The sequence below is a fragment of the Alligator mississippiensis genome, chromosome 8, assembly GCF_030867095.1.
Source record: "Alligator mississippiensis isolate rAllMis1 chromosome 8, rAllMis1, whole genome shotgun sequence".
Lineage (NCBI taxonomy): Eukaryota > Metazoa > Chordata > Crocodylia > Alligatoridae > Alligator > Alligator mississippiensis.
The window spans coordinates 69554644-69626732 of record NC_081831.1 but is presented as its reverse complement, the minus strand read 5'-3'; the positions used below and the strand labels follow the sequence as shown (position 1 = coordinate 69626732).

General features: G+C 42.7%; 1 long non-coding RNA gene across 1 annotated transcript; it reads right to left on the bottom strand.

The window, feature by feature from the left end:
• Positions 1-18398: 18398 nt before the first annotated feature.
• LOC132252230 (uncharacterized) lies at positions 18399-70716 on the bottom strand. The gene is made up of 4 exons (XR_009464128.1): positions 70446-70716; positions 48590-48686; positions 18833-18903; positions 18399-18571 (listed from the first exon to the last, which is right to left on the bottom strand). It is a non-coding gene; the product is annotated as an uncharacterized LOC132252230 (long non-coding RNA).
• Positions 70717-72089: the final 1373 nt, after the last annotated feature.

Sequence of the window (72089 nt, the reverse complement as noted above, 5' to 3'; positions counted from 1 at the left end):
GACCTAGACTTTCCACTCCATGACGGAAAAAAAAATTGTCATTTAAATATCTTTCAGATCTCTAAAATTTGGAATTATGGGGAGCAATTAAACAGAATTCTAAAACTTTTAGCATTGGCCAGTTACCTGGTCCCTACAGATCATTTGTCTTCCACTAAATCATCCTTTTCTTACAGAAAATTATTCCAGAAGAATTGCTTGACCAATAAGGCCACATCTACATAAGCAGGAGTGTGTGTTTGCAGCAGCACAAATTTGTGCTACTACCTTGTGCCTCCGTGCATGCCCGTGTCCATTCACTTAGCAGCAATACACATTATCTCTGCTCCATGTGCTGCAAGGGCGGCGGGGCTGTCTGGGTTATAGGGTGTTTCAACGTGGGGCTAGCCAGCAGACAGCCCCTGTGCTGAGGCATCCTGTGCCCCAGCCAGCTGGGGAGCATCACGTGGACTCAAGGGAGCAGGCAGCCTTAGGCTTCCCCATCTCTGTGCACTGTGGAGCCCCATGCTGAGACACCCTGCACCCCAGCCAGCCGTTCCTCAGCTGGCTGGCGTACAGTGTGCCCTGAGATGGGGGAGCAGCCAGCCCAGGCTGCCAGCCCCCACATCCCAAGGCATGCTGAACCCCAGCTCTGGGAAATTTTGTTAGCAAATTTTGCCTCGGTGCTGCAAATTAGCAGCACCACGTATGGTTTAGCGTGTAACACGTGGGATTTGTAGAACCACAAACCACACATGCCTGCACATCTGGATCCAGCCTAACATGGAAAATAGTTTGTTTTTTTAATTGCATCCTGATACTAATATAAGGAAGATTAATTCTATATTGTATTCTAAAAGCCAAGAGCAAACAAATGCAAGTAATCAAGGGCTTTTTCTAGGGGATTTCCTGCTCTACATTATGCACTTCATAATTCTAATATTTTTACTTTCAAATAGTGGTGGATGCTTTAAGACAAACACCCCTATTTTTAATTTGGAATAGGCTTCCTTGAACATGCGTGGCAAAGCAGTTAATCATAATTATGCTTGAAATTAGGCAATGCTAAATTAGACAGGGAGCATGACATGCCAGTACTTGAAATAAATTGTCACATCGTGTCAGACCACTCTGATCTTGACACTGCTTCAGCCAGCTTGTACCACCAGAAAACCTTCATTACAATCCCTTAGCCTGCCAGGTACAGAGTGCTGTACACTCCCACTCAAATCTGTGAGAGTTGAGGATACTCGCAGTGTCTCTAAGGAGCTGCTTAATGCCTTCATACAAGTATGGCTAAATTCATTCGCTTCTAGTACTGAGGGATGATAGTCTAAAGTGCAATGGAAAAAAAAGAGCCTTATCGATGAGTTGTGGTTGTGGAGATGGTACTAACATTCTGAAAATGAGCCACACACTATACCCCTGAGGACAAGAGAGGAGGTAAGAGCAGGGAACATAAAAATAATTTTGAACATTAATTTTTAATATTTTTCTCTTTTTTTCTCCCCTTTGCCCTACTCTCATTCTAAAACAGCTGGGACAAAAGTGACTTTCATTGTTCTTTCGGGAGACAGTGTTTTGTTATATTAGATCTGTTCTTTAAACCCATGAACCCTGGAAGCTGCAGAAGCAGATAAATCTCTTTGTCAGGAAGACATACTCAGGGTTCCAGGGACAAAACTGATCTTTGCCTCATGGGTTAATGACATTAATAATTGCTATTTTGATAAGCCTAAATGTAAGGAGCCTGTTCAAACAAAAGAGAGTCAACCCTTCAAAAATGACTATCCATGATAAATTTTCACAAGCAATGAAAACTGTCACTCTGCCAGCTTGATAAATTGTAGCCCCAACTGGCAGAGCCATTTGCCTTGCAGTAAGCACAAAATGACAGATCTTTGCTGAATACAAACTATATGCTTGCACCTTTCACAGCTGGTTTAGCTTGTAAATGCAGCAAAAAAGAGGGACTTTAATAAAAACTGAAGGTTATGCACAAAAAATGGTTTCACAACTAACTGCTTTTCTCAGTTTAAAGACATTGCTTTCTTATTAGAAAGCAGTCTTGAAAGAATGCCTTAGGCTGTCTATGGGATTGTGTCTAAAAAGGTGTTCAGAGCTACAGCACAAGAGTTTTTTCACTTTAAAAGATAATAAAATAAAATTATCTGACTGTGGAACTATAGTCATGGGGGAGGATGAACAGTAATTTCTGAGAGTCTCTTTTGCATGTAGAACCAGATGCTCGCACAGTCTTCATGTGTCAAAACGATGTGTCCATGTGATGAATTGCAGTCATGTGATAAATAAATGTATCACATACCTTTGATCACATTGTGTACCTTCTGATCTCTCTCTCTGAGGATTTATTCTAATGTTCCAAATCCTTGAGCAGCTTCAACGTTCTTCATCAGAAAAGAAATTTGACTTGTCAGAAATGTGTAAACCTCTTCTATTCTGTCCCAAAAGGAAAAAAAAAAAAAAATCACACTTGCCTGAAACCAATGTTGCCCATAGTTCTGGACATATGAACATGACCAATTTAACGTCTGATTTCTCATGGTCTGAAAGTACTACAAACTGAAGATTAATCTTTTGGAAAGACAATCACATCTTCCCAGTAAAAGCAACAGCTCACATTTAGTTTTTGAAAGGATGGCGATAATACATCTTAATGTCTTCAGATGCAAATAATCCATTTTAGGTCATTTTAGAAGTCTAGAGGTCTAGCACAGTGACTAGAACCTCATTTACATTATACAGACCACCTGAATTCTGGAATTTCCTAATTTGTAACAGCTTGAATTTTCAACTTTAACATGTTCTTTGAATGTGGTTTCCACCAATAATTTCATAGATTTTTAAAAAGGCCAACAGAAACTACAGTTATGCCAACACAACAATACATCATGCTGACATTCACATCGATCATCAGTACAGGTGGAATTATGCAGATCACACAGACCTCTGCCACTTGAGCTCCTGGAGCAACTGATAGAAATAGTAAGTTGTTATCCTCATTGTCCACAAATACCACAGGGTGTATTTCTGAGTTTCACAGGAAAGGAATGACTTGACTCGTGAGTCTTGTACTCCATTCCTGGCTCTAAAGGGAAATGACCTTTAGGAGGCACAATCTCTTTTGCCTATTCTGCTAAAGTTTGCCTTCTTCCTACCCCAAGTCTGCCAAACTGGCACCACATTTCTGCCTTACTAGCAAATTGCCTGTCAAAAACAATATGGGGGGGGGGAAGGGTGGGCGGGCACAGAACATTGGCACCCACCACCCCACACTGCTGCCACCTGCCGGGGCGGAAGCCTGCCCCACTGTCACTCACTGCTAGCACCCCGTGCCACCTCCAGGACCAGAGGAAACAGGCGGGATGGAGTGGGACAGTGGAGCACTGCCATGAAGCCAGGGCAGCAGCGCTGGCCTCACGCCCCTGCTCTGTCCCCTCCATCCCCGCCATCATGGTGGCGCTCCAATGTTCCACTCCATCCCTGCCATTCCCTCCACCAGCAACCCGCACTGCCACCGCCTCCAAGGAGCAGAGCCAGGGGGCAGGGGCAGCAAGGCCAGCAGCAGGGCACTCTGTGCGAGCACTGTGATTGGTTGTTTCAGTAAGCATTGTGAATGGCTGCCAAAAGAACCAATCAATGTGCTCCAAGAGCATTACAGACAGACAAAGATCTTTATATGTAATGTAATGTAATTCTCCTCACCGAGGCACTCTTCAGGCTTTACCAAGATAATCTCAGTCCCCTTACCATGAAGTCCCACTCCATCCCTCCCTGTCCCCAACTCCTAGTTTTTTTTGTCCAGGAAGCCTCAGACACATTCTCCAGTTTCTCATATAACCTCAGTATCCCCTTTCTCTCCCACTGGCTCTTGGATTCCCCCCTCCAGTTTCTTTCCAGTCCCAATCTTCTGTTTCTAACTGGCCAAGCCCCATCTCTCTGTAGCTCCCAGTACCAGTTTCCCAACCTAACTGCTCAACCCAACACTTACTCCCATCTCCCCCTTTACCAGACACCTATTCCAGTCTCCCCTCACCCTGACTCTTTGTTGCAGAGCCCACTGCACTTTCCAAATTCAGTTGCTCTTAGAAGGAACCTGGGCTCAGCCTCGAAGGTCCTGAGAGCACAGAAAAGACAAGCTCTCTGCTCTCATTCCAGTGCCCAGGCTGACCTGCAGTAGATGTGCAGCTATAAATGCAGCGAAAGTCCTGCCTGGTGCAGATGGAATCATCATAGAATTTAACTATTAAGCACTGGCAAGTATTTACTTGCAATTAGAAAATACAATTTCTCAGTGTTGTGCTACCAGTTCAAATTGGAGCAGATTTTCACAGGTATGGCAATTGTCCGCCTCTGATAAAAAGGACACTCTTTATCACATTATGAGCCTTTCATCTGAAGCACGGGAAGAATATAGTTTTGCAAAGACAAGGAAGGTTGCTGTAACTTTACAACATGAAAAACAAAAGTGTTTTTCTTTAGCCTCATTCTTGGACACAGCTAAACTATTTGACACACAATTTAAAAAAAAAATTAAAAAGTCTGAGGTGCACACAGCATGGAAAAATTGAGACCAATTGGTTTGAACTTGTCAAAGAATGGCAACTAAAAGCAGAACCTTGTAATGGAAAATGGCAGGTAACCCTAATAATAGACAGTACTACCAGCTATAATCATATTGCAAGAGATGGATATTGACACAGCAATACTTTGCATTCACATAGCACTGTGTGACAATAGTACCTTGCTGACCTTAGTCATTTCTTGCCACATCCTGTACAAGTATCATATTCCTTTTCTTACAGATGAGGAATGGCAGGGAAGTTAAAGGACTTGTCTAAGGCAGTAGAAGCATGTGTCAGATCCAGGAATAGAACCACTGAGCCTCTCAAACCTTTGATCAAACTGCTAACTGACACCTCCCTATTTCTATATAACACAGATTACATGCCAACACACGCAGGCACGCACACATACGCACACACGAACAGAGTACAAAGGGAAAGGACAACACAAAAGAGTGAAAGATAAAAGTAATACCAGAAGGAAAGGGGTGGGGAAGAGAGAGGGAGTGGAATCAATTACAGCCTCGGTGACCCAAGATTTCCTGGTAGCATTCACAACTCTTTTAAAGATTTCTGCCTTGCAAATATATGGACTTCACCTAAAGAGAGAGAAAAAGTAGTTTTGAAGAATATAAATAGACATATTGATCACTCAAGCACCACTTTAGCCTTTGATAATATTTCAAAAAGTGGAAGAATGGCATTCTACAGTCTCTAGGTTTGTACAAATGCTGGTATGAAACCACCTGGCATGGGAGGACTGAGCACAAGATTTGAGTGGGATCAACTATATTTATGCTACAGACCTATTTGTGCAGCATGCTTATGTTACCATACGATAAATAGCCCAAGAGACTCTTGTTTCATAGGTAACACCAAAAGCAATATCTGTAAGACTACAGATCTACATAGCATTAACTTCTTGTCCCAGAGCTTCCTTTCTACAATAAATTAATGATGCTAATGATTTAACCACTGGATTGCTATTATTATTCCACTCAGACAGCCAAATGAATATTTTGGTAACATCTGTTGCTGCCTGCAGCAAAATCCAAGGCAAGAGATGCCACTTTAATTGCCACATTTTGGGACTGTGCCCTGAAAAGCATAGAAAGATTTAACGTCAAGTTGGATGTTACTGCAAGCTTCCGTTTAACTGAATATGAATTATAGCAAGAAACTTCTTTCCCAGTATTGCACAATACTGAAATCCCACCAGTGGAGGACTGCAGTGTAAACACCTAGACAGGTAAACAAAACTGCATTTAGCAATAGTCTCAGTGCAGGGCTGTATACAGTTCTCACTGGTTCATAGAGAGAGAGCCATTTCTTTAGTTTCATGAAAATTCCCATGATTGCCCACATCATGCTTTTTCACTTATTGTAGACAAGAGTGCATCCTGGATTGGAGAGAGTTGAGCACATGTGTATGTGCCATGGATGCAGGCTTTCATCAGGGCAAGCTTTGTCACAGCGCAATGACCTTGAATCAAATTGAAAATCAATGGATTGTATGCTGTATTGCTACCTATGGACCTATTATTACTTTTTAAATTGCAAGAATATTCTCTTCCTCTAATTTATTTATGCAAACAGTCTGTAAATCCAAAATCAAGGTGGTTTGATGAGACAGTCTCCAAGATTCAGAAATAATGCTTGAAGATTCATAAGTTAACCAGTATTCCAGTTAAAAAGTTCAGACACAATCCAACATGCCCAAGGGAACACAATCTAAGGGAAATACTGTAGTTCATGGGGACAATAATAATTACTACCGTGGAGAACATACAAGGATGCATGAGTTTAATCCACTTGCACTGAAGATCAATTAAAGATTAGCTAAGAAATGAAGAATCGTGAGGAAAAAAGCGCTGCCTGAAAAAGAATGCAGGTTTTTAAAAAATTACACTGAACATTCAGGCAGAGAGAATAAGATAAAAGAGCAAAGGTGACATTGTGGTTGGTAGACAAAGTGAGAGACAGGCGTACCTGTATGAATGGACATTAGAAGTACAATTGGAAGAAAAAAGTATTTACAGTAGGATACATTCTAAAAAAAGCACACAACAACAGAACATTAATAATAGCTTGACTTGGGATCTCAAAAATGTAGACAGAATTGTCGTAGCTGTCCAAAGTGACATCTAAAAAGGTTATAATGCATTTGATAACCAAGACCTGATGTAGCATACATCACCTTCTCTGCATCTGTTCCAGTTCAAACTGGAACAGATGTAAAGAAGGGCTACTAGGATGATCAAGGGAGTCTTATTGATGAATTGTTTCTTATGAGGAGACACAAGGGACTTAGCTTGTTTAGCCTAGTAAAAGCAGAGGGGATACGTCTGCTCTCTATAAATTCATTTGGAAAAGGAGAAGTGAACATCAGGACAAGAAAAGAACTATTTTAGTTAATGTGCTCTGCCATAAGAACACATGGGCAACAACTGAGTATGGATGAAGTTACATAGTAAATTAGAATAATGTTTCAGACTATCAGAGCAATGGTTTCTGGAACCACTTCCCAACAGGAATCAAAAGAGAAGCAAGAGGAATCCAAACTATTTTTGAGATGGACCTCATTGAGCAATGGAAAACATTGTATGATTTGGTAGCCTACAATAGCATGTGACAGGATTTGGCAACCCTGGAGATGCTTTCCAGCCATACACTGTCAATTCTACTAGTAAAGCTGCGGTGGGGGAAAAAAGAATAAACAGTAGGGAGAGGGACACAGTGGACGTGTTTATGCATTAAGCAAATGAACTAACAATCACAAATGAGACCATATCCAATATATTGATCTTTTGAGAGGAATCACCTTAGGCCTTGATGCTGTCCGTGTACCATGGGTATACGCTGAGGCAGAACTAGTTTCTTTCTGATCTTATAAAATGGATAACTCTCTTTCTAGCCTTGGTGCAACGGGAGGTTTCACTCTGACTCAGCCTCTAGGTCCTGATATCTGGTCTCTAATCTTCCCACTGGGACTCAGCATTATTAAAGGTAGAGAAAGAGAATGCAACTCTTTCTTTTACATAACTGCAGAAGTAACCAGGAGCGATGGGTGATCACCAGCTAGAGGCAAGTGGTCCTTCTGGTCCTGATTTAAAAGAGAAGTTGAGATCAAGGCAGGTTCTGTCTTGGCAATATCAACCAATACTTCATGGTTCAGTAAAAATCACAATATTGCAAAATGTTTTTTATTTTGACCGACTGACTGATTAAGATAGCCAAAAGACACGCTACAAACTCCCTTGTGTCCCAGTACTTCAAAAGGCAGTGTGGTGTCATAGGTAGCAGAGGGTAATTGGGAGAACATCTGTATGGGTTTAACATAACAAAGTGGTTAGCTGGTTCCCTCAAAAACCACTGACAGGCACCCTGCCAATAAATTACTTTTGAAATCCACTAGTAGCACAAGTCTTCCAGTAATCCTAAGTGGAACAGAAAGACTATGAAGACTATAATGAAGATCACATTTTCCAGTCATGTGCTAATGAAGTAGCCTGCATAAAATATGCAAGTACTTCACTGTAGGGGACTGATCTAGGCTATATTGTTACATTTATCAAAAAGACTCTTTTACTTCTCACATTACCAGGGCTTGTATCCTACTTGTTTATACTTGACCCTACAAATCACCTTTTTTTTAAATTACAGCTTCTGTGTGAGAAATGGAGCTTTGAAATGAAACTACATGTCCACACTGTGCTTGTTTACCGTACCTTAAATTATTTTTGTTGGAGGCTGTAGTAATTTTATTTCTGTGGTCCTGAAATTTTGTATCCTCTCTCACTTCTTAAAACTTTTTCACTCTTAAGATCCCATAGCAATGTCTGATATGCTCCTAGAGGGTCTTCTATTAATCAGTTTCCAAGACATTTTGTACTTAGATTATAGGATGGTAATCAGATGTATCAGCAACAAGGACAGGGTCATATTTTACAAAGCCAGAAGAGAGCACAGGGATCAGTGGTGACAGGTAGGAGTGCACGGGGGTGCCCGTGCAGCCCTTGAGAGTGCTGATGCATGCCCTTACTGGCCAAGCTTGCCACTTAAGCAATGGGTGGGAGCACCGGTTCCCCCCCTGCAAATGCCTGCTGGGGGTGGGATCAGCTGCTGAGGCCCCTCACCCCGGCCAGCAAGATTGGCAGCGGGGGGATCCCCCAGTCGCTAACTGGTCACCCCCGACTAAGATGACCATGATGGGGATCATTCAGTCTGACTTCTGTATTTTATAAAACATACCATGTGGTTTCCCTAAATTAATTCCCATTGGAATGAGAGCATCTCTCTTAGAAAAACAGTCCAACTCAAGTTAAAAATGCCCAGTGACAGAAAGAATCAATTTTAACTCCTTATAAATGTGTTCCAGTGGTTAAAAGCATGCCCCTAATTTCTGGTCCAAATGAGTATTTGTATAACTTTCTCTGCTAGCCTGAGGAGCAATATCCAGCTTCTGCCCCCAGAGAGATATAGGCAGGTTCACCCTTCAGTTAGCCAAATAGGCTGAGTTCCTTTAAGAATTTGTTCCAAAAATTTAAATTACTCTTATGATTCTTTCTCCAAGCCCTTATGTAGTTTTTCAACATCCTTCTCTTGTCTCCCACCAAAATAATTCCCTTGCACTCAGGCACATCAGAGATCAACAGTTAGGCAGGTTTAGTATGACCCTGTTCTGCTCTGTCATGGGACAGCCTGAGAATGGCACAGGAAGATTCCCAGGTCCACTCTATGTCCAACTGTCTACTTTGCCCAGTTGCCACTCTCTGGTGCACCTGAACAGGAGCAAGCAGGATAAGGTGGATACGGGGTGATAGATACAGTGTGGAGACAGAAGCCATGCAGACATGGCCTAGTAGCATGCTGTAGTGTACCAAATTGAACAACTTACAGAAGCCTAAACAAACTGCAGCTGCACTACCGGTGCTATTAATATCATCCACCTTTAATTATTTGTGTCTTGACCCAGTGGTTCCATGATTTTGTCTAAGATCAATGCAAGTCGGAAAGGCATGTACTTATAAGCATCAACCCTTTTACCTTTTTAATATTGGTACAACATAACATTTCTTCTAGTCCTCTGGAACTTCCCTACTGTTCCAAAAACTTTGGGAATCTACATTAACATTCAGAGAGCTTCTTGGCTTTACAAATTCTCAGATGTAACTCAGCTGTACCCACTGATTTTAAAAGTTTAGCTGCTGTTTAAAAGCCTCCTCACAGTCTACACTGCAGTGTAAATACTTGACAAGGTAAATTAGACTACCCTGAGCTCTGTGGTGCCATGGCTAGATTGCTACTACTGCTCATCACAGACAATGTAAAACTAGTTTGCGTAACTGCACACAACACTGTGCTGCATTATGGATTTTTTTTCCAGAGCTCTGTGCCAGGATAAATCACTGTCATTTGAATTTGTACATCTGCCTTGGCTTTGTCTATTTTGCAAAATCTTTGTATGGAAAAGTGAAGAAATGGACAAGACATTCAAAGAGTTCTTCAGTAAGAGACAATCTTTTGTAGTTAAGAAGAGTGGGTGTTTATCAGTCATTTGGATAAGCCTTGCAGGAACTGAAAACTGTAATAGTTAAGAAGCCAGTATTCAACCTACTTATAAAGAGTATAAGAAAATGATTTGAAATAAAAAGAACTGTCCAAAATGTTTCTCCTTCTTTTGCCATGTACTTACTAGTGAGAATTGCTGTTATCTTGTACAGCTAACAGTGAAAGAATCACAAAAATAATATGTTGTTGCAAATAATGTTCTCTTGTTAACCACAATAGGTCAGTGCAAATCAGGATATGTGATTTACAAATCATAGCCAAAGATGAGAATTTAAAAAACTGTCCAGATCTCAAAGAAGGTTGAGAAAAATGGCACACTATGACAATAGCTTTCTGTCAATTGACACTCTCACTTGCACTGTAACTAATGATGACTTGCACTGTACCATAACGACTTTCTCAGCTTGGAAACTGTCAAAGAAATTAGCTGTTATTCTATAACCCAAACATTAGCCTTCAATGGCAAAAACAACTAATCCAAGGACAAAATTCAGAGACCTTCTAGATCACTAGATCATCCTGATTAACAGGATGAAAATAATATATTTTTTCTAATACTATTGCACTGTTCTAAAGAAGGCCTTGGCACATAATATATTAAAAAACTGTGATAAAAGCACTTAGCTAACCTATTTAGTTTTTAAACCATACATCATTAGACAGATAGCAAAAACAAGTCCATATTCAGTCTTTACAGATATTTCAGACAACAGAAATGGGGTTCCAGTCTGTCTGGTGGGCAGAAATAGCTTCTGAACTCTGTATTTTTCATTCCTTCACAACAAATTTGAAACTCATCTTACAAGAACAGTTTTATATTTGTTGAACTCTCAAAAAGTCATTTTCAATTATTTTAGGAATGTTGAAAAGTGTTAGCGGTCTTTTTTTTTGTGCAAAGGTTTCACTTTTCATTAGTAGGAACAACTTCATGTGAAAGAATGTGTTAATCCCACACTAGTCATTAACTGAATAATTTGTCATATTAAATTAATGAAACTAAGGTTAGAAAGACTTTCTAAATAAAAGGCAGAATCAAGGCAAGACCTTAGCTTCACCTGTCAAAGTGGATAATATGGATTTAGCAACATTAATGGTAGAGAACCAAAACTTGAAACACTTTGCTGCAAATATGGGGTACCTATAAATGTGACAGAGCTCAGCTCCTAACATGCTAATTAGCACATGGCAGAGCAGACTCTATTAATTGGGTCTGCTGTGAGTCTGCTCACAGCATCTTCAGCAACCTCTGCATCACATGTATTCAGCATCCCAATGTTTCAAAATGGTGGTGAGGGAACTTTAACTAAACATTGAATGAGCTTTATTTAAAGTTTGAAGGGTGGGATGCTTCAAAATTTGAATAAAGGGTGGGGTGCTGAATACACATGATGCTACAAGCGCTTTCATTAAAGTGGCTCTCAGAACCTCTCTAATTAAAGTGCCTCCCCCCAACCCTGGACCACAAGTCAACCTAACTTATATTACTTACATCTTAGGCTTCTGTAAACTCTCTTAAAGTGTATCTTTAATGTAAATTGTGAAATTAATTCACAGGTAGATGTTAAAAGAGTTTGAGTAATTTGATGAGAACTTGTTAATACACAACACTGTTATTTAATTGGATCCAACCATGACCAGTCACCTACGGAGCAGCAAGTCTAAGAGGAGGCTCATATTTTGCCTTCTAGAATTATATATGAAGTCTTGCATGAAGAGCCTTCCCATCCTACAGACAAACAATATTCCCAGTTGTCTGGTTTCTGTTTATCAGTTTGAGATCATGTTGCCAGATATCTTGTGTTAGTGATTACAATTGTTCTTGTAAATTTCTTCTGGGACTAGCACTTCAGTGAATACAGTCTATTGGTTTGAGAGGCTTCTTTCTTGCTGTGATTAAATGAAAAGCAGGAAGTCACTCCCGGCAGGTAGACCTGGAATTCAGTAGCCTTTCAAGCATGACAAATACTGCTAGTGGGATTTCTATAGAAGAAAATCTTTGTGAATTCTCCCAAAGAGGGAGAAATGCATAATATATTCACACACAGAGAAAAAGAGATGGGGAAGGGGGTGCAACTTATACCTTTCCTTCATAAAAAATAGGACATACCTTTTCAATTAAATGTACACTTTACAGCATTCTAGAGTAGGAAAATTTAATCAGCGATACTTTACAGCGACAAAATTGCAACTTTCAGATTCCCATAGCATGTACTCATTCTTTGGCTTAAATCTTGGATTGCCACTGCAGCTATGACACATCAAATTAAAAGGCTGGGGAAACTCAATAGAAGGCTTCCCATACTGATTGTTAGGAAAAAAGGAAATTTAGGAGTGAAACCGAAAGTAATGTAGATTATGCATCATTAATAGGATGAGGAAATTTAGACTCATGTTACTCATGTGCAAATAGACATACACCTTATTATGTATTAAACCCTCCTTTTTCTCCATCACAAAAGTTATAGAATCATAAGAAATTAGGGTTGGAAGAGACCTCAGGAGGTCATCTAGTCCAACCCCCTTCTCTCAACAAGACCAGCCCCAACTAGATCATCCCAGCCAAAACCAGTCTAGCCAGGTTTTGAAAACCTCCAAAGATGGAGCTTCCACCACCACTCCAGGTAACCTATTCCAGTGTTTTACTACCCTCCTAGTGAGAAAATTCTTCTTAATATCTAACCTAAACTTCCCTTGTTGCAAGACAGTTGCTCCTTGTTCTATCATCTGCCACCACTGAGATTAGTCTAGCTCCATCCTCTTTTGAACGCCCCCTTCAGGTAATTGAAAACTGCTATTAAGTCCCCTCTCAGTCTCCTCTTCTTGGTGTCCTAAATGAAGCCCAGTTCCCTCAGCCTTTCTTCATAAGTCATGCCCCCCAGCCCCTTCACCATTTTGGTTGCCCTCTGCTGGACTCTCTCCAATTTGTCCACATCCTTTCTGTAGTAGGGGGTCCAAAACTGAATGTAGTACTCCACATGTGGCCTCACCAGTGCTGAATAGAGGGGAATACTCACTTCCCTTGAACTGCTGGCAACACTCCTACCAATGCAGCCCAGTATGCCATTAGCATTCTTGGCAACAAGGCCACACCAATGGCTCATATTCAACTTATTCTCCACTGTAATGCCCAGGGCCTTTTCTGCAGAGCTGCTGCCCAGGCAGTCAGTTCCCAGCCTGTACTTGTACATGGGATTTTTCCGTCCTAAGAGCAGAACTTTCCACTTGTCCTTGTTGAGCCTCATGAGATTCCTTTTGGTCCAATCCTTCAATCTGTTTAGGTCACTCTGAATCCTAGCCCTACCCTCCAACGTATCAACTACACCCCTAGCTTGGTGTCCTCTGCATACTCTATGCCATCTTCCAGGTCGTTGATGAAGACATTGAACAGAACCAGCCCCAGGACTGACCCCTGAGGCACTCCACTTGATACTGGCTGCCAACTAGACATCAAGCCATTGATTACTACTCTATGAGTTGCTCTACCTCTATGAGCCTCATGCTCCACTTTACAATCTATTAATTCAGCCCATACTTCCTTAGCTTGCCTGCGAGAATGCTGTGGGAGACCATAACAAAAGCCTTGCTAAAATGAAGGTAAACCACATCCACTGGTCTCCCCCCATCCACAGAGCCAGTCATCTAATCATAGAAGGTAATCAGGTTGCGCAGGCATGGCTTGCCCTGGTGAATCCATGATGACTGTTCCTAATCACCTTCTCTTCCAAATGTTTGGAAATGGATTCCTTGAGGATCTGCTCCATGATTTTTCCAGGTACTGAGGTGAGGCTGACTGGTCTGTACTTCCCTGGATCCTCCTTTTTCCCTTTCTTAAATATGAGCACTATGTTTGCCCTTTTCCAATCAACTGGGACCTGTTCTGATCACCATGGCTTTTCAAAGATGATGGCCAGTGGTTCTGCAATCTCATCAGCCAACTCCCTCAGCACCCTTGGTTGCATCCCATCCAGCCCCATGGACTTGTATATATCCAGCTTTTCTAAATAGTCCCTAACCCATTTTTTCACTACTGTAGGCTGCTCACCTCCTCCCCAAACTGCGATGCCCAGTGCAGTAGCCTGAAGACTGAAGTGAAAATGGTATCAAGTACTTCAGCATTTTTTGCATCCTTTGCCACAAGGTTGCCTCCCCCATTCAGTAAGGGACCCACACTTTCCCTGATCCTCCTCTTGCTACTGACATACTTATAGAAACCCTTCTTGTTACCCTTCACATCCCTTGCTAGTTGCAACTGCAACTGCACTTTGGCCTTCCTGACTTCATCCCTGCATGACCAAGCAATGCCTTTATACTCCTCCCTAGTTGCTTGTCCAAGTTTCCATCTCTTATAAGCTTCCTTTTTGGGATTTAGTTTACTGATGAATTTCCTGCTAAGCCAAGCTGGTCTTCTGCCATACTTGCTAGACTTCCTGCACATTGGGATAGTTTGTTCCTGCATTTTCAGTAAGGCTTCTTTAAAGTACAGCCAGCTCTCCTGGATTCCTCTTCCTCTGACTGGCTTCCCAGGGGATCCTGCCCATGAGTTTCCCGAGTGAGTCTAAGTCTGCTTTTCTGAAGTCCATTGTCCATACTCTGCTGCTCTCAATCCTTCCTTTCCTCACAATCCTGAACTCATTCATTTCGTGGTCACTGCTGCACAAGTGGCCATCCAGTATTACATTCCACACCAATTCTTCCCTGTTTGTGACCAGCACAGTGCTGAGTGAAGAATAACATGGCTCTTAATTGGCTGCTCCAGCACTTGCACCAGGAAGTTGTCCCCAGCCCTCTCCAAAAATTTCATGATGCAGAGCCTTACAGAGAAGGCAACTTTTCTAGATCCATCTTGAACCTGGAACATTAGACATAGGAATTCACCCCACTCTGTATGTTATTGAACAGGAATAACTCAGATTACACTGTTCTCATTTAACACCACGGCTCTGCCACAGTATTTCTCTCTTCCTTCTTTAGAAATCCTGACAGAGATCATCATATTTAAAAATAAATTTAAAAGTTCACTCTTTATAATAATATTGCACATCCCACTGTGGGTTACGCATCATGGCTCCAACAGCCAATATGCAAGGCATTTTACCACAAAAACATTCTGGATTTCCAGCAGGCTCGCTTTTGGAAGGGGGGCTTAATGTTATGGTCTCCAGGGGAGACAAGTGATTGTCTACAGACTTTTTGGATATGATTTTGTGATTTTTGGCAATGATGCTCACGCACGGTGTAGTGGCTTATCGACATAATATGATATTGTACTCATCCAGAGGAGAGAATGAAAAGACTATTTTATTTGAAAGATTGGTTCTGTCTCTCACACCTAATGCACAATAAATCAGTATGTGTTGACAGAAAGTCTAAAAGCCAGTGAAAATAAACATGACATTAAAAAGCCACAAAACTTCAGAAAAAAAAACTCAGTGATAATGGAAAGGTCACTATTTGGAAAGGTTACAGAACAGTAGCTCAGAAGCAGCTAAGCAGCTGCCTGAGCTCTAGACCACAATACTAATCTGTGACAGTGTGTAGCCTGGTCTTCAGAGGAACAAACTGAATGCGCTCCCAGCAAGCAGCAAACAGCCTACCGAGTTACCCAGGACCCAAGAATTCATAGTAGCAACATTTATTTCCCCATTCATTTTTAATCTGCTCCATCCTGCTTCCTGCAGTTGGGCTTATATTTGTTTATTTGTAAAGAAACGAGATACTGCAGAAGCCATGTCCAGCAAGAATGGCTAAGGAGAGTTGTGTTTAAAAACACAATCCATCTGCAATAGTCAAGGATGCCTCGTCTGGTTACCAACATCTCCCGCTAAGCTTCAGTTTCAAGAGGATGATCTGGTTTTACAAAAAGCACATGTTTGAACTATGGAGTCTTGTTAAAAGGACTTCCCAAATTACCTATTCAAAGGCACTCCATTCACAATTTGTTTCCAAAAATAATTTGTGGGCACTTCACTTTGTGCACAGTGATAGGAGTCTAAATGAATCCCCTACTATGGACATTCAGCTCAGTTGTGCTGATGGCCTGTTCCCCTGTGCAAGCAGGTTTTAAGAGTTAAGAGCCTCCTACTACTACAGTAAATACTATTCACTTAATTAGAAAGTGTGTTAAGCATGTGTGTGTTTGCGTTTGTGTGCTCATCCTTTCCACTGAACTTCTGGGCCACTTATAGTTACATCTTCTGGGGGCCATACATAGCTTAAATTAGTCTTTCATCTCAAAGCAAGTTATTAAAAACAAAATAAAATAAGCAGTTATTGGGGGAAGTCTGCCACACACAACACAGTCTCTGCCCTTTAGATGGCATGGTCTAAAGACAAATTTGGGTTTAACTAAAACCAAAAGACCAGGTGTTATCATCACAGCCAGAATGTTTCATAAACAGATGAATCTCAGAGAAAGATTAGACACAGCCCCCCACATAGAGATAAAGAGGGGGTTATGAAAGAAAGGACCAGCCTAAGTTCAGGTGAAAATAAATGAAGGTGAAAATAAATGAAGCAGTTAAAATCCAGGCAAAGCAGAAGAAGGTTATATGGGTGAAAATATAAAAGAGCAAAATGGTAAAGAAACAGGAAGAGAAAAAACAGGATCCAGTGTCCTGTTAAAGTACTGTTACATGTGGAGGAGACCTGGATCCTGATCACTGATCCACAGACTGCCTTGTATTTTACATGAAGCAGTCACTGGATAAAATTCAGTCCTTGAGACAGGAACCAGCACCCAGCTGTGTAAAGGAATCAGTAGCCCCTCTAAGAATCACAACCCTCAGAACTGAGGCACCTAAATCCTTCTCAGTCCCACTTCATGAGCTTAGGTGCCAGGGTGGATCTAACCTTTTGTCACTGCTGCATGGATGGTATTACAAACATATATGGTGGTTGAAGCTGTCCTAGAAATCATGGACTCTGATTTGTCACAACTTTGACATAGTGGGAGTTTAGGGGATGAGATTGAGTAAATGGAGGAGTTTTGAAGATTCCTCAAGTTAAAACAGAGTCTATATGAGAAGGTTAAAAGGATTTCCAGTGATTAAGGCTAGTGGCTTGTCAGATGGCTATATGATGCACGAGCTGTTGGTTTATGGCAGGAACCAGGATACTGGTTTTAAATAACTTTCAATTGCAAATGATAATTGGTTTTTACTTCACCCTTTAAATGAAACAATGCACACTCCTGACACTTTTCACTGTAACTCATTTTACCTTCTACTACCAGACTTTACTTGTATAATTTACCTGGCTAAGTCATTAACCTTAAATATAAGAGAAACCAAGGTATCTCCTCAAAGTCACATTTGTCCCAATGAAAGCAAGGGGCTTGCATAAAAATAGAATGATTTCTCTCTTCTCTACTTTTCCTGTTTGTTCATTCATACCTGTCGGCTCTCACGAGAATAGCATGTCATATGGCTCATTCAACAGTCACTGCCAATATCATTCCATGCATCAGCAGAGAAAGAAAGCTACATGAAAAGGTGGTTGTCACACATCATTTCCACAACATGCTCAGCTTCAAAATGAAATAGAGGCAAATGACAAGTATTTGGGGACGTTTCCAAGGAAAAAATGTCACCCTGTCTTTTAAAACTATCGCACTTTGGGACTCTGTCCTTGTTCTTTTGAAAAGAAGGCTGAAGCAGGAAGAAGAGAAGACAAACTAAGGAAAGTTTTTGAATGAGGATTGGAAATGTAAATAATCCTTTAGTTAGATGATTGCCATGGTCTTTAAGAGAAATCCGGGGGCCTGGAACGTACTGGTCGGCAGAACGGGACCTCCCATTTCAGGAACACGAAACAGAGGAGTTCTACTTGAACTCTAGGCCTGTGCGAAGCAGCTAGTATTCGCTTCAGATTTGGCTGATATGGGGGACAGTCATTCGATTCAGTGATTCGAATCACTGTCCCAAATTGATTCGGCCAAATCTGATTCAGAGATTCGGCGACTGCTGAATCTCTGAATCAGCCAGGCCCATCCCCTGCCCGCTCTCCCAGCCCGGCAATGACTGTCCCGCCCACCTCAGCTCCCGGCACTTGTTAAAAAATAAGTCCCAAAGTGGGTGCTGCTGAGCGGGTGGGGGTGGCGATCCCTGCTGCCCTCCACTGCCCCGCACTGCATGGGGGACTCTGCATGAGCCCCCTGACTCCCCCAACCCAGCCCCCACCATGGCTGCCCTGCCCACCGCGGCTCCAGCCCTTTAAGAAAAAAAAAAAAAAAAAACACCAAAAGAACCCCAGACTCACCATTTCTGCTGGCAGAGGGGCGATCCCAACTGCCCCCACTGTCCCATGCTGTGCGGGGGGCTCTGCACAAGCCCCTCAAAGCCCTGAGCCCGCTGCAGGTGCCGTGAGTCCTGGAGCTTTTCTCCATTTGTTTTTCTTAAAGGGCTGGAGATGGCCCGGGCAGAGCACCTGGGGGGAAACTGGGGGGGGGGTGAGGGAAGAGTTGGGGGGCTCTGCACGAGGCCCCCATGCACCATGGGGCAGTGGGGATTGCCCCCCCCCACCTGGAAGCATCCAATGAGCACTGGGGCTTTTTAAAAAAATGCTGGGAGCTGTGGTGGGTGGGGCATCCGTGTGGGGGCTGAGGGAGCAGGCGGGGTTGCGGGGATTGGGGGAGCAGGCAGGGGATGGTGGCTGGCAGGGGTCCCCCCATGGTCCCTTCCCCTGCCCCTAGTACTTACCAGCTCAGAGTCAGCTGCAGCTCCCTGCTACAGCCACCGAGGACTGCCCGAATCATCAAAGCTCTCCGAATCTTTGGAAAAGATTGAATCAATTCAGACCTTTTAACTGGTCCCCTGACTCAATTCAGATTCCGAGATTCAGCCACCGAATCAGGCCAAATCTCCTCCGAATCGATTCACCACCTGAGGCTTTGCACAGCCCTACTGAACTTTAAGATGAATTATTTAATTTTTTAATTATATTTCTAGAGATCATACTTCTAGTTTATTTATAAATATGTTACCTGCATGCATCTTACTCAGATTTTAATGTCTATTAAGAAAGAAAATACTCATAATTTAGGGGGCCCTGAACTTGGGGGCATGATATAACTGTACCCTCATGGCCTGCCTCTCATAAGCCCTGATGATTGCAAAGCTTACCACAGCTGAACCTACGGTGAAAGTATTTAAAGTGGGTAGCTCTCCAGGCTGGTGGAATTTTGGTGGGATTTATCCTTCCTCTTTTCTGCCACTGGATTTTGCAAAGTTCATGTAGTTCTGTCAAAGTGTTTTTATTTTCTAAACAACTGCCTCAAGACTTTTCTAGAAAAGGTGAATAGATAATTGGATGCCAACACTCACAAGGAATCCTGCAGTAATAATGCCACACTACATAATGTTCCATGGAGGGAGAAAAATGTAAGAAAGAAACCTACTTTTTGTTTCCATTATTATGGCAACCCATTATAAGAGTGAGACAACAGTATTGTAAAATGTATTCTAACCTCAAAGCTTTGAAAGCCCTGTGCAAAAGGTATACTGGCAACAACTTGCCCACAAACCTCTGGCCTACTGCTGGCTTTTACATGCACAACAGGTGTAACATGCTGCCTGGTGCCCTCTTTGTGACCATGTTTGAAAAGGAACAAACAATGACCCTTTGTTTTGTACTTTGCTTATTTATTTATACTGCATCTGCTGCATCTATCCCACAAACCTCCAGGCATCGTTACAATTCTAAATACCACAATTAATGCCAAAAAAAAGATTGGATCCCTAAAATTGGCAACAAACAGAAAACCTCAGATTAATTACTACCAACAGCCACTGAAAAACAAAGACACACAAAAACCCAACACTCCCACCTGGGGAATCTAGAAAGAAAGTGCTCGCCATGTATACACTCAATCTGCAAAGACCACACTAGAGGCAAACAGGCTTGGTACCTTAGATTTCTATGGCCAAGAAGCAAATACTATGATGGCTAGGGAAAACTGGAGAAGCAATAGGCAATGGTTATCATGAAAAATAAAGTCATGTGGATAGTTAATTGTTATACGTTATTTGGAAATATATTTTTTGGTATCAATAAAATTCCCTACAATTCATTTTAATGTCTTTTCAAGGGTATCCCCTTACCTCCAGCTAGCCAATAAATTTCCCTCCCTCTATGCTCCCCATTGCCATGACACACACAATTTTCATTCCATACTACAATGAAAAGCATGTCATGCTGTGGCCATTTCACAACCCTTATGATCACATGCTACCATGGGTCTCCTGCCCTTGCCTAGGAGTCTGCAATTCAGGTCCCCATGTTCAGCTGGTGTCTGAAAATCACGAGGTAACCTCCTGCCTTCTGTTGCCCTTTAAATTCTAACCTGAATTTCACCATCATCTCAGCTAGATCTCTAGTCTACAGATTTTCTCTTCCACAAGTTTTATTAGCAGCTCTTCATGCATAAATAGCTTCTAGTTGCCACTGCAAGTGCCTCAATAGTCTTTTTTCCTAGGCTCTACCTTTAAATAGAAAAGGTATAACCCCCCCATCTCTCCCCATCCTTCTCCCCCATCTACAGATTCCCATATAAACTCCTTTGTTTTCTCCCCTTCATTTGCTGACCTTTCTGATCACTGGCTACTTGGCTTTTAAACCTTTGGCCTAGTGTCAGACTTCGTGTAGGCTCAAAAGTTAATCATCCATCAACAGCAATCCAAGTCAAAGTCTCCCTTGGCCCTCATTTGCAATATCTATCTCGCTCATAAGACAGCTTGCAGAGACTGCTACCTGCACATCGTAAACAAACCACAGACCCTGTAGACTGCAAACTATGACCAAACCACCACAACAGAGAAACAAAGAATAACTTACTGACAGACCAAAACTATGCTGGCCCATCTACTGCATGTGACCAAGAGGCTGAAAACAAAATAGTATCAAGTAAAATTTCAGATGAAACTAACTAAAACAGAGCAGGCTGAAAGGTCATTCAACACTCCACGTTCCTTTTAGATATGCTTTGGATCCGAACAAGAATTCAACAACTGCCTATCATCTTGAAATAATGATTGCCCTCTCCACATCTCCTCAAAATAGCATTTCCAGCTACATGCAAAACAGCATCACTTCATGTTACACAGCTTGACAAATAATGTCTGACATTTATCCTCCTCCTATCAGCCCTACCTTCAGACGGGGCCCAGTCAGAAAATCCCATTTCTTTTCCAAGCTATCTTGCCACACCTAACTCGAAGTTCTGTCCATGCCCTTCCTGTGAAAAGGAAGTGGAGACTCCCTTCTTCATCTTCCTGGACTGCTCTCGGCTGTAAGCATTTTGCTGCCTTCAGCACCCTCTTTGTTGCACTGGACTTGGAAGTCTCAGAGAATGAGTACCCCTCAATCCCACCTGAGCAACCAAGGGGAGCATGATCTACCTGGCCAATTTCCTGCTGAACCAGGCCAAGATGGCAACTCAGAGGCCACAGAAACCAGCATGCAGAGGCCAGCTCTGATGATGCCCTCCGACTCTTTCTTGGTTCAGGCATGCATCACATTTGATTTGGGAGCAACAAATGTGGACCAGTTTGTGTTATGCTGGACTACTGAGGAGGCTCTCTGCAAGGTGAAAGATGGTGGGGCATGGAGGACGGGGCTTCAATCTCTGGTGACATCATGTTTTTTGTCACTGAGAAGTGATTCATGCTTGGCCCTTGGGAAGGCCACACACCTTTGCACTTTCACCACCTGTTTTTAGTATTTGTATAATAACGTTTTGAAAAAGTGAATAAATCAATAAAAGTGTCTTACACTCACAGGCACACTCTGCTCATGCTCTGTAACATAGTCTATCCCTCTCTGTCAGCTGCCAGTTATATCTTTAGACACTGGACACATTCTTTTATTCTAAGCTTTATTTTCCTGAGAAGAAAGGGTAAAGAGAAGAGTTAGGGTGTAGCAGAATCCTTGCTTGTTTTTACTTCCCTTAGTTTCAGTGCTGTGGCTCTTGTATTCTCCTAGTATATACTTCTGTTTATGCCATCTAAGTGCAAAGACATCTGGAAATGGATAAGCAGTGGCTCAGAAAGCAAAATGTGCACGCTGCTTGATATGATCAGGGAGCTGTGGCCTGTTGGGGGACCAGCTACAAGTCCATGGTTCTGTCCCTTAACTCTCCCTTTCTCCACACATGCACTCACTCTATTAAAATTATTTAATCTATTTCTATTTTGGGACTGGCACTTCACATTGGCACTTCATGTTGTGCTTCAGGCTAATAAAGGTTTAGATGCGCACACAGATTCTAAGTATATGCACAAGGAATATCTAAGCTAGCGGGGAGTGTCCCTTGAAGAATCAGCAAGGTGCATGTGAAATATCTGCTCTGGAATTATATGAGCACAGCTGCTTGGTTAAAGATAATCCCTGCTAAGACCAGACTCTTCAGTTTGGTAGAGATCAACAGACAAAAAAAGGCAGGCTGTGGAGGATACAGCTGGATGACTTAACTGGATGGTGAGGCAGGAATATGATGTGCTGATGCACAAGACAGCACAGTGGAAAGAGCAACTATGCCCCTCTGGTCAAAAGACTGGGACAGAAATAGAAACAAATCCTGGGATTGGATCTTAGCTATCTTAGTTGCCTCCACATGAGATTTAAGAGCTAACTTGTTCTCCAGCAAGGGTTATGCGCTCATGGAGATAGAGGCTGTCATGGAGACTCTGTGGGGTCACTACTTTGCCTACCAGTCTCCACTGGCCGGCCAGCTTCTACTGCAGTCAGGACACCTGAGACGTGAGCTGTGCCAGTTATAAAGCTGGTGGCCCCAAAACTAAGGTGTGGACTCTAGGAAGACAACAGCATCTTTCACATTCCTGGTTTCTTCCTTAGCAAGCACGTACTCATAGCAAGACCACAGTCAAGCCCCTAAGGATCAAGAACTGCTGAAGACATTTGTGAAGGATTGTTCAGATAGCTAGTTCAGTAAAACCTAAAATACATATTAATCAAACAAGGAAGAGAAAATAAGGAAAAGCACGTATAAGAAAGAAAGCTCAATATCTAGATGCCATAACTGCTGCAAAGGGCTCAACAAGCTGTTTTACTATACAAAGTACTTATTAGATCCCAGTGAAAAATCAAGTTAAATGTTTAGTGCTTCCTAAGGTAAATTATGCCCAACCACAGTACCATATTCTTATATACAATGCTCCATCAAATAATATATGTTCCTCATAGGTGGAAAGTGGTATGTAGAATTTTTTTCCCCCAAAGTCATGGTTGACTGAGAGACAGAATGAGTCCTCCTAGGAACATAGAGCATCCAAGAAGCATAGCCCTAGGAAGATCCTGGTCCCATCTGCCACATCCAAACCATCTCCTTGGATGTCACACTTCCTAGGCACTCCATGTTTCCAGAAGGACTTTCTCTGTCACTCAAGGGTAGGCCCCAGACCTTTGCAAAGGCAGTGGCAAGACTATTAATCCTTTATGGTAAGTAGTTCTTCATACAAAAGTACCTGCAAATGAAACAGGTGCCACATGACAAATCGCATCAAGAGACTACCAGCAGCTCATGAGCTACACCGCTGAGTCAATAGCTACAGGTGCATTCTGTATGTGAGAAAATACAGTGATTTTCACATGCTCTTTGACCAGTCATGTCTATAAACAATTTCAAAACTAAAAACAAATTTTTGCATTCCCTCACATCCTTCAGAAGCAAAAAAGACTTGGAAGCAGGCCACCTTCGTTTCCGCAGCAAAATGGACTCACTACAGCTGTATGTTTCATTTATTATTTATTTGTTTGTTTATATCTTTGTGATTCATCTGAAGCTTTTAGATTCTAGCTGTGCATTTCCATGGCTTCAAACAACACATTTTGGTGGCAGTCCAGAAAATGCCTATGGCCAGTTTTTTTTTCCCCAAGGGCCATTAGATTCTTGTGAAACAGGGCTCAGAAGAAAGAATGGGGGTAAAGAAACAAATGTAGATCTACCTTTGAGATGTCCCAGAATGGCTCCCTCCAAGAAACAAAGCTGTAAAGAATTGAATTCTGATGTTTGTAACTGGAGAGACTTTTTAACAGCTATTTCTCTCTGGACACGCTGCCTGAGGAGGCAGTCATTGCTGATGCTATAAAATGAGTCAGGCAGCCATGTGGGGGATAGGGGGAAAAAAAAGTGTGTCATGTTCTGGCAGACACGGCAAAGATTCCTATTTACTGAATTTTTAATTGTCATTGGACTTAGATGTAAAATGGATGGGAATAAGGCAAAACATTTGCACTCAATGACTCGAGGCAAATTTATGGATTTGTTTTTCATGGTGCAGTTTACTCAGACAACTGCTAACATGATCACATACACGGTTATCCGTATACACTTTTAAGCTGTTTGTTCTGCCTCCTTTTGCCTTCTGGTCATCTGAGGTCATTGCCAAGAGATGTTACCATGTTTTTTACATTATTCTCCCTTTTATTAAATATGGACACAAGGAAGTTCTGTCTTTCTTCATAGTAACTGGAAGATAGAGTATTAAAAACCCCCACATACCTTACATAAGTGATGTCTATAAAAAGAAAATGTAAAAGAAGAAGAAGAAATAGGTTGCATTTATAACAAATGCAGAAATACAACTCTGTCTTTATTGCTAGCAAGAAATCATCTTTACTATAAATGATTTAAAAAAAGATGTGTGCGCAAAGTAAGTTTAAAAGGTTTTTTCCCATCTCACTCTTGTTCATGCATCATATTCCTTTCTTGATTAGTGCTGAAGGCAGAGAGGCCAGGATTGGAATACTCTAATGATAAGGTTTCCACAGAACCTAATACTATAATGGGGTAAATTATTCTGATTCTACAATTCACTAGATAATCTCATCTTTCTTGAATTATTTGTTTGAGGCTGGTATTTTACTGTATTGGCATGAATAGAAGCACAAATTGTTAAGCCTGCAGGGGAAGCCTTTGTGGAGGCATTAAACAGTTCCTGCCTATTTCCTTAGCACCCTCCCCCCACACACTTTTATTTTTAAACCACTGGAGGACTCAGTTCAGTCTTCATTTAAGCCTCACATATGCCCCAGGAACCATAACTTTAGGGAAATTCTCTTCTGAAAATAAGCTAGGTACTTTGGCTCTCCCAGTGATAAAATAAGTCCATATACCACCCATGAAAATTAAGAATCAAACTGTGAAAATTATAGATGGTATGAGAGTTCATGGCATAAATCAACAGGTTTTACTGTATATGGGCACCATGAGAGAGTAGATTTCTCATTTTTCAGGATATAAGGTAGTGTGGATAAAAATGTAAAGTTTGCAGCAAGATCAGGTAAACTTTTGATCGAGGTTCAAGCAGAGTATGAATAACTTCCACAAGTAAGACAATGATTATCTTCTCACAGTATTTTTCATCTGCAGAAACAAGAGCTATTTAGATTCATACAAGAATGACTACTTTTCTATATTTCCTCCCTATGCGCGCAGCCCAAACAGACTCGTGGACAGGGGAAACATCTAAATGAAACATCTGATGCCTGCAATTCAACCAATTTCATGCTCAAGCTCCAAATGAAAAAAACACGGTAAATATGTACAATAAAATATGGGTACAATACTGACCCAGGCAGCTACATTTTTGATAGCTAGTATAAGGTGGTCAGAAATCTGCAAAAATAAACAGCATGCACCCTTATTTTATCAAGTTTAGACAAGATTACTCTTGAAGGCATCTAGGGTTATTTCCAAGTCAATGAGTCTATGATCAAGTGACACCTTTGTAAAGACTGGCCTCAATTCAGAACTCAGTATTAGTTAATATAAAACTCTAATAACAAGGAAATCTTTTAAGCGAGACAAATCCTATATCTCTAGAGCAGTGGCTCCACCTTTTCCTGGTCAATGAGCCACAGCACTGAACAAGTAACATGATTTAAATGGAGGAGGCATTCTTACTGAATGGGGGAAGCAATCTAGTGACAGACGATATGGAAGACTGAAGTACTCATTGCCTTTTTTATCTCAGTCTTCACAGGCAAGGTCAGCTCCCCAGACTACTGCACCTGGCAGCACAGTTTGGGAAAGAGGTGGGCAGCCAACAGTGGTGAAAGAACAGGTTAGGGACTATTTAGAAAAACTGTTTGTGTATAAGTCCATGGGGCCACACATGATGTACCTGAGGGTGCCAAGGGAGATGACCAATGTGATTTCAGAGCTGCGGGCCATTATCTTTAAAAACTCATGGTGATTAAGAGAGGTCCCAGATGACTGGAAAAGGGCAAATATAGTGTCTATCTTTACTAAAGGGAAGAAGGAAGATGCAGGCAACTACAGACCTGACAACCTCCCTTCAGTCCCCAGAGAAATCATAGAGCAGTTCCTCAAGGAACCATTTCTAAGTACTTGAACGAGAAGAAGGTGATTATGAACAATCAGCTTGGATCACCGACAGCAAGTCATGCCTGACCAACCTGATTGCCTTCTATGATGAAATGACTGGCTTTGTGGATGTGGGTAGAGCAGTGGAGGTGATGTACCTTGATTTTTGAAAGGCTTTTGATGTAGCCTCCCACAACATTCTTGCAAACAAGCTAAGGAAGTATGGGCTGGATGAATGGGCTGTGATGTGGATAGAAAACTGGCTGGATTGGCAGGTTTAGAGGGTATTAATCAACTGCTTGATGCCTAGTCAGCATCCAGTATCACATGGAGTACTGCAAGGGTCAGTCCTGGGGCCAGTGGTGTTCAATATCTTCATCAGCAACCTGGAAGATGGGATGGAATGCACCCTCAGCAAGTTGGCAGATGACACCATCTGGGGGATGGAGCTGGGGGGAGTAGTAGATATGCTGGAAGGTGGGCTAGGATTCAGAGAGACTTAGACAAACTGGAGGGTTGGACCAAAAGAAATATCATGAGTTTCAATACGGACAACTGCAAAGTCCTGCACTTAGGACGGAACAATCCCATGCACTGGTACAGCCTGACTAGCTAAGCAGCAGCTCTGCAGAAAAGGACCTGGGGGTTACAGTGGACAAGAAGCTGAATATGAGCCAGCCGTGCGCCCTTGTTGTGAAGAAGGCTAATGGCATCCTGAGCTCCATTAGTAGGAGTGTTGCCAGCAGGTTGAGGAAAGTGATTATTCTCCTTTATTCAGCACAGGTGGGGCCAGATTTGGAGTTTTGTGTTAAGTTTTTGGCCCCCACTATAGAAAGGATGTGGACAAATTGGAGAGAGGACAATAAAATGGTTAGAGCACCAGGGTACATGATGTAGGCGGAGTTGATGAGGGAAGAATGAGATGGGATTTAATAGCAGACTTCAACTACCTGAAGGGTGCTTCCAAAGAAGATGGAGCTGGACTGTTCTTAGCGGTGGCAGATGACAGAACAAGGAGCAATGGTCTCAAGTTGCAGCAAGGGAAGTTTAGGTTAGATATTAGGAAAAACTTTCTCACTAGGTGGGTAGTAAAGCAATAGAGATTCCACAACCAGAGAGGTGGTGGGATCTCTGTCCTCGGAGGTTTTTAAGCCTGTCTAGATGTAGCTTTGGCTGGGATGATCTAGTTAGGGATGGTTCTGCTTTGAACAGGGGATTGGTCTAGATGACCTGCCCTGAGGTCCCTTCCAACCCTAATTTTCTATAATTCTATGATTTAGGAAACACCATACTTTGGTCAACTTCAGTTTTAATTTGGCAATTTCCTTGACCTGTATACTCAGTCAGTTTTTGTACTTGCTCCAACTGTGCACTTAGAGAACCTCTTTGAACTAAATATTGGAGCTAGGTGTCACAGAATGTTAAAAGTGTGATGAAGGAAGGGATTAATATAGCCCATCCAGCATATCTTGCTGCCTAGGCAAGATTGCTCCCTATGGCACATTATCTAGGTTTTCATCCAGCCTCATTTTAAGTGTTCAGCTTGATTTCAACCATGAAACTGCAGCTAAGAAAATCTCCTTTGGTTTATTTTTATCACATTCTCAAGTATGCATTAAAATTAGCATAATTGATGGTGTAATTAAAGATGTCAGCACAGCTCTGAATACAGGGTCTGTTACACGTGCTCCATCCTGATTGGACTGCAGAACACAAAATTGCCCTTCTGAATCATTTCTCTACCCCCCTCCCCCCACCATACCCCAAAAGGGTTTGCTTCCAGTTATGCTGAATTATTTTAAGATAGATTTTTTTAAATACTAAAGGGCTCCCCAGCAGTGTCCAAACATGTTTTAATTGGTTATAGTAAATTTGGAGACTTGCTAATGTTTCTTAACAGTTCTTCTCCACATCTGTAAAGAAGACACAAGTGTGCAGGTCAAATTGAATGTAAAGGCTGAAATACTTGCCATTATGAACATACTGCTTTGTATAAGCACTAGAGCATTGATAATATACCAATAACATGCCCAGATTTAGTCCCGTTCTGAAAAGTGTGATAATTTTCCACTTCATACCATTAACATTTATGACTGCAAGATATTGAAGGAAACTTCTGAGTTTTAATAAAAAGGTATTTCCTTCCAGAAATCACCAAAAAAAAAAAGAATTCAGTGATAAGTTACAGAGGTTTCAAATCCAATTCAATAAAAACGTGCATGGGAAATTACAAAAGCATTACAAGCAAAACGTAAAAATGGAAGCCATCCATGCCAGCAGTGCAGCTTTGCTAGTTTTTGCCAGTTCTTGCTGGACGTGACACACAACTTCCCTGCTTCATAGATAGCATCTTTCTTTTATCATGCAAGAGTCCTCATCACTCAGTCAACTATCAACATCATTTAAGCCTGTGGCCACTTCTATAGCCAGTCTTTGAGACCTGTTAGCCCCCTCACTCTACTCACATCCCACCTCCCAAATTAAAAAATATGACATACTTTCACATCAAAAAGACCTTACTTACAAGGTTAGATCATCATAATCCACACTGTAACACATGAGAGCAAAAATAGCAAGGCTGTCTCTAAATTATCCAGAAAAGATATGGCAAGATTAAGAGGAGGAAAATGATTAACCCATCTTTCATACTCTAACAAAGGGAGAAGTTAGCATACATGTGCAACAGCAGTAAAATAAATTATTACATCATAAATATGCACAAAGGTATTTCTAGATTAAGAACCATGGAAGATACCTACTGTAGAATTTAAATAAATGCAAAGTGGATGTTATTTCACCTAAAACTTGCATGACATTAACAATAAGTACTAGATAATAGGGTTGTGAGAAGTTTCGGGTGCTGATTCGATACAGAGGAGATTCAGGCCAATTCAGTGGCAGAATCTCCGAATCCGAATCGAATCAGGAGACCAATTAAAAGTTCTGAATCCATTTGAAGCCCTCTGAATCAATTCGGAAAAGATTCAGAGAACTTTGGCGATGCAAGCAGTCCCTGCTAGCTGCAGCAGGGAGCTGGACCTGGACTCCATGCTGGTACATAGGGGGAGGGCACCATGGGAGGACCCCTGACAGGCCCCATCCCCTGCCTGCTCCCCCACCCCCCCGAGTGCCTCCTGAACCCCGCTCTCCCAGCCCCCACCCCATGGCTGCCCTGCCCACCCCAGCTGCCAGCTCTTTAAAATAAAAGCCCCCATTCACCAGCTGCTGCCAAACAGGGGGGCAATCCCTGCTTCCCCACATAGCCACAAGCCCCCGACTACTCTCCCAGCCCCCCAGTGGCTGCCTGGCCCACCCCAGCTCCCAGCAATTAAAAAAAAAAAGCCCCACACTCATCAGCTGCTGCAGCAGCCTTGGGGCTTCTGGGGACAGAGGGCAATGAAGATTGCACCCCCACACACTTGGCAGAAGCTGGTGAGTTGGGGCTTGCTTTTTTTTTTTTTTTTTTTTTAAGGGCCAGGAGCTGGGGCAGGCAGGCAGGGCAGCCATGTGGGGGGACTGGGACAGCAAGCAAGGGATGGGGGGCTCGTGGCAGAGCTCCCCACCTCCCCCATGTGGCATGGGGCAGTGGTGGGCAGCAAGGATTGCCCCCCCACCTGGCAACAGCCGATGAGTGCGGGCTTTTTTTAAAGAGCTGGGAGAGCAGGTGGGGCAACCATTGAGAGTGGGTGGGGGACAGGGGTGATACGGAGATTCAATCAATTTGGCTGTTGCTGAATTGGCTGAGTTGATTCAGGACAGTGATGTGAATCACAGAATCAAATCACTGTCTCCTGAATTGGCCAAATCTGAATCCAGAGCAAATACTAGCCACCGCACAGGCCTAGTAGATAACTGTTTACTTCCTGCAAACACAACTACACAATCTCCATGAGCTACATCAGAGTAAGTTGACTTCTCAAATCAAATGTCAGATTTAGTAGGCAAAGAAACTACCACAGTTACTGAAGGGAATCCAGTTCTCAATACTGAAACAAGAGTTTAAACATGTATCAAAAACTTTCATGATGATTAATGGGAGGTTTCTGTCTCTCATAAAAACTGTATCAATATCAAATGATTCTGATAAGCTGTTATGATATGACTGTTATATCTGCATGCTTCTGTAGGATACACGTGTGAAAAAACTGTTGCAATGTTAACCCTGTTCCATTCAGGGTTAAAGTTACAGAGAAACTCTCTGGCTAAATACAGGCAGTCAAAAATGTTGATGGGGAATTAATTCAATATACGTGGGTTTCTCTAAGCTGCGTAGATTGGATCGAGAGAGAAAAGAATATGTTTTCTCCTTCAGTGGCAGCAGGGGTGGAACAGATGCCTTCACTGGCCAAAGCCAGAAGCCAGGGGGTGCTCCCGCACACCTCCCCATGTGCGCCACATTGCTGAGGGTGGCCAATTCTAGCCAAGGTGGGGCCATCCCCAATTGGCTGCAAGGCACACACCCCCAACCCTGTTGTCTCCATAGATCCTCCCTGCACAGAGCCCATGTCTAGAGCAGGTCCTGACATGTCTCACAGCCCAGCCAGCAGCAGCATTGGGGAAGCCAGAACAAGTGGGGTGAGGGAGGGAACTGAGGCTCCACCTCTGTCAGACCACAGCCCCTCAGGCCAACCTTGGCTCCAGGTGAAGCAGGCAGAGGGGAGTGAAGGGAGCCAACATGGACAGGGGTGACTGGTGCCTCCTGAGTCTGGGGGGCACAATCTGTGGATGGGCCTGGGGGTGGGCCAAAAGCCCTATATCCACTCCTATACTTCTGTGCCTCAGCTTAGTGCCCGCCCGCCCCCAACATGTCACCAGCCCACATGGCAAAAAAATTGCCCCATCCTGAGCGGAGCCAAGTTGGGGCCAATCTCAGGTGGGGCACGTGCCCCACTACCAATCACCTGTGAACATGGACACTGGTTCATGTTCTGCACAGCCCCTCAGGCTCTGCACAGCCATGGCTCAGCCAGCAGGCAGCCTGGAGCTGATGGGGAGAATGCAACAGGGACTGTGAGGGAAGCTTCTACGTTGGCTCTCCATAAGGGCCCCCCCTCCCCACCATCCCCTTCCTAGCTGGCCAATCTAGGGCTGCACAGACACTGAGGGAAGGCTCCCTTTTGATTCTCCCTGCTAGCTCCTGGCTGCATGCTGGCTGAGCCAGGGCTGTGTGGACCCTGAGGGATGAGTCTGTGTTGGCTCCCCATGCCTTCCCCAAGCTGCATGCTGCCCAGAGCCAGGAGCCATGGATAGGCAAAGGAGCTATGCAGGCAACTCTCTGACAGCCTAGGGGCACAGCCAGCTAAGGACTGGGCTAGAGCAGCAAAGCATGAGCCATGTTCCAGAAGGATACCTTACAAGGCGGGGGGCGGGGGGGAGCTTGCAGGGAGGGTTGCAAAGTCTCCTGGGATGCTGAGGGACTGCCAGGTAACCTGAGTCAGGAGGGGATCTAGAACAGAAGTTTGATAGACCAGTTTAACCTAAATCAGTTAAGGGTGATACTACATCCATCCAATTGCATCTTAAACTAGGTTCGGCCATTTTTAAACCAGTTTATGTGCACTGAACTTTTGTTCTGTAACATCTTTAAACTGGCTTCTGATCACTTACACTGGTTTATGTGGAATGCCTGTCCCTAGCCTCTATGACTACAGAAGCATATGAATATCCTTTTCTAAAATGGTTGAAAGGTACATTTGTCTGTAGCCTAGCATAATAAAAAGGAATTTTTGTTTCAGTTCAGTTCTTCTTTATCAGGGTACGAGTTTATAGCCTTCTATTCACAACCTGAAGGGACAAATTGTGATGCAGCATAATGTGTACAAGTGTTAAAATACATTTTAAATATGGTGCCTGCTGTTGATTTCTGATATACATGAACCAAGCCAAGGTATTTTCAGTTTGTGACTGTAATCTGGCACGATTCTATTATCATCTTTCATTTTACTTTTTCAAATGATCCTTTGCCTGCATTTCATCTATCTTACAGATCTTCTCTATCACTGTTTCCTTTTCATGACTGTTATAAAAGATGCCTCACCTGTTTTATACTTCAAAATAGCTTTGTTTCAAAGAGAGAAGATAAAAGAGGATAAAAATATCAGAAGCATGCCTTGATAATGAGGCAGACTTTGAAGCCTTGATATAAATACATCACAATGCTTTTCTAACATATTTTTAATTTAAACTCTTGCATTAAGACGGAATAATTACTTGAGCCAGTGGTAATATGGGAAAACACATGGCTCATACACTTCTGTGGAATTTCTCAAGCTTAATGTCTCCAGCCTAATGCCCATTTCTATATTTCTTTTGCTTTAATAACATTTCAGCAATATAATGGTCTTCTGGCAACTATTACTTGCAAGTCTTTTGAATATGTAATCAATCTATATAAAATTAAATTGGTCAGCACTGTGAAAGTTACATAAAAATACATTCTGTAAAAAGTATGTAGGAAGTGGATTCAAACTGTAGCTAGAGTTTAATATGCATTTATCAAATGCCTAAATGATAGCTTTAGGCTGAAGTTCTTGGAGATGGAGCAATTTGCACCAAGAATATTCCTACACAGATAAATTTATGAGGAAATGTAACCCTCTTCTTGTGGTGTGCTTCTACTGTAAATTGAGCTGCTACAAGCTGGATATTGAATAGGATTTCCTCCTAGGTGACTCAGTTGGTAACATGGGCTAAGATGTATGTCATGGAGCTCTCCACATTTTGTTCATCTCGGAAGTCATTAGAATTTTGGTTTTGATTATCCTGGATAACAGTAGAGTTGGAACATTAGGGAACTTAAACAGCAAAATGTTTTAATCGATGTTGATCATCTACGTTGCAAAAGTCCATAAGAAGCTCAAAGGAGAGGAAAAATATTATATATTAAGGAATAGAAAATAACACAGAGTACATGCATTTGCTGAAGTGGGGCCCAAAATACTGTGCATAGAAAGTCAATTGAAAGACTATGGATTATTTGAATTGGGTCTAAAATACAGAGACATGACATAATCAAATAGATTTGGTGTAGACACATACACACACAGATTAGATGGATACTATGCCAAAACTGATATTTAGGGTCACCTTGAGGCCGTCTTGAGCCAGTCTGGAATTGAGTCACCCTTCCCCATCTACATTTTGTTTTGTATCCTACATCAAAAGTCATCCACATTGTGCTGATCATTTTTTGAGAACAACAAAGGAAACAGGAAACAATGGAATGTCTGCTCGTGTGCTTCCAATGCTCGAGTCCTATTCTGCTGTGTGTAAGTATCCAGACTTATTGTAGAAAGTGAAGGGCTTGGAAACAATGGGGCATGTTCTTGACTTGGTTCTCAAGAGTACAACTAAGCTTTTAGTCTCTGCATAGAATGTTGTCATGGAGCAGTTGTAGGCATTTATAGTAGAAGTCTTCAGCATGCATGGTTTTGACAATGACCTCTAGATGGACGTTAACCATCACTGTACACCTAGTCTTAGTGTCTGATCCTTTGAGATGCAGTGTGCCAAAGAACTAATATGACATAACTCCTACTAAACTCCACTCAGGAGATTCTCACCAGCTCAAGAGAGTGGGTCTCAAGTGATAAAAAGTAAGAAAGCACGTAGACAGACAGACAGACAGACAGACAGACAGACAGACAGACAGACAGACAGAGGAAAGCATACATACCTATTAATTAGTAAAAGCTTAAGACTGTTTATTCCTGATCCAGTTATGCAAGTGCACAGAGATTCTTGGTCATGTTCCAATATCAGTTCTGTTCAACTGTTATGTTTTCTGTGCAAACCATGAACCAGTTTTGAAACACATTCCCTCAATAAGAAATTAATATATATTTTTTTAAGCCTAAATTTTATTTAGTCAGAGCTTTGGAGAGGTTCTGCTATAAACTTGGGAAGAGCAATGAATATGTACACAAAGAAACAAAATATCAGTACATGTCTTGTTTTGTATAAGGAAAGAAGAAGAGGTACAAGAGGAGATCTTTCAAAACTGTGACATTTTTATTTAAAAATTAGCTTCTGTGAGCTCTGCTTCCAGTCATATATGTACTCATAATTCTAGTTCATATGTGTGATCACACCAGACATACTGGCATACACAGAGACCATATGCATAGTGTAGTGGGTTTGGGGGATTTGTTTAGCTCAAAAGCCTTTGAACTTCACACAGTTCTATTTTCTGGGCACACTTGCACTCAGGAACCATTATCAACATAAATCAGCATTCAATAGCATAACTTAACATAGTCCACACAGGGTGCACTCACAGTCCTCAGTCCTCTCTAGCCCTGAGAAGGTGCTTCTGACTCACTTCTGCTTCCTCTGCACTGCACTCTTCCTTCTCCACCTCACTCAGACTCCAGTCCTGCAGTGGTGCAGCTGCTTCCAACCTCACAGCCTTAGGTCTCTCTCCAGACCCTAAGAAATAGCCTGACTGTGACAGAAATAGCTCTGCCACAACTAGCCAAGCTCCTCTTTTCTCCATCTCTCCCTAGGAGTCTCTCTCCTTTCCCCCTAGCTCCTTCCCTGGAAGCCTTTTAATTTCCTGTGGCCAGCTAATTATTTTTCTCAGCTGGCCTAGTCCTCCTAAACAGCCTATAATCACTCCCAACTGCCTGCAGCTGAGTTGTAATCCTTCCAAGTCTTCAGAGTGCTACAGCTGAATGTGTGTAGTCTGCTGCAAGCCTCTGCCAACCAGCTTGCTACACATCCTTCCTCCACCTCAAGAGGGAACACTTTTTAATTCTCTATCCCGCACCCTCCTGTCCCATCCATAACCTAGTTGCCTTAAGGGTGTAATTTGTGGGCTCCAACCTCTCCTATACCTATGTTCATATTGCACAGTTGTTACCTATTAATGGTTTCATTCTAATCAGGTGCTGGCCTAAGCTTCTCAGCCTAGGCCCCAGCTATAACCTCCCTGGCTCTAGCTGTCTAGTCTCACTTTTTTGTCTTGAGTCTGAGCTTGGATGGCTACTGGGCCACAGCTCCCTATGCATCCTTTGCACAGAGCAAAGTTGTTCTCAATGAGACACTGGGCACCCTGATTTCCCACTTTCTCTAATTGTGGGACCCCTGGCCCTGTTTTTTTTTCCCTCTCTGGCTTTGTCTTGAGCTGGGATGGCTACTGAACCAAAGCTTCCCTGTGCCACTTCTAGCACAGGACAAAGCTGCTTAATTTCAGCAGCCCCCTGGTACCACGGGATTTCCTCTTGTCAGCCTCACCCTTCTCTGCTTCTGGGCCCCTCGGCCCTGGTTCTCCTCTTTCTGGGCTTTCTTGGTGCACCCCCCCCCCCAGGTGCTATGGGACCTCCACCACCATACAATCCGACCCAAACCCCTGGTACTGGCTGTACCCAAAGATCCCCACTCTGGGTCCAACTTTCATTTCAGTATAAGTCTCTTGCATATCTTCCCAGGGGTGCTTGGACATCAGGCATTTGTTCTCCCACAGTTACCCTGCACACAACTCCTCGTTGTGAAGGTCTAGACTGCCTGCTCTGTCTCAGGCCCCAATTAATAAGCTCCAACCTGCCCATCTGCAAGGGTTCCCAGTTGGGGCCTGTGGCTCACTCCTGGGTAGCTCCCCTGGCCCTTGCTGTCCTTAACAATACCCTCCCTTCTTTCTCATACCACCTCCCCCCAGTACCTGCAGTACAGTGTTTTGGCTTCCCCATAGGCCAGCCCTTGCTCTTAGGTTCCTTCCTCTGTAGACGATTGGGCCTGGCTCCCTACTGGGACTATATCTCACCTGAAAGTTGCAAGGACCCCAAGGGAGTTACTGTTTGGTACTCTCCAGCTGGAGCAGTTCTTTAGTCTATTTTGACTCGCATGGATCTGCTACACAACAACATTTGTCCATAAAACATTATCACCGTGCTTGTGGCATCCCTGGGATGGACAAATTTAACTGTCCCCATATTACAGCTCTTCCCAGTCTTATTCTGCCAGACAGCTATATACTTCACTGCTCCTGCCATTTCAAATACATGTCTCAGCTTTCTCCAACGTACCCCAAAGTCAAGTTTCCTCACAAATACAATGGTCCTCTGGTGGCCAGCCTTCCCTATCGTGGTGGGTATTGTCATAGTCTTGCTGTCAATTTCTTCACTGTTGGCTCCAGAGACCCCACAGTTCTTGTTGTAGGCTCTCCATTGTTGGATGGGGTGCAAATGGACATCTTTAGTGGCAGCTTGTTCTCAGGTCCACAGGTTTCTATAATGACATCTAAAACCTTTTTTGCATGCTGCAGCTTCTCTACTTCCTTGCATACCCACTGAGGTCCCCTCCTCACTTTTGGGGTCTTCTTTCTTTTCCCAGGGGCACTTCTTAGGTTGCAGTCCTCTCACTGCTCTTCATCTGAGGCTCTTTCCAGAAACTGTGTGCCCTTAGCTACAGCATCAGGCAGCTTTATCTCTAGGGTGGCAATCTTCATCTCCAAGAGCTCCCACGAGCTTTCTTTCAGTTTGGGCTCTACTTCTTGGATCTGGGCTTTCAGTGACTTGGCTGCTCCTACCTTAGCCTCAGTCTGCTGGCACCTCTCCATGAGCTCCTGGACTCTGGCCTCCAGGTCTTGGACCCTCTGGTTTCAGTGTTGCTTACCCCCTCTGCATCTCTCTCAGAGAGACTTGGCTGATGTCTCTGTCTTTCTCCAGGATGTGCAACTTCTTCTTCTTTCATACGACTTGGAGCAAAAACTATTTAGCCCAGTTTAAGGTTAGTTAACCAGTCTAATAGCTCCCCAGGAAAGGGAATGTATCTCTTCAATGACACCATCAAATTTGTATATAGGGCAGAGTGTTGTTATATGGTTGTGGTGGCTGGAGCTGCTCACAAAAGCCAGGATTCTGGGACCCCAGCTGGGCTCCAAGGGGTGCAGGTGAGGGACTCTGGGGAAAATGGAGGACTTACCTGGAAGGCAACATAAGCCATGCCTGGAGAGAGAAGTGCCACTGCGGCACTGCTTTTTGAGCACTCTGTCAATCAAGCTCAGCAGCACCCAGCTGATGACTTCAGCCTCAGGCACCTCCACGGGAGATTTAAAAGGCCTGGCAATTGTTGAACTGAGGGGAGAGAATCCCGTCACTGGGCAGGAAGAGCCTGGCTGCTGGGAAGCCAGGGCATGCCGAGGCTGAGAGGAATCCTGGCAATGCTAGAGCCGTACTGGAGTTGAAGTGAGGCAGACACAGGGAATCTGGGCATAACCCATGGAAGGGCAGCCCCAGAATAATCCTTTAGAAAGGGCCAGATATAGGCATGTAGCACAAGGGAGCTGGAGACAGCTTTTAGAGCCAGCTCACCATTTTATGTTTCATTTTGAATGTTTTTCTTGTTTTCTTGAATTGCACTGGATCAGGGTCAGTGACCAGCTAGCTTTCAGTAAGATCACCTTCCAAGGAAGGTGGGACCAGGTGTTGGACCTGTAGGGTAGTCTAGCAAGGTATAGGTAGGGGGTAAGATACTGTAGGACACCCTGAACGACACCCACTGGGAACAGGTGGGAGAATCAGAATATGGGCAGCTCAGGGCAGACAAGAGCAGAGGCCAGAAGCAGTGGTGGCTGGATGAAAAGTACTAACTCACATAGCTTGCAAGTGGACAGGGTGTAGGGGAGGCAGAGCCCCAAAGTTGTCCATGAAGGAACAGTGAGTAAACCGTAACCGGGACTCACATTAACACCATTGGATCCCTCTTTCAATTAAAGTTATTTCATCAAGACATTGCAGGTGAGTTGAGGGCAACCCAGCATCACAGGGAGGGACTCATGGAACTGGGATCAACTTAGGTGAGACTTGACAGTTGTGCATAGTTTGATCAGGGCTGCCACAGTCACATTCTCCAGAACTCCTAATACATCAGCTGGAGTACTGTGTCCAGTTCTGGGCACTGCACTTCAGGAGGGATGTGGACAGCATTGAGAGGGTCCAAAGGAGGGCCACTTGCATGATCTGGGACAGAACCTATGAGGGGGGCAGACCCTATGAGGAGAGGCTATGGGACCTTAACCTGTTCAGCCTTTGCAAAAGAAGGCTGAGGGGGGACCTGGTGGCCATCTATAAACTTACTAGGGGGGGACCAGCGGGGATTGGGAGAGACCTTGTTCCCCTGAGTTACTCCCGAAGTAACAAGGAATAACAGCCATAAATTGTTAGAGAGTAGGTTTAAACTAGACATTAGAAAGCACTACTTCACAGTCAGGGCGGCTAGGATCTGGAACCAACTTCCAAGGGAAGTGGTGCTAGCTCCTACCTTGGGGGTCTTGATGTTTACCTAGCTGGGGTCATTTGAGCACAGTTCTCTCTCCTGTCCAGGGCAGGAGGGTCAGACTAGAAGATCTAGAAGGTCCTTTCTGACCCTACATCTATGAATCATCTGTGCATCCAGTGACCACAGCAGTCATGCTCAGTTCAGACCCAATTTAGAACCTTCCACATCTTTCATGGAAGGTCAAAGCCAGGAAGCTTTATTCTTGGGTCAGGAATCAGATGTTTATTCCAAATGGTAGTTTCATTCCATGCTTTCCTCCAAGCTGCTGCACTGTCATGTTCTACAAGGGCTTGTACATGATGTGCAACTGTAATAAAGCCACATCTCTCTCCTGGAGAGCATTTTGCTGCTCTTCTCTTGAGGCAGCCAACTGTTCTTCTAGGTCCTTTATGTCTCCCCATGCCCAGAAGTAAATGCAGTTAACTTTTTTGTGAAGAGCTTGCAGCCACTCCTCTCCCTCTCAGCTCTTTTCTGATTCCTAGTGACCAGTTGCATGAACTCCTTCTTTTTCTTTGCTCTAACAGCCAAAAGACATTTTAACTCCTTGTTTATTCCTCCCATTCCTCCTCCCATTCTTCCTCCCATCAGCTGTTGCCTCAAAGCAACTACTTCAGCCTCAGCCTGCTCACAGTTTTGACGTTCAATCTCCAATTCCCACCACAGGCATGCTGCCTTCTCAACTACCGTATCAGAAAAGAGAAGAGTCATAATATGAATAGTTCGCACATAGTTCAGTCTTCTAGAGCATTAGGACCTATGCTAGCCTCCATTTCCCATGTAATGTCCTTCATCCCCCCCAACACAGGGCAGAGAGCCATGCTCACTCTTCTAACAAGGCTCATGTCTGGGAAATAAGGTTTCCTTTAAACTACTAATGTTGTGAAGTGAACTGCTTGAGGCCCCTTTAGTTGCCTCAGTTCTCTTTAACTCTTGTATTGCACTTTAGTTAATATAGTTCTCTTAAATTGCTAAATTTTCCTTCCAGCTACTGCAGCCTGTTTACAAGTGCCACCTCTGGCACCTTTAAAATGTGCCCACATTCTCCACTGATTGTAGTGGGTTCAGGGGTTCACTTAAAAAGCCTTTAAACACTACATAATACTTTATTTCTTAGGCACATTTGCCCCTCATCACCAACATGAATCAGCACTGAATAGCATAACTTAACATAGTCCATACAGGGTGCACTCATAGTCCTGAGTCTCCTCTAGCCCTGAGAAGATGACTCAGTGCTGTTTCCTGCACATTGAACTCTTCCTTTTCCTCCTGGCTCTAACTACAGGCCTATGGTGGTACAGCTGCTTCCAACCTCACAGCCTTGGGTCTCTCTCCAGACCCCAAGAAGTTGCCTGGCTCAGTTTTGCCACCATTAACCTGACTCCTCTCTCTCCCTGTCTCACCCTCTTTCCTCTGGCTCCTTTCCCTGGGAACCTTTTAACTTCCTGTTGCCAGCTAATTATCCTTCTCATCTGGCCCAGTCCTCCTACACAGCTTGTAATTACTCCCAATTGCCTGCAGCTAGGCTGTAGCCCTTCCAAGCCTGAAGAGTGCTACAGCTAAATGTGTGCAATCAGCCACACATAGTCTAAGATGCAAACTTGGAAAAGTTGGTCCTAAATGTACGGAGAGAATAAGATGTGGAAGTTGGAAGTTACAGCACAGAATTATAAGAATGACAAGGTAAAAGAACTGAAAATCTGGTGAGTGACAATCACTGACAAAATTCAAAGAAGAAAGGGATATTAAAGGACAGAAGACAAGGCAATAAAGCTGAAATAATTCTAATCACTTCCACTATATATAAGCTATCTTGGTCCTTAAAAATAATCAACCTGTTGTCACCTCACAATTCCAAATAAGACTTCTCAAAGCAGCATCTAATATGCATATGACAACCACAGTTCAAACAGATTGGTTATTTGGCATCAAAATCTAGGAATAAAATTGTATACTGCCAGCATAAATGTAGACAAAGAAGTGGCAGTTTCACAGCAATGTGTCAAGAAGTCCATATAACAGTCTACACCGACCATTTTGTCACATAGACAAAGGGGAAAGACTTTAAAGGGACATAACCTTTCAAATGAAACACTTCAAAGTAATTACAAAACTGCTCCCAATTGCTCTGGATTACCCAGTCCTGCTAGAACATTGGCAATCGACAGATTTTTAACCTATGTTTTAACCTCTGTAATAGGCCTATGCCCTAACCAATCAACTTTGCTTTCCCAACCAGATAAACGAGGCAATGATCCCATTACTTATTGCCTTGAACAGTAACATGCTTACCTTGCAGAGCATGCAACACATACAGTTGTGCCAATGCCTCAGAAAGCTGTGCAACTGAGCAACATTGAACATTTTAGTAAAAAGGTCCCAAAAGAATAATGAAAAATAAAAACACATACAGAATAAATGGACAAGAATGTTGTGAATTTATCACTTCTGTGATCACAGATAATTCCTAAATAAGCTGCTCTTAGGACTGATGTGCCACTGGAATGAAACAGAGAAGAAAGGGGATGGGTGAGGGGTGTATAGCGGGCAGGGCAATCCATAGATACTGCAGGAGTCCATAAGGTCCTGGAGTTAACTCTAAATTATATAGCTTCTGGGGTTGCTCTAACTTATGCTGAGAAATAGAATTGTGCTTGGGTGCCCTTAAATTTGGGGATGGGCAGGTCTCAAAACTATTTTTCTCCTCTACCAACCAAGCTACTCTGAATTCAGCAGATCTGTAGGTTTAGGATCTGGGTCACAATCCTATCCAGCTGCTCCCCATTTATCCAAATGACAATATGATCATTGTTAGAACCCCCTCTTCAATATTCTATGATTAGGTTTGTTTCTATCAGCTTCCATACCATGTTGAAAGGTTTGAAACCTGGTAAAGTATTTCCGTTGCACATTGTTATTTAAAATTATTTTGAGTACGGTTCTTCTGCAGCAGTCATTTTAATGTTTAAGACCCCTGCTTAAAATTATTTCCTAAACTATGGTCAGTGGATATAAAATAATAGACAATGAATTCAGGGGTGCTGGTGTAGCAGTTTATGCTGTTGCAATGGGCAAGAGAATGAAGCCTATACATGAAGTTATGTTGTCTGTAAAATGATGACACGAATAAAAGCTAGCGACCACCTTACAGAAGACATAAGGTGCCATTACTTGCACATTTCCACTGACTTCCTTTTTGTTTTATTCTTGGCAATACCCAGGAACTGTTGACATGCAAGTTATAGTGGTGCCCATCATTTTTTAACTAGAGTGCCACAAATTCATTCCTATTGTCCCTTCCCTGAAAGCCTCTCTGATTTCTTCACCCTACAGCAGGGTTGCCAACCCAATGAAAATATTTTTTCCTGACAATATGCATACTTTCTTACTGACAACCAAGCTTTTTTACTGACATACATTATACCAATATATATTTAAGGTAATGTAAATGTATCCCTTCTGTCAGGCCCTGGATAGCAGGTAGAAGGGCTAGGTTCAAATTTAGGGAATCAATACCAACCTTAGCTTGGTTGTTAGTAAAAAGTTTGCAGATAATCAGTAAATAAGTAAGTGAGTGAGTGTATATGTGTGTGTCTATATATCTAAATCTAAAGATATCTGTATAGATATCTACAGACATAGACAGACAGGTAGGCAGGCCGGCAGACAGGCAGAGACAGATAAATATATACAATACTAGAGAATCGCCTATCAAGAATGATGCGGGGCAGGAAGGGATGGAGCACAGCCACCCACCACCCCATGCTGCTGCCGCCTCCCAGAAGCAGGGCAGGGAAGCTTGCCCTGCCATCCCCTCCATCCCCCTCCACCAGCATCCTGTGCCTCCACCACCTCCAGCAATGTTGCCCTCACCCCCCCCCCCTTCAGAGCGCTGCCATGATGCCAGGGATGGAGCGGGGGGGGGGGGATAAGGCCAGCAGCGCTGGAGGTGGTGGAGGTTCAGGATGCTGGCACAGGGGGACAGAGGGGTGGCAGGGCAACCCTCACCTCCCCACTCCATTCCCTTCATCCCCACCATCATGGCGGCACTCCACTGCTTCTGAGGAGCAAGGCCGGGAGGGAAAAGGCAAGGTCAGCAGTGCTGGCCTCCCCTCCCACCCCCCACCTCCGCTCTGTCCCCTGCATCCCTCCCATCATGGCGGCGCTCTGCACTCTGATTAGTTGTTTCACTAACCAATCAGAGTGCTCCGAGAGCATTAAAGACAGACAGACAGATGAACTAAGCCCTTTATTATATAAAAGCATATATTGAGGATTGGCAACCCTGCTTGGATGCAGCAGTGTTTTTTCATTCTGCTTTCCCTACCCACCCCCACACCCTGGCACCCACAACTGCACCCTGCATGGTGCTGCCCCCATCAGCCTACCCTGCCAGCCTTAATCCTGACCCACATGAACCCACCTTGACCCAGCCCCCACCTTCACACCTTCATTCCAGCCATACTACCATCTCCCCATCCTGCCTGGGGCCATCTAGCCCTACCTGCAGGCAGGTGGTACAACACAGCAGCAGCCCATGGCAAAGGGAAGCAGGCTACTGAGACTCGCATAGACAAAAAAGACCCTGAAAGGGCACCATGCAGGGCAGTGCACCCCTGCTTGGACACGAGGTGGCACTGCTTCCGCAACCAGCTCTGTTCACAGAGCTTCATACTTGGAGCACACAGACCTTCAAGCAGGGTTGCTTAATGTTTTTTATGGACAGCTACTATTTATTTATTAATAAATAGGTGTCTTTAGGTTTGTTCTTTACAGAGCATCTGTAAATTTACAGACAGCTGGCAGCCCTGCCCCAGAGGCATACCTGATTGAGTTTGTATTCTGGGGTAGCAGCATGGTGGCAGGGGGGCTTGAGCCTACAACAATGGAGCAGATCAGAGGCAGGATGCTGCTGCGAGAGGAAGTATCACCATGAAGAACTAAGAGCTAAGTAAACCCTTCCCTGGCCCTTTGACTGCCAGAGTTTTATGTAGCAAGCAAAGGACTCAAAGCCCAATTCAGTGACAGCTGCAGGAACAGGGAAAGGTTAACTTGGCTCTTGACTCTGACACCTCCTCTCACAGCATCACAGACTGATCTGCTCCCTTCTCCATTTCTATGCTTTCCTCTACTGAGTGCCTGGGACTTGTACACAGCAGCTGCCCATGCCACTTGTGGCACACATCACATATTGGCCACCCCTGATTTAGTAGGTTAAAAGTGGTTATAGTGCTTCCATAGCATAACACTGGCAGATATTCATATAGCCTTCACCAAAAAGATAATGTACAACAGTACCAAACATATCAAATAGATTCTGTTATTCATTAATAAAAGTTTTAGCACTGTCAGAAAGATTAGGAAACGTGGATTTTAGTTCAATTTTGTCAAACAGAAGTATGCAGAATTGCTGCCCCCTATTGACTAAAAAAGGTGCCCTCTCATCAGAGAGTGCCCCTAATAAAGTCTGGCTAACAGGAATGTGTGCCCTTGTAGCATGGTATGCCCGTATATCCCCCATCTGGATTTCATACATTATGGTGAGATTTACAGTCCCCTTCCTATTTTTTTTTCTGTGATAAAGCACTGGCATGTTCATAGTTTCATGCACAGCCAAAACAATTTGCTGTAGGAAAGAGTAATGCTTCAGCTATCTTTTAAATAATTCCTAGATCACAAAGAATCAAAAGGTAAGTTTGTCAGAAGCAAGCATACAATGCCTGTGTTTTCTGTTTGCAATATAACATTTACTAACAAGAGCAGATTAATTTTAGGCTATTTTCCATTTGTATTACAGTATTTATCTTATGAATAAATTATCATGGAATTTGAATGCTTGAAATGCTTCATGTATATTCTCATTCTTGTGTCAGAGAGAGTATAACAAGTACAGAAAACAGTACATTTATCCATTCTTACGACATGCTTAAGAACATAATCTCCTTGTGTTTGTGAACTGTTTTTGTCTTGTTTTATTTATTATTTGGGGTTCTTTTTAACTGGCTTATATCATTAGCTGACAAAAGTTTAACTTGAAATAATTATTCAAGGCTTCCGCTTGGCATTTGTATTCTAATCAATACTCTGTTTATTCTTCGCCCTATATGAAAATTATGCAAGTATCATCAAATAAAACCACACACTATTTATTTAAGTTAGCTATTTTGCCATTTTAAATCATTCTGGGGAGCTCAAAATTCTCCAGTTATTTGCTCAGAAGTGTCTCAGTCAGTTTAAGCATAACCACAACTACAAGCATCAGAAATATCACATTTAACTGCTTAGCATTTCTATAGTGTTATCCATTTTCAACCATTTCTCTTGCAACCATAAACTAATTATTGCAACTTCTCACACACCAAAATTATCCCTATTTTTATGAGTGTGGAAACAGGCAGAAAATAGCTACTTGTGCAATTCAACAGAGAGAGTCAATGTTAAATGCTAGGTTTATATGGATTAGGACACACAGGTGAATAAATGACAGGCACGGGGACATTTTCAAACAGATGGCCACACTGATGGTGGGGCACTATACATCCATTCCTCTTCTCCCTAACCAAGCATTAAGTCCAGTGCATAGCTACAAGGCTTCCACCATTTAATCAGTCATTCTGGGTAGAATGGGCTTACCTCATCTCAAGGAATCAGCTCCCTTTTGAATAGTATCACTGTCTTCCTGTTAGGGAGGAGCCCCAGAGAGGGACCCCAGCCAAAGGAACTTCATTGTCCCCTTCTCCTATAAGCCAAAGGTCCACCATAAGTGTCTACAGACTCATTTATGTTTGGGAGGTAGCCCTTTACCCTTTAACCACACTGGGCACTAACAGCAAGTTGCAACTTTCCAAATAGTCCTTTCATCCTCCAATAAACTTTCAAATTCTTGCCCTTTCACAACCTAACTGTACCTCTGTGACCCAGTAAAGAATATGAAGGATGAAACAGACTTCAGGCAATTTGGTCTGAAGGAAAAAAATCCCTTCCTGAGCCCCTAAAAGGGCAGCTTGTTAAACCAGTGATTCTCAACCAGGTTTCCAGGAGAAATGGGGATGCCACAAGAGCCTCTGAAAGGTGTCATGAGATATGAGGATATATGCAAATAAAATGTAAGCTTAGGCTTGTCCCTGCCTGGTCGACCCCCACCCCCACTGCGAGGATGCAAGCAGTATAATATATAAATTAGTTTTTGAAATAGGGTGCCACTCAATTCACAGAAGTTATAGAGAGGTGCCTTGAGAACCACTAGGTTAAGCTCTGCAGCACTCTAAATTACCACAGTTTCTATCCTATAAAAAAGGGGAATCAGAGTAGCTAAAATGGCAAGAGGCCTCTCTAAAGACTGGGAATATTATATAGATGAGAGTGAGAGGGAGCACAGGAATCAATCAACCTCTCCAGCCTAGCCAATGGGAGGCACTGTGTTTCTTTTCTGTCTATCTAAATAACATCTCCTCCCACTGAGATAAGTCAAAGAGAGGGAGAAGAGATCTTAGATGATCTCGACCCTTTGCCACAATCTCAAGACTAAACTATCTGCAACTGCTAATGTTGGTATTTGCAGACTCTGAAAGTATTTGCTTGAAAGTGATTGCAAATGTAAATGTCTGAAATGTTGTAGCACTTCACTATGATTGCTCTTCATTAAGGCTTTTTCACCCATACAGAGAGGTTAAAACACTAGTCGGTGTATTGTTTCTGACCTTGACAGCATCTGAAATAGTCTCCTGATACTAAAACTGTGTTCTGGTCTATTGTGTCCTACAATAATGAGGACTACCTTATAAGAGCACATATTGATTTCACTGCCAGTTGTCAGTGCTTACTTATTCACTTCACAGCACTACAATAAGTTCAGCAGTGCTATAACCATTCCATACTGATCACTGAAATATAAGCTGTGATATAATGCAGGCAGCAACATTTTTTTTCCATCTAAACAATGGTCCGGCAAGTTAAAGAATTCCTGATTACAGGGAAGATTTCATATGGTAGAAGAAATATTTTTTTTCCCAGAGCCTGGGAATAGGATTAACTAACTCAGAGGAAGGGGACAGTAGAAATTTAAATTTTGGTTTTTTTCAAGTAACAACACAAACTTAAATGATACTATCAATATTATTATTTGAGACATGTTTAGTATACAAAACATAATTGACTAGACCTCAAGTGCTGGAGGCCACAAGTAAGAGAAGCAGTAGATAAAAGGCCCTAGTCATACCCAGTTCAATCTCCCTTTCAGCATCCTCTCTCTGCCCCTGTATGACACAGGATACTGGACAAGAGGGACCTATGGTATGACCCATAAATGGCAATACTCATGTTCTTACATAAAACAATGGTAATGTCATATCTTTTATTAGACCAACTCAAATAGTTGGAAAAATGCTTTGCAAGCTTTTGGGTACAATTACCCTTCTTCAGCTATTTGTACCCAAAAACTTGAAAAGAAGATTTTTTTCCAACTATTGGAGTTGGTCTAATAAAAGATACTGGATTTATCCAAAGAACCTTGTCTGCCTATGTCCTTAGACCAACACAGCTACAACCGATACCCCTGGTAATTTCATTGATTTTTTTTCTTAAGGTGGACAGTCATTAACTGATTGTAAAAAATTGTTTTGCAAGCTTGTTTGTAGAACTGATAACAGTTGATGCAACATTAGACTTCTTTGATGTCAGCCTGCTATGGGAGATGGCTTCCATGAATCTGAATTATCAGAGCTGGGGACTGCTTATTAAGAGCTTGCTGGTGGAGGTAACTTTCTGAATGTTAAGCATCAGTCCCACGTTCTCATATCTCAGTAAAAATGCCAACGATTGCCTGAAGGTCTGCTTCCAAGTGAGCACAGACTCACTGGGATACCATAGTAAATACAAAGCAGAGGAATACAAATACAAATGTTGGGTGGGAAATGCTAACTATGGATCGCTTATTTTTTAAATGGTGATCCCCATTACATTTTCCAATTTTTCTAAATCAATGACCATTTCATATCAGACCTGTGGTTAAAAAGATCCTAGTTTGCCCACTTCAGAACACTGAACTCTGTAAATAAGGCTCATTTTCCACAGTGTATCAGCTAAAAAGCAAATTTCAATCCTACATGGAAAACGTCCTTTCTAGCCTGCAGAACAGATGTGTTTGGGTGTAATATTGGTGAATAGGTATTTCTTTATAATGTACAACTCAGCAACACATTTGTGAACAATCCAGACTTAACCTAGATGCTTTGCATCCAATGGTAAAGCTCACTAGATGCGAAGTGTTGTGGTATGCCAACAAAATTATCTCAGCTCATCTTTGGCACATCTTGAAGTGTTGTGGTATGCCAACAAAATTATCATCAAGGCTTGATATCAACATGCAGCTTGCATAGTTAAAGCATATGAAGGTATAAACAAAAAGTTAATTATTAATACCAGTATCAGTAAAGGATGCAGTCTTTCACTTCTAGCATTTGGTACTTCACTTGCTTTCATGATGAGAAAAAGTGTACAAGATAGAATAGAAGCATCCCATTGCTCAAGAAACAGTACACTAGAAGATCTAGCTTGTACTGATAACGCACCTCTTAAGTAAGTGTTCACTCCACCAACATGCAAGAACAAAAGGGTCCCAACAATGGTGCAGATAGCTGTCTACATGTCTTCAGAAGCAAACACCTTGGAAAATTAGTAGGCAATTGTTTATTACATCTAACAATGGGATCCGCCAGAGTCCTACAAGAATTTCTATCTTAAATCATCCAAGACAGACAATGGAAATCTTTGAGGTGTATGTTAAGAATGAAGCCAGAGTATCTTTCTGGAGCTGGATAAACACATGAAAGGTACTTACCAACAGAATATATTTGCAGAATTTCAGGGAAAACAATGGAACTCGTGAAGAGGACATGCAAGGAGTGGTCCAAGATAGACAGGTCTGTGTTGTCACCCTAAGTAAGAGGTGACAGCATGGGAACATTTCAGTGTCAGAACAATAAAGTGAATAGAGTATTGGGACATGGTAAAAGAAGTAAAAAAGGCACAATGATTATTATCAAGCATATGAATTTAGTTGGTTTTGGCAGTTTTACCACTAGAGTCTTTTGCAGGGAGATCACATAAAGGCCTCCCTGAAATGCAAATTTTTATGATTCAAATGTTCACAAAATAAGAACTCCACAGCTGCCAAAAGCATCAGAATTGGAGAAAATGAACAATCATTAAGTAATCACAAAAATTCATGAACCATTTCGCCTATTGCTCTTTCATGAAAGAGAACAGGAATGCAGATTCACAATTATCTTAAAATATTTCATAACAGCAATTCTAAGGGAGAGGGCATCTTTTTCACCCTGAAACCACCTTAATGTGTCTGGAGCTAAAGTATTATTAAGCTTAGAAGATGTACTTTTAGTCTGAAGTACTTCTGATATGAAAGTAAAAAAAAAGTAAAGTGTGTCAAAATATTGCCAGATATGAAGGCAGAAAGTCATATTAGATTTCACTCAGATAAAGAAAAAGTCTGTCATTTAAAAAGTGCAACAATATACAATACTATGCATCTAACCTGGGATGAATAACTTTTACATTAGAGGTAGGTACAGACATTCAGGGAGGCTAGATCACGTTAAAAATGGCCACTCAATCTAACTTAGTTTGCCCATATGCAGACCTTATACTTAGATCCCTAGTTAGTTTGATCTAAGTGCAAACTGGACAGAAGTCCCAGGAAGGTTGGATTAGTCAAAAAAATGTTTGGTCTGATCTAATTTCACTATACCTCAGAGGTGCACCAAGTCAGATCGAGTACGGTTAGACTCATCCAACTGCACTTCTGTCCACGTTCTGAATACAGCCTCAAGGCTGGGAAAGCCCAGCTGCTGGCCGCAAGCTTAGAGCTGTGTTTTTCCCCTGTCACCAAGCTATTTTTGGGCCCCCGGCCCTCTTCCTACCCCCTGGAAGACAACCCCTCCCCAGTGGACCAGCCATCCCCAATCCTGTAAGCCATTCCCAGTGCCAGTTTTCCTAGTGTTCACCAGCTCCAGGAGCTGATCCAAGTCAGTCAGGGTGGTGGGAGGGGCAGACTGGTTCACCTGGAGGAAGGGTTCGTCTGGGGGGTAAAAATAGGCCCTGGTCAGGAGGGAGAGAGCTCACTCAATCCTGCCAGCCACCCCCTACCCACCTCCCACGGACCACACCAAGCCTCCCACAGACCTGCTAGGTGCCCTCAACTGTCCACACAAAGCTGCCCCTCCCCCCACCCCAACTTGCTTCAAACTGGGCTTCTGGCAGGGGTGAAGGGTAGTAAAACCAGTACCTGGACCTGTTTCTGGGATCGGGGCAGTTCAGTGGCAACAGCTGGTGGTGGGGAGGGGGCTGGAAGGATTGGAGAGTCATCCCTTCCCCCCCGCCGCCACAGACTCTGCTAGCCCTCCCAATCCCACCCACTCCTCCTCCTACCTCGATTTACCTTATATCAGGGTCCCAGCACCTATCTAATCACCGAGTTAGATGTGGGGCGGGGTGCTTTTTTAACCCCAATATAACCCTCCCCACCAACTTCTCAGTGTAACGTCTGTACGAAGCCTAGTTGAAGTTAAAATAGAACCAGTGAAGAAGTTGTTAACTGTCAGTGATGAGTTCAGTACTCTAAGACACTGCAGTGTTGCTAGAGAAGACACAGCACATATTGAATATTTAATCTTCTGTTCTGAGACACTGTTATATGAAATATATATAAAATGCTAGTTATGGAGGGGCAACCACTGTACTAAACATCAAACACTACCAATGACACATTGGAAGATAAGATACTCGAAACACTCAGACGATTCCTTAGAAAACTCCTTACAAATAGATGGAACTTTGCAAGGCACCTCTATCAGTGATACTGGACTTACCTGGCAGTAATTTTGAAGAACTAGCTACTTAATCATAGGAAAAATATTTAAATGTTCTGCTGAAAAAAAATGAACCTTCCTACCTTTACACCAGAAGGAAGCTTAGCGGTGTAGACATCCATACATTTGTGATTATGCTAACTGATAACTGGTACTGGTAAGAACCAGGTTGCCTTTTTGTCACATTCTCTGCTGGGAAAGTTAAGTCTGACAAAGCAAATCATGTAACAATTTCTACTGTTCATCATTTAGAGTACAGTCGCATACAGAGGCCCTAATCAATTATAAGATCCCATTTTGGTTTACAAATGCATCCAAAACAAACCACTGCTTCTCAGAACAGCTTAAAATCCAAACACAAGTGACAAATGAAGCAGGAGACAGAAAAGGATATTGTCTGCTCTAGGCAATTTTATGTGCAAGTAGACATTTGTATCCTTGAAAATATTAAATGAAGACAGGAAGAATTGACCAGCACTAACAAATGTGGCAAAGAGCTAAGCAAAAAGAAACAGTGAAGCTGTGTATCAACACTCCCCTCTCTACCATGACCAACAGGCAATTCTGTTTTATTTTATCTTCAGGGTGGATGAGCCCATGACAAGAGGAGATGCCCTAACTGTTCGCATAGCAAGAGCATAAGCAGCGACAGAGAGACAGAAAAAAATAAATAAAAGGATGCAATGCCCTCACTTTCTGCAAAAGGCAATGCCTCTTTCTCCACCTGCCACAGTCAGAGGCAGCAGATAGTCCCTCTATCTTCCTCTCCCAAAGAAGAGATGGAAATCTGCCATATTTAAATGTGTGCATTAGAGCTGACATCCACTCATTGTCTTCTTCTAGCTCTAAATGAACCTAAGTCCTACACAGCAATAGGAGCAGCACCCCTTGTTGCACATAAGTTACCTGCCGTTCAGTACTGATGAGCAGAGTTCACTTTTCATCTCTTAGATGCTTTGGGTAATGAATGAGATGTCTCAGCAAGGTCAGTGAACATTTGCCCTCCCCTCTCTGAAGGCACTTTCATTACTGTCACACTATCTGTTCACTTGTAATTGTTCTGCTTACCTGAAAGCAGAGGAGAGTTCTGCATTTCATCCCCATGAACAAATTCAAATACTTTAACACAAAGTGCAAAGGACCTGGATCCCTAAAATACATCTTAAATGTCAGTAAATGCAGTTAGGAAGCGAGTTGGCACACACCTGCCATTCTGGTCATCATTGGCTCCATCTCTTTGCCTCCAGTTCTTTAATATACTTCTTTGGCTTCCTCCTTTCTCGACTCTGGCACGTCTATGTAATACCACGTACCTTTCTGTAGAGGGTGCGTTTAGCACTGGCAGCTATGGGACTCTGATGCCAACCCCTGACAGGGATTTTTTCCAACAGTTATATTCGCATCTATGACCAGTGGCATCCAATCATTGTTTATTGTAGCAGCAGTAAAACTGTCCCTAGAGCTGGGCTACGGTTAGTCAGAACCATCATTACACTTCTGGATGCCCACAGCAATGCTGTGGAGCCTCTCCAATGGACTTATTTTTCCCCTCTATTTGGCATCCTGGTGGTTTATACAGCTGTCATATTTTAATGCGACTATATATTCTACATGCTAGTGCCAAGCATAATTACCTGGAAAAGCAGGAGGTCAGGTAGGACCAGGTAGGACACCTTATCTTAAATCAATTCAAGCACCGGACTATAAGATCAAGTTATGCCAGAGCCTGCCAGCTGATACGCTGCGTGACTCAAGCTACAGATTCTTAAATCGAGAAGAGCAGAACCTGCCTAAGAGACACAACCAGCCATCTCCACAGGTGTTCAGGGGGATGGCAGCTCTGGAGGGTCATTTCAATTCCCTTACTGCTTCTTTATCTCTGCTTTCTACAGCATGCCGCCTTTTTTTTTCCCCCCCAGATATTGAAGACATGATAAAATATATATTCTTCCTCAAAAGCAGAAACACTGCTTAGTTATGCAATGTGAGATGTGATCGTTTCCTACAAAATGCTGGGGAGATAAAAAGAAGAAATGACATTCTTTTTTAAATTTTATTTTTGGTGATTATTCTACTGCAATACAAGTCACCTTTTAGTTTCTTCCTTTCACCTCCCAGTAAAACTGGCCATACAATCCAGCCAATTTGTGGCATGGACTTTATTTTACTTTGCTTGACTACTTTAAGAGGTATTTTCTTTTCTTCCATTTTGCTTGCCTTACACTGCCACAGCACAGATGCTATCATGGTAAAGTATTTATTTTCTGAGGACTATGAACAAAGTTCCTTTGCACTAAAGCAGATGTTTTTTTCTTCCTATCTCCTGAATTGGACTAGCTTGGAAAGTGTATGGAGAGAATTATTTGCCACTCTGGCCTTCCTTTTAAGAAAAAAAAAATACATTTGTGCAAATGGAGTAATTATGTGCAGAAATTTGGCACAAGCAAATAGAACATCAGAAATGTGGAACAAAATTGTTTCCTGAAATGGTGAGCGAACTACTTACATTTCCCCCTCAGGCCTGGGAAGAAATCCTGTTAACTAGACCTGAAGAAAACAAGTCCTGTATTCAGGCTGGATGGTTCTGAGCCTTCCTCTTCAGGTGTTTTTTGACAGTTCAGTAACGGTAATCAACACCATAAAGACTAAATGTAAAGCCATGGTTACCATATGCTAGGATTTCAGAAATTTCGGTTATTGCTTATTCTAAAAAATACTGCAGTAATTTAGGTACCAGGGAGGTACCTGTTATAAAACAATGACTTTTTAATGGTAGCTAATCTACTATCTAATGATAGAAGAAATTAAAAAACTAGGCGTCTTTCAGCTAAAAGCACTCTTGGTGTGAAGAAATGAAAGGTTGTCTCTGGATGTTTTCTATCTTTTATCAGGATGGGTCTCAAAGAGAAGCCAGTCGTCTGTAACCACAAGACTGGTGTGAAGCTGGGAATTTTGAGTAAGCCTGAAAAATCCTCTACCTATCCCCTATGGGGGCTTGTGACAGGACCGGGCCCCAGAGGTGGCCGTGATGCCTCCTGGTGGCCACACAGCTCCTGCCCTGCTCTGGTTCCTTCAGTACCCTCTCTTTTCTTTTACCTGTCACACATCGATCAAGCTATTTGATTGTAAGAAAGGAGGCTGCCCCCAGTGTCCCAGAGTGAGCGCTTATCTGTTCGGCCAGCAGGTCCCTCCTGGACTCAGCTGATCCCAGTCCTGCCCCTCAAGCACTAAGTCCTCCTGGCCCCATCCGCACCCCAGGGCACCCATTGCCTTAAGGCTATTCATGACCTCTTTCCATCCCTACAGCCACACACGCACCTCACAGATACTTCTCTATCCACAGTTCTGTCCTTTTGGAGAGGGCTCAGCTCTCTTGGCTTTAGCCCTGCTTTACTCTGGCTGCAAGCCTCCAGCCTTGGCCCACTCAGCCTCAACCCTCTCTGTGTCTCTGGGCCCTTAGGCCCCATCTTGTGCTTGTCCCAAGCCCCTGGCATCCCTGATTCAGGGTGATGCTGCTCTCAGTTCACCTGTCCCTGGCCCAGGACAAGGCTGCCCTTGGCTGTCTCTCCCTCTACAGTATTTGGGCTTCTGCCTTGTGCAGCCCGCCAGGTCCCTAGTCCTGGAAGGGCTCCTGCAGCACCCTGTGGCCTACAGTCCACCCCCATCAGCTGTGCATGATCCTCTGGTACATAATCCAAACAAAAACACAAGCCCACTAGCTGTATAATTAAAATTATCTCCACACGAGGTCCATAATTCTCCCTGCAGGCTACAAGTCTCCCTTAGCTCTCTACTTGCTTCTCAGGGACAGCATGGGTGCTGGTCAGTCCCTCTCTGCAGCCATCCTGCTCAGGAGCTCCTCTCCCTGTCGCCTGCAGGGACAGCCTGCCAGCCTGTTCTTTGGCACCAGCCTTTAGTCCTATGTGCTTCTAAAGTCCCACCCCGTCCCGTCAGCTGGCTCTCCAGGCACCCACAGGGGTTTCCATTTGGGAAACTTCTCCATGGTGGCTTAGCTCAGCTGCTTGTAGCATTTTCTGGGCTGCCTGGTCTGCTTTCTAGCAACTATCCCTCTAGCAAGCACAGGAGTGGGCGAAGTCCGGCAAACAGGCCTGCAGCCAACTCCATTTCCCAGCAGCCCCTGCCTGCATTGCTGCAGCTGGTTTCTTGGAAACTCCAGGAGCAGCACAGCCATGACAGCGTGGGGCCAGGGTTTCCATGGAGACTGGCCCCAGCAGTGCTGGCAGGGCATATGGCTGGGCGGGGAGCTGCTCTGGGGCCAGGATTTTGGGGTAGCGACAGCATTGTCTGGAGTGATCCGCTACCCACACGGTCCGTGCAGGGGCACGCAGGCAGCAGATCACAGCTCCGTCCCAGCTCCAGACCACACTGTCCCCACTGCAAGATCCCAGCCCCAGAGCAGCTCCCCACCTAGCCATGCTCCTTGCCAGTGCTGCTGGGGCTGTTCTCCATGGAAACCCTGACCCCATGCTGTCACAGCCCCATGGTCTCCATGGAAACTGGCCACAGGGGCAGGGGCTGCTGGGAAATGGAATCCAGCTGCTGCCCGGATCTGCCATTTTGCCACCCCTGCTCTAGCAGTTATCCTGCTTCCTAGTTGCTGCCCACCCCCCCAGCCAGCTTAGCCTACCGCAGCATCCCTTAAAGTAACAGGAGCCCCTGGCTCCCTTTACAAGGCTGAACTCAGGTTGGGTTTCCCGGCCGTGATCCTTCAACAACAATCAGTTCCTTTTTGTTGCTCCAAAAAACCCAGTGGATCCCTACTTAGCAGAATCTGCTGGGACCAAAGAGTCTCCACAGCAGCTGCTACTCTACTCCCTGCCAGGGCTGGAGATGTATGTGCAGTGGGGGGGGGGGGAGGGGAAGTGGCAGGGCCAGGTCTCTTAGGACTCCCAGGTGCCAAAGCAACCTCTCAGCCTGTGCAAGGTATAACATCCTTTGGGATGTTTTAACTTGTAACAAAACTGGATCAGCCAAATTCTGATCCTAGCTTGAAAGAGTGCAGAGATGATTTCAAGCTACCAATTCACCCTCCACAGTATAGCTGCCCTGAGAACTCAGCCGCAGGTGAGCATTAACCCTATAGGCATGGCTGTTTAATACTTAAGCATGGTATAAACTTTTAAAGTAAAGGCTTTAATTTACAGCTGTATATTCTGTAGTGACACTTTTAAGTCTGAATGAACGTATTGAACAAGTTCATTTCCTCACATTTATATCAAGCTCTTATTTTTTCCCCCTCTCATCATCTTTTTCCTCTACCATCTTCTTCCCCTGCTTTTTTCTGTATTGCTCATTCTAGTTTCTTCCTTGCCTTTATCATTCACAGTTTTCACCCTCTCTCTCTCTCCTATTCACAACCATCTCTCCCCTGCTGTACTGAATTGGCTATTCAGACACAGTACCTCCCCCATTACGTGCCCATTCATTTGACACACTGGAAAAGAGATACCGCTTTCAGAAGTACTAATTCAACCCAGCAGGGGGGGAGTAGCCTGAAAGCAATGGTAGCCAGAAATTAATAGTGGGTTTGTTACCACAAAGGTTGTTTGAAATTATGATTTCAGTGGGAGACTAAGGGAGCCAGCCTTAAGGAAAATGGCACCTGGGGCAAACCTGTATTTTGGTGTCCCTTTCCAGTGCTCCCCAGCCCCCCAAGTCAGTGGCACTTCTGTAGGTTAAGGCAGGCAACTGGGGTACAGGGCCCTCCATTCCCTCACTGATTTTCATGTAAAGGCTGGTTGCCCCCTTTTCCACTCTCCCTGTGAACACCCAGGCGAGCAACTCTCTTACCCCAGGGTAACACCTCTCTGACCTCGCTGGTCTCAGATATTCTCCCCCGCCCTGGCCTCTGCCCATACTGCCAGCCATCCAGCCCCAGCCTGCTCTCCCAGGACACTCTCCCTGGGCCTGCCCACACAGCAGGGGTCATGCCCACGCTGTGAGAGACCAGGAATGGGCTCCCTGCTGCCCTGGCAAATAGTCTGCCCGGACCCACAGAGCTGGCCTTGGGGAAAGCGGCCCTGACCACAAAGCCCCTGGTGGTTGTCCAATGTTGCCCACCCCTGAGGCCAGCTCCGAAGGGAGAGGTGAATGCAAAGTCAGTACCCCCCTGCCCCATACCCCTATTGCAAAGTTATTCTAGAACCTAATTCCCTGACTGCTGGGCACTTTCCACAAGTTTTCAGGCTCCCTTTTTTCAGGCCAGAATATACCCATCTGTTTTTGTGCCAACAGTGTCCTTTAGCTCCTTTAGCTTTTCCCCCTCACTAATGTTTGCCCCTCCAATCAGTGTACAAAATCATAGAAAATGGGGCTGGAAAAGACCTCACAAGGTCAACTATTCCAGCCCCTGCTTAAAACAGGATCATCCCTGATTAAGCCATTCTAGTCACATATTTGTCAAACTTATTCTTAAAAGAGTAGGCAAATCCCCTCCAAGCCTTCATTTTACTCAGCATTTTTAGGAACTCCCCACAGGTACACTTTCTATTCCAGTGTTCATCTGAGGAGCTGCACTTATTGCAGTTTAAATTAATCTTCCCCTAAGCATGGGTTATAAGAATTGTGCTCAGGTGAGGTTTTATGAGCACCTTACACAATGGCATTAATACTTTCCTATTGCTTCTGAAAATACCTCACCCAGCTTAGGCAGACAAGGTTCCTTGGGTAGCTATGTCCTTAGACCAACACAGCTACAACCTACACCCCTCACCCAACTTAGAGCATTTGCCATTTTCATGGAGGTATCATATTGCTAGCTCACAGTCGCCCCATGGCTTTCCGCTACTCTCCCTCACTTCCAGCTGATGAGGTTCCACATTAAACTAGACATTCTTGTTATTCATTTCTAGTACACAATCTTCTACCTGGCACTATTACATTTCATCATATTTGTATCACTCAAGTCATCTAGGTCATGTGTCAGAAACCTACTGCAGCCTCTCAGCAGTGGGGGCTTCCATATTTGCCAAGCTTCCAACCACCTCACAGACCCAAATATATTGCTTACATTTTGCTTTCCCCTTGCTATGGTTATCAGAGCAAAGTGGCTTGTGTATACATTTATTTTAGAAGGATCTTTTTCCTAGCAATACCTATTGCTTCGTTGCAACAAGTAGATGCACTGACAGCTGGAGCTGTAAACCCTGATGGGAAAACAACATGAATTATCACAAGCCACGTCTCACCCTCCTGTTTCAAGTATGGCAGTCAATGGAGGCTTGCTTAATGGAGTGTTTAGGCTGAGCACAGTTTTAACTATTTCTGATGTTGAGCCAAAGCAGATACTATCGTAGTTTTGCTCCCTCCACTCCTTCGGCAACCCCATGAGCAAGCCATGATAATTTACTCAGAAAGAAAGACTCAGCAAATCTTTCATTATTCCCCACGCTAAAACAAAAAAGCACAAGCCCAGCAAAAAGCCCATGCTGTCTGTCTCCACCAGCCTCACTTATATTTCACCCTTTAATCTGCACAAACAAACAAAACCTGCTATATTCAACAGCTGATTGCAATTCCTATTGAATCTCTCCCAGCGATAACAAAAAGGACCTAACTCCAGGCTTGAGTTGTCTTGTCAGAGGAGCCTTGAGAAAGTTAATCTTTGCATTTGGAATATGTTGTTACTGAAGGCATCCTGTGATGACTTTGAAATGACTTCTGCAGCCTGGTCCAAGAACATATTGCTTTTTGCTTTCCAAAAAGCTCCTGGAAAAAGGATCCTAGGTACTTGGGTATTTTCCTGACCATGGATCTCATAGTTTGTACTCCTTTCCTGGTGGTGGCAAGGTACTTTGCTGTTGTCTTTCTAACAACTACAAACAAATCTAGCAACTCAGTAACACCACACTTACAAGCTGAGGTGCAGAAAGGATCTACCCAACTCACCACAGTCAGCATTAAAATCCTGGGACAGTCAAAGATTTAATCCCGTCTGTTCTGCAGTTAATAACCGTGTTGTAATCAGGCTCTCTGACTCATAGCAGTAATGTTTGTGTCATTTTGGTGCAATGGAAACTCCTCCCCTTCGAGTATAGCCAGTACACTAACTTTATGGCCAATGAAAGCACATTTCAGCTTCTGATGGCCGCTGAAAAGCCCTCAAATTTATTTTTTGATTTAATAGTCTTGTTTAGACAGCATGAGAACTGATAGACGCTTTCTCCCATCCCTCATAATGCATCTCTTTTGTATGTCAGAGACATTTCCCCCCTTTTTATTTTTCTTGCTGCTGCATTTTCTACTTCCAGTTGGAATCAGAAGCATAAAATGACTAAATATCCTGAGAATGGTTGTTTTCATGGTATTTTACAGCCCCATTGAATATATTTTCGAAATGCTGTGATTTCTAGTCATCAGGATTTCAGAACTGTTAGGTAAGCACTTAAAACTTTTGAAATTTACCCAGCCCAAGCCAATACTACAGCACATTTTTGTGGCCTGAATTTTGTGAATATTATGCCCACATGAGCACCAACTGTCAAGGCAAGACTGAAGAATAGAGGCAAGGGTACATTTTTTTCCTTCTATAATGCAAGGATCAAATGTAAGTGTGTTTATGGTCTTTGGCATATTTAAGTAGCCTTGCAACATCCATATGGGATCAAATAATCCACATTTCAACTTTTTGGGGAGGAGAATGAAAAAATCTCACCACCACCTTCCTACAGATGGATTGCAAAAGGAGCAGTTACAGTGCAGGGACTAGTGATCTGGGAGAAGAGGTAAAAAAAGCCATGTGTCCGTTCCCCTCCCGCCAGTACTTTTCTAAACCCAGGGCTGTGCAAAATAGGACAGATGCCTGTACTCTGGGGAAGCTAAGACCTAGAGACCTTTCTCTCCATCCATTTGGCATTATGAAAAAACTACAGAGTAGAACCAGAGATGCTAGATTTGAAAGCAGCTGTATAAGAACCCAAAGCCATTTCTTTGGCCATTCACGGAACCAGAGCTAGCGCAGGCACCAAAAACAACATAAGTCATGTTAGTGTTAACATCTTCTATAGGACAGTTAAGCAGCAGTAGAGCAGCTGGCTGATACAGCTGTACTGCTTCTAGTATGCAGAAATTTTATTTTCTAGACATTCACAAACAACTTTTGGACCCTCAAGAAACCATGACTTTAAAACAAAATTAAAATAATAATTAAGCAAATGTCATACATTTCAAATGGAAGTATTATTAACTGATAGACAATGAGAAAAACTGAATTTTTCCCTAAGTATCCCAGTAGATTCACCTGAGTCTATCAGCAAGCCTCTTCCAGGGCCACAAAAAATATCTAATGTGCCTGTTTTGTTGACTGTATCCACAACATCTAAGCTGTAGGACCTCTCTCAGACAAACAAAGCTTCATTTTAATTTAAAAATTCCCTCTGTAGTTCCATTACACTGTTTCAAAGGGAAGATACAAAGAAAGCTTATAATCCTTCTGTGAGTTCAGAAAAAATTCAGTTTTATTTCCTAATATAATAATATTATTTAATTTTTTAATAATTTATTATTACAACTTCCTGTTAAGGCATCTAATAGAATTTTGCAGACTAGAAGCCCACACAAGAGGAAAGAATATTTCGGCTGCCATACCAGAAAGAGAAACAGACTCTGGGAGTATGCATCCTACTATAAATCTGCTAAGAACTGCAAAGTCAGGGCAGTAAAAATGGTTTAATATCTTGGGCCACTAAAGCTAGTTCCTGTCAGTTTTCTCTATAGCATGCTTGGAATTAAAGCATGCAGTTAATGAAGAAGAAAATGAAACCACAATCATAAAAAACAAAATTGAGGGACGGGTATTTTTTGCTCAGTTACCACAAGGGGTTAATTTACAAGGGAAAAGCTTGTCTTCATACACCCAAAACACATGCATCATCTGGATGAGTTTTCTCCTATAATGAGGACTGTAGTGGCTTTTACAAGTGTACAGTTTAGCGATTCTGGATACAAACTGAGAAATGTCTTGGGAATGTGGGACTTCTGGAATCAGATCAACGGATAGAAGTCACTTGTGTCAGGCACAGAGGAGAACTTTGCTGGATATACTAAACAGTCAGTCTAGCATTCAATAATGCGTGGCAGAAAATGGATAACTATTTGACCTCTAAAAATGCAGTCTCTCAGGGCGCCTCTACATGTGCAAGTAAAGGTGCACTGGGATCGAATGCACAATCAACACAATTGTGCCTCCTGCCATGCTACATGAATCGGATCCCAGGCTCCCCCTCCACAGCTAGAAACAAGCTCCTGTGGTTGGGAGCCCCCTCAGCTGATGGAGCTCCCAGATGTGGGGGCACCTTACACATCCCCACAGCAGGGAGATCGCAGCAGCTGCAGTCTCCCAGCTACACGGGTGCATGGGGTGCCCCTGCTGCAGTCTCCCAGCTGTGGGGGTGTGTGCCCCCCCCACCCAGCTGGGAGTCCTGTCATCTGGGAGCTCCCAGGCTTGGGGGTGCATATGGTCCCCCCCAGCTGGGAGCGCTGATCAGCTGATGGGGCTCCCAACCAAATGTTCAATTAATGGTGTGATAGGAAGCAGCTACAAAGTTATTCTACATATTTTGTGGAATAACTTTGTAGCTTATTCCTCTTTCTATCATGCCATTAATTGATTGAACATGTGGCTGAGTGACAACTTAAGACATGATTAATTGGTTAATCACACCTGAAATGTAGATGGGGCCTTACAAAAACATCACTGGAAAGACCATGACCAGAATTTCACTTCTGTGAGGCCAACAAAATATTCCAGGCATATTTATTTTTAATCTTGTCAAAATATTCCATTTTTATTTTTGCTAATAGTAAATTATCACTTAATATAAAACTTGAAATGATAAAAAAAAAACCCACACAAACCACTGAACAAAGAGCAACAAAAAATAAAATGGTAATTTCCCACAGAAATTGATGATGAAATTGCAGTTATCTAAGTATTCCAATTTAATTATGTCCAAATTATTCAACTAGCCCTACTGCTGATGGACATTTTCAGAAGTTGAAAAGTACAACAACCAAGGAAAAATATTTTTACAAAATTGAGCTGAATACCTGCATCAAGGGCTATCACATTTAGGGCTGTGGTAGAGTCTGTTAACGTCATAGAAACAGAAGCCAGCTATGGTAAGCTCTCTCTGCAAACACCTAGACCCCCTTTGGAGTATTTTTTTAATTCTGTATCTAGTTTTTAGAATGATATTTTAAGCCTATATAAAGTGACAGAGTATGTGAACACAAGGCAAGGCGTATATACTTTATATATCCGATATACTGAGATAATTGAGCTGTGCACACCAGGCCCTGAAGTGGAAGCAATATAGCCACATTCATACAGGTGCTGACCCCTAGCTATTTAGCTTTGTATTTATCATCACTGCCTGGAATTAGTTTGTAGTATTGAAAGGCTGCAATGAAAGGAGGGGTGCAACAGGCAAAGCAACAGGTCAGGGGGCAACTTATGTGGCTTCTATCTAGCACAGCAAGTCTTTCTTTGACAGCATTACCCCTCTGGGTCCATATATCCACACCTTCACAGCGACAACTGTGAGGTGGTGGGGAGCTGGCCACTCTTCCATCTCTGATAAGCTGTGGAAGTGGAAGTGTAGGTCAGGACATATGTGTTGTCTTTGACTTCCACAAGCCCTCTGAGCTCTTTGACACTGGCTTTATGGATTTTACCTTCCAATTTTCATATTGCATATGCTCATTCTGCAAGACTCTGGAGCTGTCACTACCACAAGCCCAGCTGGGTTCTGAGAAATCACACTCTGCTTTCTCCCCCTCGCCAGCACATCATCACCAAGAACAGCCTCTGCAACTAAGCTGACAGTTTTTTATTAATATTATTTTCTGTTATTACTTGTACAGCATATCTAGGCATGCTTTGTTGTTGATGCGCGAGGCAGAACAGAATCAATCTCACCCTGCCTTTGCTGTATTTGGTCTCCATTGTTCAGCGCTCCAAACACACGTTTGTGAGAGTTAAGTAAGCAGATGTGACTCAAGGACAAACAGGGAGCACATGGGAAGGAGGACTTGTTCTTACACTGTTATTTATTATCGGCCTCACGCCCACAATGGTTCTGTGATGGACAATACACAGAAGTAGTGGCACCCCCTTTCAACACAGCCTACCTCCGAGATTGTCAGCTCTTATTATAGGGCATGTTGCCAGGCCCACCTTCTGGCAAGGTTGGAATATATATATGTTTTAGATACTATACCAAAGGCACCTAGAGTTTCCTGTTGCTCTTATAAATCAACAGCACACACCAAACAGCATGAAATAAATACAACAGAAGACGGGATGCCCTAGAAAATGCAGAGGTAGCAACACTGTCAGGTTAGTGTGCATGTGTAAAGGAGATGGTGGTTAAATTCAGTTACCAGTCATAACTCACAGCAGCACAAAAAAGTAGCGTTTTTTGTTTGGTTTGGTTTTTCAAAGGTACTTTTCTGACTACAATCCCATTTGGAGGGGACTGTGTTTCTGTGGAGTGTAGAGACATCCAATGGCAAGTAACATGCAAAACTTCAGGAGAGGTGGTAATTCAGCTTCTAGTAAGCAACCTTTGGTTTCCATTGCAATAAAATCATATCAGACTCCTTGGGTGGTCATGAGAATGAGACATGCAATTCCCTTGTCATTCTGCATGAATTATGCCCTCTTCTGTAAAATGTTAATCCTAGGGGATTATTTTCTATCATTACAGTGAAAGAGACACTAATTACAAGTATTGCAGCATTTAAAGGTCATATAATTAATTTGCACAGGCCAGAAACAGATACTCTTACTTAAACCGAGTAGCACCTTACCTTGTGAGCGATGCTGCTCAATTCCAACAGGACCGCATGCAAATACACTGCTAGTCAACCTGACTGAGGCCATCAGATTCCTGCCCTATGTGAACTGTCTTCTCTTTGGCTGTTCTACACTAGCATTTTTTTCCAAGTGAGAGGGAACAGCAGTCTGTCATTTCTGCAGACCAAGAGACCTCAATCTGTTATGCACAGGCTTTTGAATCAAGCTTTACTATATATCTGACAGGTGTTCTCTAGACAAACATAGGTAAATGCTCCAGCCATTCCAGAGTAACGTCACGATTAACCTTCTATTTAACAAATAACTAATGGCAGAACTTCAGTATGTGTGCTTTACGAAGTAAAACCTGCCTCATTGAAAAACTTGTAATTTTAAAGACAGAAAAACTGAAAAATAGGGATATTTGCTCTGCTATTCTTTTTACCTTTACTGCCTCTATCTAATGTTTCCTTTATCCATTTGGTGGGTACACCTAACTGACACTGAGGCAAGCCTCACACACACAAAGAACATATAGTCAATGGTTTGCATATTCCCAAGGACAAATTTTCTTACCTGAGTTTCAAAGCTCATCCTGCATCCATTTGCCTCTTTAATGGTCACCTCATACTGATAAACATCTTGTAGGTATTGCAGTGAACCGCACGGTTCCCTTAACTGACCAGATGAGGACATCTAAAAAGATTCCTCAGAGTGACAATTTGGGTTACTTGTATATAATTCAATTACACAACACTACAAAGCCCTCTTCCCTATCTCCCCTTTCTGAAAAACTGAAGCTGTCAGATTCTTTCATGAAAGAAAAGGAGGACACTGATCTCTGGTCAGCTCCACAGTGCAAGGTTACTACTGTCATACAGATATGCTAAATGCTGTTGACAAGGTTTGTGCTCGTGTATCTTCCAAAGGTACAAATATGCTTCGGATCATTCCTTTTTATTTAAAAAAAAAAATGTACATTTCCTGAACCAAATCAAAATCAGAGTAAAGATTCGCATAAACCAATGGCAGGTTTTTAGTCCGAGTTAAATAGGTGATCTGTATAGAATCTTGTTTTCTCCTGCCTAAAATGTAAGCATGCCGTATATGGACTCATTAGATACTGACCTGAATCCATCTCTCTTCATTTCCTTGTACCGAGGTATATTTTGTGATGCTTCTAATCAGCCTAGTGGAGCCGCCCACCTCAATTCCATTAGCTAAAAGTCAATGCACCCACATTTATACTGAGCTATTGACTATTTTCGTATCTTGCAAACATTAGAAACCAAGAGAAAGCAGCTCGTGTTATTTATAAGGAAATGGTGTTATTTATTCTATTTCTCTTTTCTGGCTATTGAAAAAGTAAACTGAATGAAACAGGAAGCTCTTAAGATAGGAGTCCACTCAGTATGCCATTTATTTTCTAGGTTTCTCCTCATTATACTGTACTCACAGATACCTAAAGTCATTTGGGGATGTGAACATCCCGAGGAGAATGAGAACACCAAAATGCCCTGGCTAGATAAAATCTACATTTATAACATATAATTTTTAATGTATTTCCTAATCCTTCAATTTATGAACTTTCATTTTTAGTTCTACACCTGGGATTTTCTTGAAGGCAAACTCATGCACTCTTGTTTCGATTTAATGTTATAAATTTAATTTAAGAAAGAAAAGAGTAAAAAAAAAAAAAATCTCTTTGGCTAATTGCATCACATATAAAATGTGGTTAGGAGATACTGCAATGACGGTCCACAGAACTTCAGGATTGTGTTTATTATATTCTCATGGGTTTTTTGTTTTTTTACAAATCCAGCCTGAATGTCCCAGGTTTTACCCTGACCTAACAAAGAGGAATTTATTGGGGAAATCAGTTAACTACTCCCTAGCTGCTGAAAAGTGTGAGGAGAAGCAGATAAAGGAAGAGCTATGCCACATAGAAGACACAGGGTAAGATCAAATAGCCACCTCAAAATTTGCTACTCCTGCTACTTTAGTTAACAATCAGTTTGTTAGAGCATTAATGGGCCATAGTGAACTAACAAACCAGCAGTTAATTGCTAGTAATGATTGGTTTCTTGGGGATTATTGCCTAAATAAATCTCAAAAGTTGTGCACTGTTTAGTAACTTGCTATTTCACTTAAGTTGGCAACTGATCCCAGCATTAGTCATCTGTGCTATTAACTCTGTCCCTTCCCCCCGCCGCTATTACCTCTACCCGAAATTTTAACCGTAAGGAGTCCTTTGTCATTAAATTTCTATCTTGAAAAAAAAATAGTACTGAAGGTTAAAAAAAGAATGCAGGCCGATAGTCCTGGTTTTAAATCAATAGTCAATGGAATAGACCTCTGAATATGAACATATCTGGTGTTCAGAAAGATGGTAAAGGCTTTTGCCTGCACACATCAGACTGCTATGGAACCATCATTCATACTTTTGCAAAGTCATGCATTATTAGAGTTACATGTTTAGTGTTTTGCCTTCAAAATCAAAAAGCTTATTAAAAAAGCAAACTAAAAGTGAGATCAAGAAATAATGGCCACTCAAGGGACCCAGAATAATTCTGATTTATGCCAAAGCCTTGGATTTCACACCATCTCTTATGACAGTCTTTATACTATGGGTGGTGAATAAAGTTTGCTATATACTCTACCTTCTGTCCAATTTTATATTTTGGCGAAATAGAATAATACTGCAGGGGAATATCAAAAGACCCCAAGTAGTACTAATGGCTCATACATTTATAGCTAAACCTTCTGTATGCACATTTCAGCCAAAGTGATCCTCACCCTTTGTAATCTAACCCTGTCTCACCTCATGTGATCGGGCACAATTCCACACTGCCAACAAACAACTAGCACTGGATGGCTCAGCGGTTTTATTAAGAGGTAATAAAGACCAGTCTCAAATCCAACCAAGTTAGGGGGCAACCAAAATTGGTTACCATATAACTGTTTAGTGAACTAAGAGGCATGAGTTAGTCATTTCACTTGTAGTCAGTAGATAAGTATCCACTTAGCATCACTAACAGCCCTCTTTTTCAGCCCCATCAGCTAAGAATTCATGGTCTGAATAGGCTACTAATTCTAAACTATTCATTTAGTCCCTTTGCCTATACAGAGGTCTGTTAGCAGGGACCCTTCCAGCCATTAGAAGCCTCACTGAAAACAATAGGATGGCACAGAGACAGACATTAGCAAGTCCCAGTATAGGTGTGCTGCCATAGCAGTGATCTCCACCAGGTCACACTGAATTCTGCTACCTGTTCTGTAAATGAATAGAAGCCTTCAGCCTTAACAGGCTCCTTACAGTGCTGTGAACTTTCAGGAGCACAATCTACAATGAAACAAAGCAGAAACAAACACCCTCTTTTAAAGTCCCCAAGTTATAAGTTGGGGGTGAGGAAAGATATATTTTATTGCCAGCAGGAACAGGGAGAAGATTAAATGCTCAAATACAAAGCAACAGAATGGAACTAGGAATATTTCTACCAGCAACCAACCTGTGGAGACGATTAAGAGTTAGAAATGTTGACATTCACAAGCATAGTGAGACTTAAAGGTTTATTACTGAATCCACGTTACAGAGGAGTCCAATGAGGCACAGGAAGGTTAAAGTGGCACATCAAGTGAGCAGCAGAGCAGAGGTGCTGAATTTTGTAAATACTCCCTTCTTTCCAGGATGGCAGCTTTCAAATGTGCGAACTGGCAAATCTTTCCAACTCAAATGTTTGGACAAAAAGAAAAACAGATAGAGATTGAGCCCATATATAGACACTCAATTTCTCCTGGAAGAGTTAACCAAGGTTAAAATCACTCCCAGGAGAGTTTCTCATGGAAAAGCAAATGTCTGTATACATTTTCTTCTGAGAGAAGCCACTACAGAGTCCTCCAGCATCTCAGGATGCTTTGTCCTTGGGAGACAGTGTGTCACTTGTTGGACTCCACTGTTCCAGAGCAGATCACATCCCCTTCACAATCCCACATTGTGCTGCAGGGGCACATCATTCTGGCTCAGCCACACTGCCCTGTGTACTGCTGCCATCAGTCACCAGACAGTCTTGGGAACCTGCAGCACACACCAATATGTGTGCACAGGGTGCCCTGGCTGTACAGCATCAACACTACAAGCTCTCTACTCTTCAAAGACTCAGCATTCAAATATCTGTTCAGGGTATCTGGGTAAATTTTTCTACCAGGATAACAAACCTTGGAGAATTCTCCCAGATTATTTGAATATATGTAGACAGTACAAGTCAAATCCCTCACTTTGCTAACTGCCAGGGATGGATGTCTCCCCTAACAGAACCTTAATATCTTTAGAAAAAGAATAAGTGTGACTTACACTTCAGGGGAAAAAAAAAACATGCTTGCCTAAAACTTCTCCTCACTTTGTAGTTAATAATAAAGTTCCTAATGACACCTATTGAAAGTTTCAACTTGCCATTGGGTTCCTTGCCACTTTTTCCTCCAACATCTCTTAATTAATAATCCCACTGAGCATTACGTGTCACAAATATTTACCCCTTGAACAAAGAGAAGGTTATTTCTTCATTGCATTCTTCTTATGGCAATAGATACCAAAATGGTTAAGACCTCAGTGGTCAATTTTCTGTCTCCAATTTTGAAGCCTTGTTACATGGTAATTTGGGCAGCTCCTGGAGCTCTTAATCCTTAGATTGCCTGCACATTAAAGTGGTGTCAAGCACTCATTATGTAGCACAAAGTTACATCTCTTCAGGGCAGGATTCTCTCTGATCAGCACTACCCAGCTCCTGTTCCATTAAGATGTGGCCACTCCCCAGAGATGTGCCGCCCAAGTTAAAGTCCTCCAGCATCCCAGGATCTCTCACATCCCCACCCTTACAGCAGGGATAGAAGCCTATCCTGACTCCCCAGCCCTCTAGTGGCAACTCACAGCTAAAGCTGTTAGTCCTGCTCACCAGGCCTCTAGTAGGAAGTCAGAGCTGTGCAGGTGCAGGACAGACCAAGAAAGTTTCTAGAGCAAGGGTGTGACGGCTCCAAACTCCAAGCTAGCACTAACATTGATCAACATTTGTGCAACTCACAGTGCAAGGTGTAACAAGGCCCTAATATTTTGGCTGAAGCTTGGTGCAAAAGGGAAAATATATTAAAAAAAAACCCCAACTATAATATAAAAACAAACCTGGGATTTCTTCAGGGTGCTGGTCTTCTCAGCACACCCAGCTGTCAGCTCAATAAAAATAAAAACAAGAAATTGAGGAAGAGATTCTTTCAACTGGTGTCAGAGATCTTAAAATTAGACTGCTCACATACCTCCTCAACCTCACGCTGCCTGCCTAATTTGCAAATCTGCCAAAAGTCCATAGGTTTAATTTAAATCACATGCAATTATGAATGATGAACAGCAACTGTTTTAGCTGGGATAAATCTAATAGGACAAAGGTAAAAAAAAAGGTGTGGGGGCAATGCTACAGGATATACGCCTTTTCTCTCAGCATTTTTTATCAAGCACGTAAGGTACAATTCAACTTTAACAAACACATTCATGAAGCTATTTCTGATGATCTTTTCCAAATAGTACATAAAGCAGTGAGGAGTAGCAAAAGGTAGTGTGCATGCTGTCAGACACGAGAGAACCATGTTTAATATCAACCTGTACTGACTTTCTGTGAAATCAGTGGGCCTATGCTTTTTCTAGTTTAGAATAGTTTGTCTCATTTAACTGGAGGAAAGTGAAAGTAGACACCTGCTATTCTTGCTCACACTTTCTGCTTTAAAAAAAAGAGAGAGACTTCATTTTATTTTGGGGAATTCACTAGAGTTTGATTTTTACAAACCAAAGTTATAAAAGTTTGGCTAGGACCCAACCACAACTCAGAACCACAGAGAGTCAGTTTTAGCACTGAACATCAAAACTTTAACTGAGTCCATGCTTTTGATGCCTGTTAGCATGACCCTTAAGGATGGATTTAGCCTCTAAGATAATTTAACATGGTGTGAAATAAAAAAACAAAAGGGGAGCATACCAGATTGTCACTGCTTGTTTTTAACAAACTTATTAAAAATCACGTGACCATCAAACAATGAAAAGGTTAAGTGAATGTCAAGCAAAGATTGATTCATTTGATTCAACATAAATAAATTTTTTAAAAAAATCAAGAAAAAAATTCAGTATCTCAATGCACATTATAGGGTTTTCAATTTTGCTCCCCATCTCCCTACCCCCCCATCCCAAAATGCCCTGTTACTGACATCACAAGCAAAGAAATCCCCAAAACCCCAAACTCAGTTCTTTATCCCACTCCACATTCACATCCTACACCTTGCAGGGTGTATACTCTGCCTGGCAGTAAGTACCACTGGAAATTACTTCTATGTTTTATGTAGTTTAGTGCAAGGCTTCCGATTATTTGAATTGTTCATTAATTTAGTGGCAGGAACATCAATCCACAACAGAAGACATGGCTGCCACAGAAAAGTTTATAAAGTCTTGATGAAATATGCATGAGTAACTATGAAAATATAATTGTACATTAACTGTCAGAATAACTTTGAATACACAAAAGCATATTTGCTTACTTTATAGCACACAGTGAATTTATGGTAATAAGTTTTGGAAAGTAAGACAGCACTGTTGCTAAATATGCAGAGCAGCTGTTTCAGTTATTATAAAATGGCTAATTTTTACTCATTTGTGACATGGGTTTGTATATGGTAACAGCTGCAGTTTCAACCAGCTGCATCCTGATGCTGAATGCACACCTCTAAGCAGTTAGATGAAAGTATAGATTGTCTTACTTTCCAGCACTAAGTATATCAATGCCTTTCCAAGAAATACCCTGAAGGTCATTGGCAATTAAAGCTCCCCAAGGTCCCTTTCACTCAGGGAATGGTGGCTAACAAACACAAGGTCTCCAGAAGTCAGCCCCACTATAGTAACATAGCAAGTAGTAACTGAGCTATATGAATTAAAGAGGATGTTGAATGAAAGGGCTTCCTACCTGGTACAAGTTGCTACTTCCCCTCACAGTCTGGAACCCTAGACGCTGGCTCTTCTCCTTAATTGCTGAGATAACACGAATTTCTCTAGTAAGAAGTGGAAGGAAAAAAAAAAAAGAAAAGAAAAAGGTTCTATTGGCTGCTGCCTCCTCCTTAAAAAGGTTACTTCAAATGCCTCTCTCTCTCCCCCTATTTATTTTCTCTCCCTCCCAGAAGAGCAGTTTAGAGGGAGAGTAACGGAGTGTTTATCCTGGCTCTGAGGATGCACGCTTGTGCGATAACTGCTTGCTCCCTGCAGTATAGCTGGCATGATGTGATGTGCATACTAAAGCAGTTTGCATTAGGCAAGGCTTAGCAGAGCCAGCTTCCCAGTCTCCACCTTCTATATCACAGAGCAGCCCTGCTTCTTAGGAAACAGTAGGGCTGAAATGACAAGAAGACAGAACTCTGGATTCGATAGAAATGCTCTCCCTGTGTTTAAGGATAAAAGCTATATTTAATCTCACCTACTCTGTGAAAAACACAAAAGGAGCCCGTTTATAATTATACATAAAAACACACCACAGTCACGTGAATGTGTAAAGCTCCCACGTTATCTGCTATTGTATGACAGATGACACTAAAAGCAAAAACTAATGAGACATCCCCAGTTAGGAAACATTTTATGTGCTGCCATCTATCAAACAAGCAAAGGAGTAAATAAATAAATACACCCCCAACAATACAGCGGCTTAAAATGTCTACAGGCTAAAAGATAAATGCGTGCTTTTTTTATATACTTTAATGAGGACTGAACAATAGCTAAACTATGAGCAGTATTAGCTCCAGTGCACTACATTTATCATAAAGCGGAATAAATATTAGAGAAGGGCTCAAGCTGCAAAACTCAGCTGTGGATTTTGAACACTCCAAAGCTCAAAATCATATGAATGTAGGGATTTGTCTCAGGCATAGCTATAGGTTAGGGTAGATCAACAAATTGCAATTAATTTGAATTTTAAAAAAGGTGGGGGAAGGTGCAATTTGTGGTGGAGCCTGATCCACAGTAACTACCTGGCTGCTCCTCTTCCACCGTAAGTAAAAGCTAAACCAAGGCAGCTTACCCAGAATAAACAGGGATAGGTTACCACCATTTACTTGCCACTTACTGATACACAGTAATTCCTTTCACCCTCCTTAACTTTGTACACCTACCCAAATCCTGTGTGTACCTCCACAAGTGTACAAGTGAAACTTATTCTTTTCCATCAATGGTTTGTCTCTCACTTATCCTGATTCTTATGGCTTTCATTCATTTCCTATTGTGCTCAGAATATGTCATGTGTGTGGACCTACTTTTTTCCTCATCCAGTCTCCCATAGCTTGCTGAATGCTCATTTGGGAACACAGTAATTACCTAACAAACAATTAACTTGATTCTGCATTTTACTGAATAACAAAGCCATGCTTCTTGCTTCTGGGGTTTTACACCTTGTTTTTACTATTGTTTGCCTATACCCATAACAATTCTTGTCAATGAACTGGTGTTTTGAGGTCTTATTTCTCACCAGTCTCTCAATGAACTAAACTGTTGGGGGTCAACACCCATTTAATGTGAAATTGGGTATATCAAATGTTTGGGGTTTAGACATCTTGCATAAATGCCC